Here is a 71,586-nt window from a genome sequence, read left to right on the forward strand (position 1 = left end):
CCAGCCACAGGTGGTGTGAACGGGCACAGCCCTGCAATACTCCCCACCCATCCCCACTGACCCCAGCAGAGGCTCTGGGCCCGTGTGCACACAGCTCTGGGCGGGCGCCTCGGTGCCGGGATTCCTCACCTCCGCACAGTTTGCTCTTCGCCCCGGGTGCAGAGCTGGGATTGGGCTCGATTCATTGGCCGGGGAATTGCTCAGGCAGCTGCAGCTAACCACCCCTTTGGCATAAGCAGCATGTGCTGTAGCCTTGCTGGCACAGGCTGTCCTAACAGCCTCCAGTGCCTGGTGCAGAGAGAGGATAAGAACCTACTACTGTTGCCAGTTCAGGCGGGAGATGCCAGCGCTTATGTGTCAGGGCTCTACCCTGGGGCAAAGGAGGAATCTTACAAAGCAGCCGCCCAGATGGGGAGGTGGGGTTGAAGTCCTGTGGGCCTCGGACACTTGGGATGAACCTCCCCTGCCCAAGGAGGGTGTACCGCACCACATTCCCTTTCCAGGGGCTGAGCCCCTAGGATAAGAGCCTACTACTGCTACTGGGAACTCAAGTCACGTCTTTAGGCAAGAGGCAGAGGTCAAGGTCCAGGATTCTCTCCCACCCAGAGCAGGAGCTGTTACATGGAGCTCAGGGACAGGGTACAACGTACAGGGCATGTTCAACCACAACTTGATGGTGCCCTGAGCAGCCAAGAGCCGCCAGGTGGACCCGTTGGACCAGCGAGGGGCCTGGGTATGTCTAGACTGCACTGTAACCCCAGGTCCACGGGATTTGTTTCCAAGGGATGTCCACACCTCACCGTGAACCGGGGGCTGCAAATCACTCAGGCTTGGAGCAGCCCCGACCCTCCACCAGCCAGAAGCAGGGAGCAGCCCCGGGTGGATCACGCCCTAGCTGCCCTGTTCTGTATCTGCCCCGGGTTCAGAGATTGGCCCCTGGGCAAAAGGGGCGTGCTCGGCCCCGGTGCAGCATAGCTTGTGGAGGAGGGTCTCTCTGCCCAGCCCCGCACAGACCTGCACTGCAGCTTCTGCTGCATCCACCCAGCAGGAGTCAGCCTCAGACTCACCTGTCGGGGCGGGGGGGGGGGGGGGGGGGGCTGGGGCTGCTGACCGGAGTCAAGCAGATTTGGGGGTGAGTGTGGGGGAGGGCTCAGGTGGAAGCTGACTTCACCATGCAGGGAAATCTACCCCAAGGGGCCCGAGCGTAACCAAACCAGGCCTGGGGGCTCGGCCACACTGGCCTCTCCCCCAGATAGCAGCTGTAGAAACAGCGCTGGGGACAGCACAGCTGGGGACAGCACAGCTGCCGCCCGGGCAAGGCAGGGCAGGGCAGGGGGCAAACCACAGGAGAGGAGGGGCAGCTCTTGCTTCCCAACCCCCATCCCCGCCCACTGGTGACACTGTGGATGGGCACTGGGGGCTTGTTCAACTGAAATCAATGGCAGCAGGACCAAGGCGCCCTGTGGCCTATACAAGCTGGGAGGTGTCACAGCTCTGGGCACTGCTCCTGGGTCTCCCCGCACTGAGAACAGGCCAGAAGCCCAGGCACCTGTGTGAGGATCCAGGCAGAGGACAGATGCACAAGGCAGGGCTGCTGCAGGCAGGGAGTTACCCACCAGGTTCCCAAAGCAGCTCAGGCAGGGAGCCTCAAACCGAGCCCGGGGTGCCCAGCTCCAAACTGCAGAGCCCTCCTGGGAAGTCTAGTGGCAGTCAGTCTTTGGCCCCCATTTCTACGGTACCTGAGCGGCTCAGAGCCTACAGCATCTGTCTTCCCAGCCCACCCGCCAGAGGCAGGGAAATGCAGCTGTCCGCCTTTTGCAGAAGAGGAACCAAACCCTGGAGAGGCTAAGGGACTGTCCCAAGGCCTCGCAGTCAGTGGCGGAGACTACGTTTGAGCCTCGGGTTCATGAGGCGGGGCCCCCCTTCCTAGATGCTCTAGATTATCTCAGTCCGGCGCCAGCTGCAACTTGCATCTTGTGGCTAGGCGGTAGCATCCGCCTGGTCGCTGCTCACTGCGGGCTGGCAAGATCCCATGGCCTGGCTCTTTGCCCGATGAAACAGGATGGCGTTGATTGCGGCTCAGCTCTCTACAGACGATCCAGCCCGTTCGGCACCGGGCAAAGTCCCAACGGAAGCTCAGAACCCGCAGTGCAGAGCAGGCGAAGGCACAACGTCCAGACACGTCAGAGGGGAGGTCGCTGCCTTCTGTCAAAAGGGGCCCGGACAACTGGGGCAATTTAAGTTCCTTGGTGCCTTGTTTCAGCCCCTTCTACCAGATCTAGTGGCCTTACAAATCCAGCCTCTTAAGTGTGTCCACAACGAGGCCTGTGGCTTTCCAAAGGATGAGCCAGCAAAGTGGAGCAGGTGGCATCTGTGGATGTGAGATGGTGACACACGGAGGCCCAGTTCAGAAGCCCAGGGTAGGACTGGCTCAGATGAGATACGTACCAGCTGACCGAGCTGCCCTCTCAGGCTTAGCTGGACTCATATTCAAGGCAGATATGGCTTGGTCCTCGCTTGGGCAGGTGGCGCTGTATTGACATCTCCTGTTTCTCAGATGGGGAAACCGAGGCACAGAGCAGTTACATGACTTGGCCAAGGCCCTGGAAGGATTCAGCACCAAAAGGTGGGTGTAGAACTCAGGATCCCCTAACTCCCAAGTGACGCACAGACTCCTGCTAGGCGACGCCTCTGAGTTACACACGGCACAGAGCAAAGCGGGTAAAAGATGAGGCAGGGAGGGCGCTGGGACAGCAGAAGGGCAATCGGGGCGGGATGGGCGTGCAGCAGAAGGAGAAGCCCTGGGCACAGGGCAGAGAGAGGCAGGCGGAAGTGATGCAGAAGTGGGAGCAATTCAGTGGAGATCCAGAGGGTGGATGCAAGGGGTTTGTGGCTTTAGTTTGGGCCACTGCAGTCTGCAGTTGGGGGTGGGACCCACATGGGAAATGATGTGACAGCAGCAGGGCTCTCCTGGGATCTCTGGGGGCTTGTTTCACCCTCTCCCCCACCTCCTGACCCCCCCTTTCTCTGCTAATGCCCCCCCCCCATGTTCCCACAGGTCAGTAAGGAGCAGTTTTCCTGCTGGTATTCTCCATCCAAGGAGACCAACTCGCTTTGTAGTCAACTAGCCCTTCACCCACCCATGCAACAAGGGTCTTACAAGTGGGGAAACTGAGGCACAGAGGTACCATTATCAGAAGCCCCTAATTCAAAGGGGGCTTGAGGCATGTAAGTACCTTCACAAACCTGGCCATTGGGCACTTGTAGGTCAAGGGGGCCGATGCTGCTCGAGCCCAGGCCTGTTTGCAATGTAAGTCAATGCTGGTTAAGGGCCTAAATGTCATTGCTGCTCTGGACTGCAGATGCTTTTGAAACCAGCTGGGCTAGCTATGCCACGCCACACCCCATGTACAGCCAAGGCCTAAGGGACCAGCCCAGGGATGCAGGTGGAGCTCTAAGTGCCATTTGGGAAGGGGATGGGCCTGTCAGAGTCACCATCCCCTTCAATACCAGCCACTCGGCTGGGCACAGACAGGTAGGAGGTCAGGCCCTGAAGTTCTTCCTCGGGCATGATGCCCATTGGACCAAGTAGACGCTAAGTGAGGGAGTTCAGGGTTTGGCCCAGCAGCCCTCCCAGACTCCGTGCCTCAGTTTCCCCATCTGTACAATGGGGCTAGGGATACCGACCTTTGTAAACTACGTCCAGTTCTACCGATGACAAGGACTGTGTGGGAGCTAGGCATTGTAATGACTGGGGTGGTTTTGCACCCCAAACCCTTTGGGTGCCTGGGGCCGGTGGGGTGCACTGCATTTCAGCAGCTAGGCCAGCCCTGGTGGGACCCAGTCACCACTCCAATCCTGACTCGGGGGAGGCTGCTACAAGGGCTGGAAGGAAAGGGGAAGGGGGCAGCTCCCCTAGGCATGAGACTCAGGTAGAGTCAGAGTGAGCAAGACTGGGTCCTCTTTTATCCCCTGGGAGAGCCCAGTGGAGAGGGGGACTCTTCCAGCCTCACACCTCTCCTGGGGCCCCTTTGCTCTGGTTCTCTGCTCAGCTAGCCCTACACAAACCTGAACCCAGCTGTGACATTTCGCCCGCACAACCTGCTCCAGCGCATGACTCTAGTCACAGTTCCTGGGGCTCCCGGCTGCCATGGAGTGTGGGGCCCTCTCCGACACGGAGCCTGGGTCTTTCTCTTTCCCTGAGGGGAAACACAGCCCCTGCTCAGCTAGGAGGGAGGAAGGGGATATGCCATGGAGTGGGGGGGGGGGGTGAAGTCCCCTGCTTTGCAGACTCATCATGCCTCTATAGTCCAAGCCGCAGGTTCTAATCTCAGCTGCACACCTCCTGCTGCAATACCTACTCTGGGTTCGAGACAGCAGGGAAATGTTGAGGGCAGGGGCGTGGAACCTTTCCGGATTGGGGGCCCCTGACCCACAGCAAAAATCAGTCAGAGGCCACACAAAAGTGAGATGCAAAAAAAAAAAAAAAAAAAAAAAAAGTCACCGAGGTGGCTTCCAACTTGCCGCATTCCCCTCGCACACCAGAACCTAGGGGACTGGGGCAAAAAGATGTTTGCCCCCCCCCCCCCCCAGGCTCTGAGGTGGGGGCAAAAACGAGGGATTCGGTGTGTGGGAGGAGGCAGCGGGAAACGGGCTCGGAGGGTGGGGTCTGAGCAGGAGGGAGGGTGCATGAGCCGCGAGGGCTGGATTCAGGGAAGTCAGGGACCAGCTGCAGCCCTTGGCCAGGATGTTCCCCACCCCTAGTCTAGGGGCAAACCTTCGCACCCCCCAGCCTGGCTGCTGTAGGGACCCCAGGGCTTATGGGAGATGCCACCTAGGGACGGAGGCAGCCAGTCCCACACCCCCGAACAGGGGAGGACCCGTGGGCTTCGCCTAGGTGAGGTGGCCACCCTTCACCATGGCAACTGCATGGAGCTGCCAGCTCTGGATCACTATGGCAACCTCCGCAGGCCTGGCGCAGGGCCCATCCCCTCCTCTCGCCAGCGAGAACGCAGGGGCTCCCTGTGGCCTGAAGCCTGCAATCTTACTGCCTGCAGCGACCCCCCCGCTCTGCCTGCCGACGGGTTTCCCCGGCCCGGTCTCGTCCAGCCCCGCAGCGGCGCAGCAAGCGTCTCTCCAGCCGGGCCCAAAGACTTGGGGGTTCTGTGCACATCAGCGTTCTCTGCCGCCGCGGCGGACGAAGGGGCCGATTGCAGGGGGGCAGGGGCACGGCTGTCTCGCTGCCAGGCAACCAGCTGGGGGGAGCTGGAGCGCGGGTGCCGGCAGTCGGAGGAGACAGCGGGGAGCCACGTTCTCGGCCTTCGGGCGGACACAGCAGAGGCAGCTCAGCAGAGACGGGCCCGTCCACAGTGGGAAATAGACCCAGAGATGGGGGAGCGGGGAGCTACACAGAATGCAGGCGCCACCGGGCTCAATGGGTGTAAAGAAACGGAGGGCTGTGACCCAAGGCCCCCGATGCATTATGCCAGGGTAGGGAACCTAAGGTCCTGGGGGTCAGACACAGCCCTCAGCTTGCCTGGATCTGGCCCTTGAGGCTCCGGGCTGCCTCCCCCGCAGTACTGGGGACCTCCCCCCTTCCTCGTAGGGCTGGAGCACACAAAATCTGTTAGCCTGGGCCTCCTTGGCTCTGGTTGTGAGTGAATCAGCAGCCCCCCACTCAAAAATGGCTCCCCCCCCACTTTATGCACAGTGCAGACAGCAGAATAGGGGCTGGGTAGCTCCCCAGCTAACTACCAATCTCCTGGGACTACAGCACCAGGTCCTTGCCGGAACAACGCTGCAGGGTGGTTCTGGGCAACGGGTGAAGGTTATTGGTGCTGTGATTCCTACACGAGAGATGCCAAGGTGGCTGCGGGGATAGCAGGATGCCAGGGCCCATGCCCAGTGTACAGCCTGCCCGAGCACGGCCAGCTGTGCCCATGCAGACCCACGCCCCGGCACGGAGCTGGGGAGATGTGCAGAAACCTGCCGCGCTATGCAGCCCTAGCAAAGGCAGACCAGCTGGTAGCCAGCTAGCAGGGTTCAGCCCCTCTGGGCTGGTGAGGCTGCGCGGGGCTTAGTGGGGAGACTCCTATTCCTGAGCCCCAGCAGGAGTAGGGCCGGGAGGCCGGGCGAGTTGGGCTGCCCCACTGCTGACTGCCCTGGCAGGCACAGGGAGCCGGCTGGGTTGCTGCAGGGAGTGCCTGGAGGGACACGCTGAGGAAGAAACTTGAAGGAAGTGGCCCATGGGTGAACTGGCCTCTCGGGACGATCCCCACTGAGTTTGCTGACTCTGAAGCATAGAAACTCAGGGTTGCAAGAGGCCTCAGGGGGCCCCTGGGCCGAGACATGGCCATGTCCTACGCTCCTGCAGACAGAGCTGCTAAGGGGCCCAGTTCCTGGGGCGTGCCTGCCCTGGTGAGCCCTGCCAGGGGCCCAGACCAGGCCTGGCATTTTCAAAGCAGAAAACAAAATACTTTGTGCAAAACCCTCCCCACACCAGCCTCACGTAGCCCTGGGCCGGACAAGTCTCTTCTGGCCCAGTTCTGACACTGCATCTCGCCCTGGGTGTCCGAGTGCCTCGCGCTTTTACTTGTACTTTCCCTCCAGCAGCCTATCTTCCATCGCACCAAAGTTACTCCGGATTCATCCCGGAATCAGGCCCCTCTCCGCCGTTCCCAGGGGGCCCTCATTTCTGGATGCTGAGCGCCCTGCGGATCACATGCCCTGCGTGTGGAGGAGACGGGGGAGGGGGAGAAGAGGACTATGTGTACTTGTTATTTTGCTGTATACCCTGTCCCATGTTCACCCACCCTCAGGGCAGGAGAGGGGGGCCCTGGGTGGCTCAGGGCAGAAGCACTTGGTTCTCACAGCTAAGGCTACGTCTACACTACAAAGATAATTGCGTAACTTTTTTCCGATTTACTGCCGAAAGCTTTTCCGAATTTTGGCCCATCTACACGGGGCCTCTTTCAGAACATCCCTTCTTCCTCGTAAAACGAGGTTTACAGGGATGCTAAAAAACAGGTCTGCTTTTCTGACTTTTTTTTCTTTGGAAAAGGGGGCGTTTCTATCCCCAAAAAGCTCTGCATTCTAGACATAGCCTAAGGCACTGGCTGCAGCACAAGGGCCTCCAGCTCCCACTGCCTAGCAGCTGCTTGGTGGCTCATGGGAAATGACTTGGCCCATTTCTGTCCTATTACAAGGGTCCACCTGCCAGTACTGGCGTGCAGCTGGGGATGACATTGAGCTTCGAGCGCCAGATTTCCTGCTTCCCAACTTCTGGCCGAACTGGAGAAATGGCCTGAGGTAAGTAAATAGGATGAAGATCAATAAAGGACAAATGCAAAGTACTGCACTTAGGAAAGAACAATCCGTTTCACACATGCACAATGGGAAGCAACCGTGTAGGAAGGAGTATGCAGAAAGCGATCTAGCGGTCATAGTGGACCACAAGCTAAATTTGAGTCAACCATGTGAGACTGTTGCAAAAAAAACAAAAAAAACAAAAAAAAACCAAACATGAAACAGGATTCTGGGATGCATTAACAGGTGTGTTGTGAGCAAGACACGAGAAGTCATTCTTCCGCTCTACTCTGCGCTGATTAGGCCTCACTTGGAGTCTTGTGTCCAGTTCTGGGCACCACATTTCAACAAAGATGTGGAAAAATTGGAGAAGGTCCAGAGAAGTGCAATAGGAATGATTAAAGATCTAGAAGACATGAGCTAGGAGGGAAGACTGAAAGAATTGGGCGAGTTTAGTTTTGAAAAGAGAAGGCTGAGAGGGGACATGAGAGTGATTTTCAGGAATCTAAGAGGGTGTTACAAGGAGGGAGAAAAATTGATCTCCTTGACCTCTGAGGATAGAAGCAGCAGCAATGGGCTTACATGTTAGCAAGGGAGGTTTTGGTTGGACTTTAGGGAAAATTTCCTACCTGTCGGGGTGGTTAAACACTGGAATAAGTTGCCTAGGGAGGTTGTGGCATCTCCATCTCTGGAGATATAAGAGCAGGTTGGATAGACATCTATCAGGGATGGTCTAGACAGTACTGGGTCCTGCTGTGAGGACAGGGGACTGGACTTGATGACCTCTTGAGGTCCCTTCCATTCTAGTGTTCTATGATTCTGAACAGCAGCCCGGCGCTGAGGCCTTTGCCTCACCTGCCTTCCTCTGGCGTCCTCACCTCTCCCGTGTAAGTCACTGCACCGCCTGAGTCCTTCTGTGGCCGGAGGGGCCAGGTTCCCCTTCCTCCGCCCTGCACTGCTGGGGCTCCCCTTCCCCCGTGCTTTGTATTTTGTATGGCACTTTACTCTGAAAGGGGCCTGGGGCTAAGAAACTGAAGGGAACAGTCAGCTTGCACAAGAGCTGCAAGACCAGCCCCGGCAGAGACCCAGTTCTGTTTCTGGCCCCAACGTACCCGCCCACCTCAGGAGTGGACAAGGCTGCCGCTTTGAGCCTGCTAGCTTGATAGACGGCATCTTGGGGACACCAGCCCGAACTGGCAATTCCATCCGCCGCAGCAGCACAGACCCAGCCACTACAAGTGTCCCTGCCCCAAAGTCCCACTGGAATGGGCCAGGGGTGGGAGGGCAGACAGGACACTGCCCTCGGCGCAGGAAGAGCCAGGACTCCCGGCTCCCCCTGCTCAGGCCCTTCCCCCCAGAACACGCTACAGCAGCCTCGCTTTGAAAGGGTTCCCTCCGGGGGACCAGCCCCTGGAAATCCCTCCGGAGCTAACACACGGTTACTGGTTAAAGCAGACTCGTTCCCCAGTCTCCGACCCACCAGCAGCCAATTCCCAACTGCACACAGGGACTCTGGCCCAACGCTGGCCGAGCTGCAAGCTCCCTGGGAAAAAGGGGGAAGATTTCCTTCATCAGATGCTTGGAGCACCGCTGCCGAAGACACCAGGGCCTCTCGGCTATGGAGACAAGGGGGTGGTGCAAAGCCGCAGGTGTGATGGGCACAAAGGGCAGGAACAGTCTTTGCTCCAGTGCAGGGATACTCAACTTTGGAAGCCCTGGGGGCCACAGTGATACTCACAGCACATGCTGAGGGCTGCAACTTAAGTGTGGTTCCATATCCATGCAAATGTATATGCAAATATATGCAAATAGCTTTTCACACCAACAGGCATGAATACAAAGATGAAAGCAAAAATTATGCAACACACAGGCCCCATTTAAGTCAGTTCTGCTGATCTTAAGATGCAAGTTACCCGATTTCCAACCATATGACAGAACTTTTAATGAGCAACGACAGTCCTGGAATTTAACTACTAAAACGCGTATCAACAGAAGACCATTATCTTGACTACTTTTTTGTTTGCAGCCCACAAGTGGGAGCCAAAACAAACAGGCCGTGGGCCACATGCAGCCCACAGTCCATGTGTTGAGTAGCCCTGGTCTAGCGTCTCTTCCCCCCCGCACCTGCCATCGGAAACCAACCAGAGAAAAAAGGGAACAAGCAAGAGAACGAGAACAGAGCAGAGAGAGAAAGACGCCCAGAGAGAACCGGGAAAAGAGCAAGCAAGACATGAGAACGGCAGGGATGAAACATGCCCAGAAGAGACCCCCGCCCCCTGAGTAACGCTGGCAGGCAGGGACAGGGCACAACCGATCAGAGCTGATGCAAGTGGACTCTACAACAGGCACAGGCAGGACCCGTTTAGATCCATGGGGCTGGGGGCTGAGGGCTATGCGCTGCCCCCCATGCGGGTCGGGATTTCAGAAGACAGCCAAAGGCACAAGGGACCTGCAGGCAGCGAGAACCCAGCAGACGGCCCAGCTGCCAACTCACTGCCCCGGTGCTTGGTCCCTGGCATACTCATTGCCAGCTGTGCCCCACTGGTGCGCAACACACGCACATCAGGAGTGTTTTGCACACGCTCTGCAGAGATCTAAATGAGGCGGCAGCAAAGAACTGGCTGCCCGGGTCCAGCTCCCCTGCCTGGCTGGAGAGGGCCGGGCGGCAGGGCAGGGCTGTGCTGTGCTGCAGGGGGCTCCTCTGAAGGTGGCAGCATTGCGGAGCTGACACAGCCAGGCACATGGACAGCAGCTCCCCAGTGCAGGAAAGGCTGCTGCTAGTGGCTGGATAAAACTTCTGCCAGCGGCTAGTCCCTCCCTGGCAGCTTGACCCATGGCAGGGAGCCTGTGCCCACAGCTGTGCCAGGCCGCTTGCCCAGCTTTCCCCGGCAGCATCTTGCTGTGTGGTCCGTCTGCACTCTGCCCCCGGCTTGCAGGCACGCTTACACTCCTGACAGCCTCTCCCACCCCCTGCCCCAGCCCCAGCCCCAAAGCCAAGGCTTGCCAATGTGGAACCGCATGGTTTTCAGAAGGGTTCAGCTGCCGCACCAGGGGCCAGAATCCAGCACACGGGCTACGTCTAGACTGGCATGATTTTCCGGAAATGCTTTTAACAGAAAAGTTTTCCGTTAAAGCATTTTTGGAAAAGAGCATCTAGATTGGCACGGACGCCTTTCCGCAAAAGCACTTTTTGAGCACTGTTTTCGAGCACTGTTTTTGTGATCGGGGCTTTTTTGCACAAAACAAGTCTCAGCAATCTACAAGTCTCAGCAAAAGTTTTGCGGAAAAGGGACTTTTGCCCGAACGGGAGCAGCACAGTATTTCCGCAAAAAGCACTGATTTCTTACAGTAAGTAGTCAGTGCTTTTGCAGAAATTTGAGCAGCCCGTGTAGACAGCTGGCAAGTTTTTCCGGAAAAGCAGCTGATTTTCCGGAAAAACTGGCAGTCTAGACACAGCCACGGAGCGCTGTTGGCCCTCAGACTCCCGGGGTGGGGCCACATGGTCACAGCTGAGCTCCTCAGTGCCCCGAAGTCCCCAGCCCAGAGTCAGCTAGAAGAGCAAGGCAGCTGTACAGTGGGACCCCTCCTACATGTGCAGCAAGCACAGCTCCTCACAAGAGCAGGGGGAAGGCAGAAAGCCCTGCTGAGCGCGCACAGTTCTGGGTCGTTTAAGGAAATTCTGGGAAAGACGAGAAGCAGAGAACACGTGAGCTGGGAGAGGAGTCAGAGCATTTCAGCGAGAGGGGAGGAATTCCTGCGCGCCAGGCTCCGTCATGGATTCCACAGCCAAGGGAAACCTTGAAACAGCCCAGTCAACTCCGGGTGTGATTGGAATGTGGATTTTGCTTTTCATAGGTCAGTTGTCTGGGGGGCAGCTGCTTTTAAAGAACTTCCAGACTCAAGGCCCTGACTCCGGTGGTGGTGCAGTCACACATGCCGTGGTGCACATACAGTTTCTTCCACACACAGATGGAAAAGATTAGAGGGAATCCTGGCTCCGTTGGGGCTTGTGCTTTCGCAGTCTGTTGGTTTCTAAGAGCAGGTTAGACAGCAGGATCACTTACCTTGCCTCAGCATGTGCGTGTGGTGGTGGTGGGGAAATGAGAGGAAAAGCTTATAGCTGGCTTCTCCCACACCCTTGCAGCCCTATATTTCTGGTTCTCAGGCCTGACTTACTAGGCAGCAGGCAGGTACGTTAAGCAGGAGGCCTACGGATGCCATGGGGGCTGTGCCCATGCTAAGGCAGGCATGGAAGTAGCTTGGGAGGCCAAGGGGGTTCAAGCTTGTCAGTAATCAGCTGTGGCTGAAGCTAGAGGCACTAGTCTTTCTTGAGGCAGCATACAGAGGATGGGCCTGTGGCTCACCCTCAAGAGGCTGCAACTGGACACCTGCTCAGGACAGCCCATCCAAGTCAAGCAAATCCTCCACCATTTGAGCCCCCCCCCCCCTTCCTCTTATCCCATAAATGGCCAAGCTCAGGGGTTATCACTCCCTGCTGCAGGCCATTCCCAAGCATGTTCTTTCCTAGGGGCAGAGGAACAAACCCATCCAGGTAGAGGAGCCTTACCCCTGCAGGGTTTAATCCAGCTTAAGCCGCTGACCCTTGCTGGAGGCTGGCTCTGACAACATCCTTGGAGTACAGGTGCAGGGGGAGAGGGACGCATAAGTGGGCAAAAAGGGAAAATAACAGCCTACACTCCAGGCAGAAACAGGCAGTTGCCCCCATCTGCTTGAAACGGATGAGCAAGGCGGCCCCAGCTCCTTGTATAGCCATCAAGTAACCTCATGTCATGGGCTAGGCTGTTACCCAGAAACGTTAAACGCACCAGCCGCCTGAGAAGGATTGAGCGGCGTAGAGGCTTGCAGATTCAGCCCAACAGCGCTTTGCAGGCAGAAGCCGCAGTAGTGACTCCCTGGCCACGTCACACTTGGCTACTTGTTTGTCAGGGCTCTTGGCTCTGCTCTCAGAGCTTGAAAGATAGTAAATGTACCCGCTGTACCCGCTTCGGAGTTGAGCTCATTTGCAGGATGAGTCAATACACACTGGAGGTGCACGGTTTCAAGTGACGGAGGCTTTAACACACAAAAATACAGTGTGAGTCACAACAAGCAACTTAAAGCAGAAAAAAATCTGGGGCTGGGAGTGAAGAACTAGGTCCTTGCTGTTCAGTGCACTTGCTGGTATTCATTCAACAACTCGTGTTTCAGTGCTGGAGCTGCTCACTCCACCCCCACCAGTCTTCTGGGACCACTATTCCTGGAAGTAACAGAGTAAACCTGGCAAGGCAGACGCAGCTGCTGTCCCACTCCCCCAAGAGGTGTTATACAGGCTCTTAGTGTGTGGGTGTTGGGGGAGGAGGGAAGAAGAGAATCTATGGAGGAGCAAGATGATTAATGCTGGAAGGCTCTTTTCCCTCTGTACTCTGGGCCCTGAGCTAAGGCCATCTGACTTCAACTCCTAGCTTAGGTTAAGGTAGAATGAAGGGAAAAACACAGAATGACCCAAGATCTCAGCACCATTGCTTGAAGGGACTAAGTTACTTGGAAAAAGACAAAGGGAAGGTGCTTGTTTCACATGTATGGTGCGTACAGTTGCTGAAGCTGATCAAGTCGAAGAGCAGGAAATTTAGGCAGCAGGGCTAAAGATTCACCCACCTCCCTTTCCCATTAGGGTGAGTCATCAGCCTTCTTAAAGTTAGATGAGGACACATGCTGCCTCTTCCTAGAAACGGAAAGCAGCATTTGCCTGAAGATAAAAAGCAGGCTGCCAGAGTCTGGAGGAAGCAGCAGCTGCTGCCTGTGAAGCAGGGGTGGGGTGTGGGGAAAGAACAGCTGTGCACTTGGGGCAAGGAGAGCTAGCTAATCCACATCAGCATGCCTCCAAGCCAGGTAGCACCTCCCCATACACACTCCTGTCCTTATCACTGGGAAGGGATTGACCCCCTAGCCTCGGTGTAGAATCAGCATATATAGGAGTTTCTCCACCACCTCCCCGAATGAGGTTAGCTATGCCAGATGCAGTCTGCCAGTGGTGCTAGTTGCATCTACACTGGTAGCTTTGCTAGCAGAGCGAGGGCACCTGGGTTGTGTGAGTTCTTCCCTACTCCTAGCCCACAGCTATACTGGCAACACTTAAACAAGGCCCAAGAGAGCATCAACCTTCCCCTATCTTCCTACCTATGCCAATTCTTGGATTGGGACCAACATTAGCAGACTGCCAGAGACTAAACACTCCTTGCACACTAGCAGTAGTGTAAACCCAATTATTGAAATAACTTTTCCCTATGAATAACCCTACACCCTCAATCCCAATCTTGAGTGTGGTCACAGTCTGTGAAGCTGGTGCCTAAGTCACCCTGTAAACAGATGGCAGAATTAACTGACCGCTGAACAGTTTGGTAGACTCTTTGCACTTTGGCCCTGGCCTACATCTAAACAGTATGGCACATATCTACTACACCGAAGTTGCCAAATGAAATGAACATTCACAGGATAGGGGAAGCCTATTGAGAAACCCAGTGTCCCAGATGTGTACTCTTCCAAATGTATTCGGCCCAGCTCAAGCTTGTACATTTGAGTTGTATATTCTAGACTTTTTAAAAAATATTCCCTTGCTTGCTTCCAGCAGGTTATTCTTCACTTAGACGTTAAATTAGGATGCCAATGTTCAATTTTACTGCAAACTAATTTGTGAAGCTCAGATGAAATAGGCTGCAACAAAAGTACAATTATTCATCCAAAGGGTATCCCGAGAAACTATATTGATTTGATAGAAGCGAGTCATTACAACAGCAAATGTATTACTATCTGTAGACATCTACATCTTAACATCCTACTTCCTCACAGCAGTGGTCACTATTAAATTATTTGCCACAGCTGTATCCAAGACACTTGACTCAAGTGTACAGATGTGTTTTGGTCTCATGGTAGTTTACAATAGTCTTATTCTAGCTGAACATCTCTTTACCATCTCTAAAAAGGCAAAATTCAAAATGAATGCTTGGTAACCTGATCTGAACACCACATTGTCAGGCACCCAATACCTTCCTGAAACTAGGTATCATGGAGACTGCTGCATATGGGTCTGAATTTCAGAGACCAAAAAGATCTGCACCCTCCGCAGATCTAGAAGTCTTCAGTCACATTGCTGTATTTTCAACATAATATATTTTGGTATTGTCTAAGACACTGCTGATCCCTAGGTGATGCTTGATGGAAAATATAGTCTTGCCAGATTACTTTTGTGAGGCTTCAGCCCATCTTCACACCAAGAGTCAGATTATGCTTCTTGCTATATTTATATGAACTGCTCAGAGTGCATGGAAACTGCAAGATGGCTATAGGCACTTTCTGTACTTAACAGTCTATGCAAGGCTCTCTAGCAGTCAGCCACATTTGGCTTTGAGAGCCCATCTCTTCAGAAACCATTTCTTTTGCTAATAAAGGTAAGAGTCTTGGGCTACTCCACATCTCTAGTGATCTGCTTTAAGTGGAGTTTCTGAACTACTCACAACTAATGTCATGCTGCACAGTGTAACTAGTTTTTTGTTCACCCCCCAAGAGTTGGTGCATTACAAACAGGAAGCTGCTGAACCATTGTCAAAAGATTGATGACAAGGTGAATGTAAATACCAAGTTCCCCAGTAGAGACACAAGGTTGTAGGACCAACCTCTGTTATGTAGAGCTGTGTAAGTTTGAGAGCTTGTCTTTTTCATCAACAGAAGTTGGTCCAAATAAAATATTTTAACTCAATTTCTCTCTAATCTCCTGGGAGCAACAAAGCTACAACATAGTTCCCCAGTACACAGTATATCCCAGAACAAAATAAATTCAAACACATAATGCAATACAAATAAGTAACACTGACATCAGATCTGTAAGTTTATTTGCTCAATGTACGACGGCTACATAATGACTCACATTCATGATATTCCATCACTGAGGAAAACTGCTAAGAATGGTCCGTGAGTGAAATAATTCCTTACAGAAACACGGAGTTGGAAAAATAATCACTGATTAGACCTTAAAAATAGTTCACTGCATAACATGACAAAAAGCACAAACAAAGGCTCATTCAAAGAACATTGTAATTGTTCTCCTACACTGTAATAGTTATAATTTCACCATGACGTACACCAGACATTAAGATTAAGCTAACACTGGTGTTTCTTTTGCTTTTCCTTTTTTAAAAACAAAATCATATATAATTGCATGTCACTATAGCAACATCCATAACAGATCAGTTTGTTACGATCACTATTTGGTAGAGCAAACTTTACCCCCAAAAGAAAAAATAAATTAAAAAACTTTAAAAAATTTTGAAGACTAGTTTGTCATAGGAATACATAACATCTACAGTATAAGTTAATAAATTTCAAGCTACTGTATAGAAATACGACACTAGCATGCACAATATTGTATCAATAGAGTAATGGAGCAGTATCATTTCACTGGAGAGACAGTATCATAGGCAAGTGCATTTCTTAAAAAAATGAAAGAAACCATTCAAGCTGCTTAAAAACCAAGTCCCCACCCCCACTCCATTTTTAGCCCTCTTGTGCGATCTTTCCTGCATAATTTTCTAAAGCAGCAAGAGCAAAAGCTGAAATAAAAAATAGGTTTTGTAATTCCAGTAAATCACTTCCAAATTATACAGGTAGGGACAACACTGCTCACTGGACATGAAGTTAAATTAAGAAGCCTAGATAAATCTTCCAGTCCCTGGCATTTACTGTAAATTTCTATCAATTACCTAAGCTGCAAGCCTCTTCCTATTGATCTTTCCAGTAGGGAAATAGCCAATCAGGCTATTTTAAAGTTTACAGAGGTGGGTTTCAGCTGAAGTCACTTTGTGTAAATGCTGATGTTGCATATACAGGCAGTCCCCGGGTTACGTACAAGATAGGGACTGTAGGTTTGTTCTTAAGTTGAATTTGTATGTAAGTCGGAACTGGTACATATTGTAGGGGAAACTCTAGCCAAACATTTTTTTTAGTTTTGGATAGCATAGGGAAAGGTTAACTCCAGTCTAATGTTTGTTTTGCTGTCTGTTCCCCTGTTCAGAAGATTTCACATCTATTTCTGTCCCTGTGACAAACTCAGGACTAAAGGAGTAACTCATCAAATACCAAACAGCTCTGCACCATGCTTTGAGCTAATAGCTTTATTTCCACACACCACCCAGGGTTCTAGGAGGAGGGTCCTTTTTTTGCTAACACAATGAGGCCAGCACTTTGTTTGTTTTGGTGGAGTCTTTGTTTGCCCAGGGAGCCCAGCATGTATAGGGGGAGGGGGGCGGAGAGGCTGCTTTTGTCTGCTGTTCTGCAGCCTGTTGCTCAGGGGAGGGGGCAGCCTGTTGCTGGCAGGGGGGGGAGGGGGGAGGCGTGCAGGATGCGAGGCCGCAGGGGGGGGGGGGCAGCGGGCGTGGGGAGGCACTTTTCCTCTGCCCGGCAGCTCTGCAGGATCCCTGTCCCTGTGGCCAGCTGCTGCAGGCAGAGGCCAGTTGGAGCCGGCCAAAGAGGAGGAGGAGGAGGTGGATTCTAGGACCCAGGTGAGCGAGCCCCGGGGACGCTGCTGCGCTCCGGGAGCCCGGCATGTATAGCGGGGAGGAGGGGCAGAGAGGCTGCTTTTGTCTGCTGTTCGGCAGCCTGTTGCTCAGGGGAGGGGGCAGCCTGTTGCTGGCAGGGGGGTGGGGGGGGGGGGGCAGCGGGCGTGGGGAGGCACTTTTCCTCTGCCCGGCAGCTCTGCGGGACCCCAGCCGGAGCCGGCCCAAGGAGCAGGAGGATCCTAGGACCCAGGTGAGCGAGCCCCGGGAATGCTGCTGCGCATGTGCGGGAGTTGCCTCACCCCGTTCGTATCTAGGGATCCGACGTAAGTCGGATCCACGTAAGTCGGGGACTGCCTGTAGTACATTTGTTTCTAATAAGCATAGCTTTGCATGATTTCCATTGTAAATGCTATTAAAAAGCTCTGACAATATAATGGTTATGAGTTTTAGCTACTTTTCTGGTCATTCCTCTTAGCTCACTTTCTTACAGAAGACTTATCTATGTTGTCACATCACAAAAAGATCTAAGCCCAACAGAGCCAGACTCCATCCAATTGTACAATAAAACTGGCTGTACTATATATGCAACACCAAGATGCTCTGTTTACAGACTGACTACCAAATGGGACAATGAAAGCCTGTTTTAATGACATTCATGGAGTGCAGTTTCCTTCTACTGCGTAGTTTTAGTTAAAAATCTACGAAGTTCAGCAAGCTGCAAAATCAGAAGAAAATGTCAGTGAACTTCCAACAATCGTGTAAAAAAAACTTTTACTCAGATGGGGGTAAATATTACCTGGTAAGCTTCATTTTCTCCCAGCCAAATAAAACGGACCTGGAAAAAGGATGTTTTAGAAGAGAACTAAGTAATAGGGCTCAAGATTTGATCGAAATGTTTATGATTGTAGCTCTTCCTTTGTGGATTTCTCTACCAAATGAGTTTCTAAACTCCTGAGATTTCACTCACTATACCAAAAGCTTTCCCAGGAGAATGAACACCGAGCTTCCATGAAGACAACACAAGGAGTCTGGGTGCTACAGAAATCTGCTGACAAACCTCATGGTACAGTGGGAGAAAGTCAGGGAAAAAGTGAAATGGCAGTGTAATCCCTGAGGAAGGAGCTATGGCACCTTAAATCAGGATGGTCTTTGAAATATCAAACAGTACATGACATACAGACCTGAATTCTTTTTATCTAGTGGTGTTTTAGTTTCACGTTTCCCCCCTTTCTAATTAAGTTCTTAATCCTTTTGCTGTGGACTCAGTTTAAACAGCCGCTTGCCAAGCATCTGTTAATTTGTTGATCAAAAACTAGAGAAGCTTTGATGTTCCTCAGGCAGTCTTCTGGCCTTGGGAGACAAAGGATAGCCAAGCCAGTCCACAGGGGATTGGATAAGGATGGCAAGCCAAGAGAGTTAGCAAAAGAAAATATACAATCAATGGCTTGATGTCACATATGGCTGTAATGTAGAAATACTGTAAACTGTAATTTAGTGTTAATACTGTAAGCTACCCAAATAAACATCTTAACAGAAAGTTAAATGGCCTAAATCCTGGGACTTCAGAAGCCCCAAATTGTAAGTCTTTTCATTTTGGGATTGTAAGCTATGCCATGACAGGCATAGTGTATCCTACATGGTAAACATACGGCACTGGAACTGAGGAGACGTATGCACATAAACCTTACTGGAACCACAGAACTTCATTTTTAAAAGTGAGGGCCATTCCATTCAAGTGATTTCATCTTAAAACCCTTTTATTTCTAGCAATAAAGTTAAATTAAAGACAGCTCCACTTGTATTATTAATCTACAGAACAGTCCATATGCCAGTGTGAGGCTGCCATTCCATACCAGCACAGCCAGCCTGACTTTCCACTAGTGGTGTTTTGGCAAAAATGTCAAAGAGGCAATCAAAGACAGGTCGTGGGGGCCTCCCTGGGAAGGTTTCCCCTCCCTTCCCCTCCCCCACCCGACCCCCCCCCCCACTTGTGGGAAAAAAATAAAGACTGCAGTAGTAGCATCAGCGTGCGGCTGCCAGTCCATTTGGGGGTCTAATTGTTGCCTTCTCCACCATCGTCATCTTGCTGATCGCTTGTCCAGAGTGTTAGGTTGTCACGAAGGAGCTGCATGATGAGCGTTGAGTCTTTGTAGGAGTCCTCGTTGAGGGTGTCCAGCTCAGCAATGGCATCATCAAAAGCCGTCTTGGCCAGGTGGCATGCCTGCTCAGGAGCATTCTGGATCTCATAGTAGAAAACTGAGTAGTTAAGTGCCAGACCAAGCCTAATGGGATGAGTTGGTTGCATGTGCTCCTTGCTGATCTCATGGGCTTCGCTATAGGCTTTCTCTGAAGATTCCACCACAGTTGCCCTCTTCTCTCCTGTGGCCACCTCAGCCAGGTAACGATAATAGTCCCCTTTCATCTTTAGGTAAAAGACCTTACTCTCATACTGTGTCTCGCTGCAGTTCTTGATCAGATAGTTGTCTAGCAGGCTCAGGACATCTTGGCATACAGCTTCCAACTCCTTCTCTATTTTCTCACGATAGGCCCGTACCATTTCGATCTTCTTTTCGTTACCATCAGCAGAGGTCTTCTGCTCAATGCTACTAATTACTCGCCAGGAAGAGCGTCGTGCCCCCACCACATTCTTGTAAGCTACAGATAACAGGTTTCTTTCTTCATTGGACAGTGGCTCATTCAGCTCTGTAACCTGGAGTGAGAAGGAAGAGAGGAAAGAGGGTTGAATTAAATTCCACTGTACCCTTTCCCATTTTCTATCCCTACCGCATACATTCTGGTGTTCTCACCTGCCACCCCTAAAAGAATGACCTGAACAAGGTGCTAGTTGATTAGTTCATTTTACTTTTGATATCAGAAGTCCCATCCCACAAATGGAGCAGGTTGGGGGAAGACGGTAGATGGGAATTACAAACTCAAATCTTTCAGACACAGCTAAGAAGCAATTTGTTATTTACCATCAACCTGGACATGATAAAACTGTGCAGCTTTACCCAAAACCTATTTGAAAATCTAGCCACTTTTAGTTTCATTTTTCCAGTTATGAAAAGATGGTGCCTAAGTTATGCCTTGATTGACACTAACTAGATGGATGTTAGACCTCAATATGAGGCAGAAGAGGTGAAAGTAAGAGCTGTAGTAAAACAAGGAGATGCCTGTACTCCTAGGATTGGTGTAAACAAGCTGAAAGATATTAAGACTATAAAACTAACTTATTGAACATTTAGCTTTGCAATTTTCTGAGAGGCAAGCTGTCTTTTCAGATGTTCAAATATTTCAGCAAACTGAGTTTAGACAGTGATAGAAATGTAGCCGTGTTAGTCTGGGATTTCTTCAAGACATCTATCAAATCTGATCTCTGTGAGCAGTTAAAAGATCACATGGTAGCGGTATGCTCTTTCCTACATAGGAGATATTTGTGCTTGGTTGTAAGGAGAGTTTAAGCATGCAGCCCTCCACACATCATGATACATACAGGCAGTCCCCGGGTTATGTACAAGATAGGGACTGTAGGTTTGTTCTTAAGTTGAATTTGTATGCAAGTCGGAACTGGTACATACTGTAGGGGAAACTCTAGCCAAACATTTCTCCAGAGCTCAGTTTATTCTCCCACACCTCACTTCCCTCAGTCCTTTATTCTCAAGCTGAGGTGTCTGCTGAGAAAAGCTGCTCCACGACTCCCTGGTCTGCCGGGAGGGGGGGGGGGGGGGAGGGGAGGGGGGGGGCGCTAGCTTCGCGTCTCCCTGGTCTGCTGGGGGGAAGCAGCTAGTGTGGAGTTGCCTCACCCCGTTTGTAAGTAGGGATCCGATGTAAGTCGGATCCATGTAACCCGGGGACTGCCTGTACACTGAAAGATTAATTGCCATGGGACTGGGATGCCTCAGGGAAAACAGCAAAAAACCCAAATCCTCCAGAGTGGAACTACTTTGCTACTAGACTGCCAGTTTACAAACAGCCGAATTTATAATCTTCAATCATTAGCTAATCAAACTTATGGCTGGCAAGTGTCATATTTGAGCTTGACACCTCATGAACAGTCCCCACATCATCAAATCTACTGCTCGGTCTCTAGTTACTCTCCTTGAAAGTTTCAGCAGTGAGGAAAGTGCTTGAATGGAGCAACAGAGTCAGGTTAAGATAAGCACACATGCTGCTGCCGCCTATGTTGTCTACTCTGCTGAACAACCTTCATAGCTGCAGATAGTAAATTTCAATATTTGTGGAAGGTATCCTAAGCTAGCAAGTGTAACTGCTTTGGGTAGTTGTGGCAGGTAGCCTGATCCACATAGTAGTTCTCAGCATGGCTAGTCTATAAACACCCATATTTCAGGCTATGTATCTACCTGAAGCATTTGCTGGCACATGTAGAAAACGAACATGATCTACACCATTAAGTCACAACCCTACTAAATCAAGCAAGACCAGATTAATTTTAGTAAACAAAGCAATGCTTCCTTCTTACTGAATCCATCTTGTTCTATATGATTTGGCTAAAAGCATAAACTGAGATTAAAGTCACAAGATAAACTGGTATCAAAAGTGAATGAAATTTGCAGTGCTTCCCGTAAATAGTCCCAGCTGCCCGACAACAATTTCTCTCAGTCTGTTTTGTATAAAGCTGTAAAGGTACTGGAGCCAGTCTAAGACAAGTATTCTCTAGACCTGCACTTCATCAAGTAGTTGCTGGCCTTAGTTCTGAGGGGCTCCACCCTCATCCTAGTTAACGAGACTTGCTTTGTGATAATTTCATTCTGCACTCCTTCCCCCCCTCCCCCATGTATGATCTTAATGATCTTAAAGATTGTTCTCACTTATTTTGAACAATCCCCCCCCCGCTACCAAAAGGATGTGGATGCATTGGAGAGGGTCCAGCGGAGGGCAACTAAAATGGATCATATCACCTATGAGGAGAGGCTGAGGGAGTACCTGACATGTTAATGGTCGGTCGGGGTCTCTCTCTTCCCCCCTCTCCCCCTCCCCCCCCCTCTCTCCAGCAATATCAAACCTTACACAAGATAGGTCAAACAGCACAGATGCCAGTGTCTGAATTGGAAAGGGGAAAGGGTCTTTGCCCTGGGAGAGCTACTGAAGTTGATAATTCTATAAGATAAAAAGAGTACAGAGAAAAGCCCGTTTGTAGGAACTGAAAGCCTTTCAGAAGCAAGAAGAAAGTGGGATTGTGTCCTTCATTAAAGCTGTGAGGATATGGAGATTGTGGACAACTTAATAAAAACATTTCCACAATCAGCTCTAGTCTGTCAGCATAAAGGCCTGATTTAGGTTATGTTTACACTAACAACTTTACTGCAGCATAGTTGTACTTAGGCTACATCTGCACCATACCTAGGGATCAACACTCAAACTGATCCACCGCGGTCAATTTATAGAATTTAATGAAGACCCCTAAATCGACCGCAGATATCAATTTTAGTTTAGATTAACTGATATCGTGCAGTTTTAAAGCATTTACTAATTTCAGCTAAAATCAAAATAAAACCACAATTAGAATGTCCACACAGATCAACATCAAAACAACCAATTTCAATGATGTGTCGGCCAACTAGCAAAACTGCACAGGAGTCACATGAGCAAGGGCTAAGAAATCAAGGCACTTTGTAGTCAGTCTGCTAAAAATGCTTGGTTTTATTAATGCCTATTTAAGGCAAGCCAATGTTTCAGATAAATGCTGGCTATCGTGAGATAAAGGGGTTAAAAAATTTTACCAAATGCACTAAGATGAGCTTATGGAAAGCCAAGACCATGTTTATTATATTTACCTTATGAGCTCTCTAGCCTTCATGAAGGAGTACAGGAGGACAAGCCCTATTTTTAGGGTGTTGCAGGCCACCTTTAATCATAGCATCAAGCACAGTAATTTGTAAGTAGCGCTTGCTAGTACCTCTGAAACAATTCTTACTCCCAAAGACAGAGCCATTTTTTAAATTTCTTTTATAAAACAATCTGTAAGAGGGAAGCCATTCTAATACTAGAATAGTTTCAAACAAATTTTAGCCCTCCCCAGGCTAACAGAATCTGAAATGTTAAGGTGCATACAACTCTTGTATGCAGGGTCGTAGCTGTTTTGTTCACTAGGACATTAGAGACACACGATACCTAAGATGGTCTACACCTAAGGTAATATTTTATTCGACAAGCACAAGCCTAAACACTAAGATCAATACAACTCAGCTTTATCCTCACTTAGTTCAATTATTATGAACCATGTTGGACGAGGGCCCTATATAGACATATAGAATCTAATGGTCTCATTATGTAAGGTGAGAAAGCTCACCAATCTGAAGCATTGAGAAGGGAACTATGAAACCCTTCATTGGTAGTTACAATCAGTAAAGAAACTTCATTTTAGAGGTGGGGTGGCATGACAAAGAATTACCACCAGCATTACAAGCAGTATTCTGACTCAGCTGTAGGGCAGGGAGGCAGGCTCAGATGTGAGATGAAGCTCCCAACAGAGAAGCAGGGGCAGCCTCAACCTGCAGTCCTAGGAGGTCAGCTTTTCAGGTTCCCCAAGATTAAGTCTCTTTGGAACTACTCCATACTACACCACAGAAGCACCAGAGTGGACAGCACTCTTCCTTCCCTGCCCACCAACATAGCTACTGTAGCTTACTGGGAATGGCTTTATTATGTAGAGAGAACTCGCCCATCAGCAACAGAGTTACTAAAGATCTTAAAGCAGCAGCGCTGCATCAGTACAGCTGTGCCACAGTAAGCTTCCAAGTGTTGATGTGACTAGCAGGGAAGTCAACATCAACTACAAGATTAACTGATAAGCCTGGGCTTCTATGGTCTATATGCATTCCCCGCCCCCTTCCCTTTGCTGCCTCTGATGGGGGGAGGGAGGAAAGGAAGGTGGGAGCCTGTGCCCAGGGGAGAAACCAGCAGCATGAGGGCAGGCGAGTGCCAATATGCACAGGGAGCTGGCTTTTAAGCCAGCTTTCAGGAGTTGCCTGCCCCCCTCCCCTCCGTTGCCTCCCACAGAGGAAGTTAGGGGAGCAGGCAGGACTCAGGTGATTGGGGGGAGCTGGCTTAAAAGCCAGCTCCCTGAGAGCACTGGCTCCGTGGAGCTGCCTGTCTGCAGCAGGCCCAGGCTTGCAGCAGATAGAGGCTCCTCTGTGGGATGCTGGCACAGTCCGTGCAGAAACCGGCTCTCATCTGCCACCCTGTGCTGCTGCCTCTAATACAGAGGCCACCGCACAGAGTAGCAGGGGGCTCCCCAGGAGTGCACTGGCTGCTGGCTCTGCTCCTGGGGGCTATCAAAGAATCATGCCACCACTACAGTTTTATGCAGCTAAATAATTAATTGACATCCCCAGTCCTTAGTAACTTAAATGAAGCCAAGAAAGTAGTGCAGCACCCTATTCCAACCAGTTCCAGATGCTGCTGAGGAAGGTAAATCACCCTATGACAATTATTGAACAACCTGCCCATAATGGAAGTTTGTTCTTAACTGACAATTTCAGGTTGCTAGCTGCTGCACAAGGATGTAGGTCTTCATTTTTTGAATTGTGCAAAACTTCAATGAGTTCCACAGTTAAGCATTATGTAAAACTGAACTCATTTTACACATGCTTCCTTCATCTCTATTACACTTCATTTGCTCCAAACAAAATTCAAAACCCCTCAATTCTTACAGAAATGTCTTCATTTATTTTCAACTTCAATATACATTAGTTAATTTGAGTTTATGTTTCTGCACTTCTGATTAGAAAGGTATTTCAAAAATCAAGTTGAACTATGACCTTCCAGTTGACTTTTTTCAAAGTAGTTCTTCCCACAAGAAGAACTTACTGTTATTATTTTCAGAAGGATAACTGTGTTAGTCTGTATCTGCAAACACAAGGAGAAGTCCTGTGGCACCTTAAAGACTAGCAGATTTGGGCATACACTTTCTGGTTTCAAAGTCTGACTACAAAGAGAAACAGCAGAACTGCAATTCATTTGCAAGTTTAACACGATCAAATTGGGACTGAATAAGAATTTAGAATGGTTATTATAAAGGCAGTTTTCCCTCTTGGTATTCACACCTCCCTATCAGCTGCTGGGAGTGAGCCACATCCACCCTGACTGAACTGGCCTCATTAACACTGGTCCTACAACTGATAAGTTGTCTATCTATCTATAAATCTCCCTGCATCTAATTTCCACTCCAATGCATCTAAGTGGATTTTACTCAAGAAAGCTGAGTCAAATAAACTGCTAGTCTTTTAAGGTGCCACGGGACTCCTTTTTTGTGATTCTGTGGTTCAACTATAGTTACTCCTTGAACTAAGTTATGTGGTACTTGAGTTCTAGTTGGAAAGATCCTCTCCTTGTGTGCTCTGTTCCAAGAAGCTATCATATAAAGCACAGGTGGAGAACCTTTTTTGGGTCAGGGGCTGCGGACACAGAAAAATAAAATAAAAACAAAAATCAGTCAGGGGCCACACACAAGGAAAACACCCTCAAACTCACCGGCATGGCCCCTGACTGAGAATCAGAAAGACACTCTCCTTGGGTGGCCTGGGGAGGGAGCTGGAGTACCAGCATGGGCTCCCCTATGCTGGGGAGGAGGCCGAGCCTCAGGGGCCAGATCCAGGCAAACCGTGGACCGCAGCCAGCCCCTGGGCCTTGGGTTCCCCACCATTGATTTAAAGTATCAAATTACTTCTAAACCTTGCCCCACTGACCAGTTTAGAGATGAACTCATATGTAATTTTATTAGGCTTTGTGGGATCTGATCTCCCTCAACGTTCACTGAATACCCTCCCCCAGTCAGAGCTGCTGACAAACCTTCTAACATGTTTATAGTCTTATGATTAGATTTGTCTCCTTACACATTCCATGGCAATGTTTCTTAAAGTATTTTCTGCAGCACACCAGTGTGCCGCGAGGCAGTCAGGTGTGCTGTGGAGAGACCAGAAAAAATTCTGCTCCCCCACCCAATGCAGAGGCCATAAGCAGCCCCCCTCCACCTCAGCCCGCAGGACAGCCCCTGTCCCACAGGGCCTCGGGTGCTGTGCAGCCTCCTCCTCCAAATGTGCAGGCAGCCACTGTTGCTGAGGGGAAGGGGTGGCCAGAGCTGAGAAGCCACTCCCGGACCTCGGTGTTTTAAAACTTCCGCCTGCGCGGAACCCGGTTCAGGCTGTGCTGTGCCCCCCACCCCCGGTGTGCTCAGGCTCTGCTGCTCTCTCCCCTGCACTCCTCCCCAGTCTTCTGGGGAAGTGGCAGAGTTTAATCTGGCAGGGACAGTCAGGGTTTCTACTCCCCCCCCCACCCACCAGCAGAAAGCCTGGCCTGGTGCTGCAGCTGCACTGGTCTCCCTGCTGCATGGAGAGGGGTGGGGGACGGAGCTCTCCACCCCACCCTAAGGAACAAGAGCATGCTTCCTGGAGGCTTTCCCTGCTGCAGCAGGGTGCCAAGCCAGGTAAGCGTCCCCCCTCATGCCCAGACCCTGCACCCAAATCTTCCTCACTGCCCTCCCTCTGCCAGGACCCTGCATTCCCAGCTTGCTCTGACACCCTGCCCCGAGACCCTCCTCTACCCTTCCTCCTGGCCAAGCACATAACCTTATTTAGTATTTGTTTATTATTACTACTAGTCAATTAGCCCATCATAAGACAGGATTTTCAGGTCTCTCCTCCACGTCTTCTCTCCCGAGCCTCCAGTCTCTCGCTCTCTCTCCCCCCTCCTCCACCTGCTTCCCCCCCTCTCTCTCAGGTCTCCTCCGCCTCCTGCTTCTGTCTCTTCCCCTTCTTGCCTCTCACTCAGGGGACCGCGGAGCCAAAATGACCGTTTGGGCTTTGCACTCCCCATGCTGCATGGGGGGCATGGATCCCAAACGGTCACTTGCGCTGCTTGCTCCCACGTGGCGGCGTGGCTGAGCAGCACAGAAGTCAGCCGAGTGCCACAGCGGGAGGTGAAGGGGGCGGTGACATTCACAGCTGGGGACAGGGCCTGGAGCCGCTGTCACACCGCACATCACTGCCTTGCCCCCCTTCGTCTCCCACCGTGGCACTCTGCTGACTTCTGCACCGCTCAGCCGGGCCACCATGGGGGAGCAAGCGGCGCAAGCGGCCGTTTGGGCCCCGTACTCTCCATACAGCACAGGCCCCCCAGAACGTTTTCAGACCCCCAGGTCCGGTGGTTTTGGTTTTGGGGGTTTTTTGTTTTTGTTTTTTGGCTTGAAAAGTTCTCCCTGGGGGCTGCTTTTCCCCCCCCCCCCCCCAAAATCATCCTTGGTGTTCCCCATGAAAAAAAAATTGTTTGATGTTCCTCAGTCTTAAAAAGTTTAAGAAACACTGTTCCATGGCATGGTCTTCCACTCTGTTTTACTTGGCTATTCCATGGAATTCTAGGTTTAATGCTGTTCCCACTCCTATACAACCTAACATGCTCTACCACAGCCAGGATTTACAATTCTCCACTGATTTGCATTTCCACCATGTTTCAGTAACACTTTATGTCAAGGTTCCTTTCCATTATATCACGTTCTAGCTCCCTTTTTTGCTTCTAAGCTTCTTGTTTATGCAATAGTTTATTTCCAATGTAAAAAAGAAGTGTTTTGGGTGGAAGGGTTGGATCCATCTTCCCATGTGGAGCAGTAAGTGGCTTTGCAGTATATTTAAGAATTTCTTCTAACCAGTAACAGAAGTGCCCATCTGTCGCCCGGACATGTCATCTCAGGAGGTATGCTGCCTACCAGGGGCCCGTATCCAAGACGGTACGGAGGCATTGTTGAGGATTATCCAGCCCTCTGACTACTACCCTATGCTACTCATCCATATGGGCACTAATGATACTGTGAGGTGTAACACTGAGCAGATCAAGAGTGACTACAGGGTTCTGGGAGTACGGGTGAAGGAGTTTGGAGTGCAGGTGGTATTCTCTTCAATCCTTCCTGTCAAAAGTCGGGGTCCAGGCAGAGACAGGTGCATCCTGGAGATGAGTGCCTGACTGCGAAGATGGTGTCGCCAGGAGGGCTTTGGTTTCCTCGACCATGGGATGCTATTCCAGGAAGGACTGCTAAGCAGGGATGGCATTCACCTTTCGAGGAAGGGGAAGACCATATTTGGATACAGACTGGCTAACCTAGTGAGGAAGGCTTTAAACTAGGTTTGATGGGGACAGGTGACCAAAGCCCACAGGTAAGTGAAGAACATGGAGACTCAAGAGAGGGGTCGGAAATGGGAGGGAGGGTGGGTTATAATAGCAGAGAGAAAGGAGCGACAAGGCAGAACTGGGAGACAAGATCAAATCAGTACCTTAGATGCCTATATACAAATGCAAGAAGTATGGGTAATAAGCAGGAAGAACAGGAAGTGCTAATAAATAAATACAACCATGACATCACTGGCACCACAGAGACTTGGTGGGATAATATTCATGACTGAAATATTGGTACAGAAGGGTACAGCTAACTCAGGAAGGACAGGCGGGACACACACACACACACACACACACACACACACACACACTCTCATAAAAAAATGGAAACTAGGACAAATTACGAAGGATGAATATAGGCAAACAATACAGGAATGCAGGGGCAAGATTAGAAAAGCAAAGGCACAAAAGCTCAAACTAGCTACAGGTATAAAGGGAAACAAGATGACATTCTATAATTATATTAGAAGCAAGAGGAAGACCAAGGACAGGGTAGGCCCATTGCTCAGTGAGGAGGGAGAAACAGTAACTGGAAATGGCAGAGGTGCTTAATGACATCTTTGTTTTGGTTTTCACCAAGAAGTCTGATAAAGGAATGCCTAAGGAATGCCTAACAGTGAATGCTAGTGGGAAGGGAGTAGGTTTAGAAAATAAAATAAAAAAACAAGTTAAAAATCACTTAGAAAAGTTAAATGTCTGCAAGTCACCGGGGCCTGATGAAATGCATCCTAGAATACCTCCTCTATCAGTTCCTTGAGTATCTGAACCTTTAGCTATCATCTTTGGTAAATCATGAAAGACAGGAGAGATTCTAGAAGACTGGAAAAGGGCAAATATAGTGCCCATTCATAAAAAGGGAAATAAGAACAACCCAGGAAACTACAGACCAGTCTAACTTCTGTGCCAGGAAAGATAATGGAGCAAGTAATTAAGGAAATCTACAAATACTTGGAAGATAATAAGGTGAAAGGGAACAGCCAGCATGGATTTGTAAAGAACAAATCATGTCAGACCAATCTGATATCCTATCAAAGAAAGCTAACGAGTCTTGTGGATAAAGGAGAAGCAGTGGACATGGTATACCTAGACTTTAGTAAGGCATTTGATACCGTCTTGCATGATGTTCTTATCAATAAACTAGGCATATACAACTTAGACGGGGTTACTATAAGGTGGGTGCATAACTGGCTGGATAACTGTTCTCAGAGTAGTTAACGGTTCATAATCCTGCTAGAAAGGTATAACAAGTGGGGTTCCGCAGGGATCTGTTTTGGGACTGGTTCTGTTCAATATCTTCAACTATTTAAATATCGGCATAGAGAGTATGCTTATTAAGTCTGCAGAGGATACCAAGCTAGGAGGTGTTGCAACTGCTTTGGCGGACAGTGTCATAATTCAAAATGATCTGGACAAATTGGAGAAATGGTCTGAGGTAAACAGGATAAAGTTTAATAAGGACAAATGCAAAGTGCTCCACTTAGGAAGGAACAATCAGTTTCACACATACAGAATGGGAAGCGACTGTCTAGGAAGGAATACTGCAGAAACGGATCTAGGGGTTATAGTGGACCACAAGCTAAATGAGTCAACAGTGTGATGCTGTTGCAAAAAAAGCAAACATGATTCTAGTATGCATTAACAGTTGTGTTGTGAGCAAGCACAAGTCATTCTTCTCTTCTACTCTGCACTGATTAGGCCTCAGCCTAATTAGCTGATTAGTTGGGAGTACTGTGTCCAGTTCTGGGTACCACATTTCAAGAAAGATGGAGAAATTGGAGAAGGCCCAGAGAAGAGCAACAAGAAGGATTAAAGGTCTAGAGAACATGACCTATGAAGGAAGACTGAAAGAATTGGGCTTGTTTAGTTTGGAAAAAGAGAAGATTGAGGGGAGACATGATAGCGGTTTTCAGGTATCTAAAAGAGTGTCACAAGGAGGAGGGAGAAAAATTGTTCTTCCTGGCCTCTGAGGATAGAACAAGAAGCAATGGGCTTAAACTGCAGCAAGAGAGGTTTAGGTTGGATATTAGAAAAAAGTTCCTAACTCCCAGGGTGGTTAAACACTGGAATAAATTGCCATGGGAGGTTGTGGAATCTCCATCTCTGGAAATATTTAAGAGTAGATTAGATAGATGTCTATCAAGGATGGTCTAGACCATGGGTTCCCAAACTGGGGGGCACCAAGAAATTCGGGGGGCACAAGGTGACCCCCCCCCCGGTCAATCCCCTCCTTAAGTTTTGCTGCTATTTTTGGTTTTTGACCCTGGTCAGGTTTTTTTTGCGCGCTCAACAAGTTTTTGCAAGGGGGGGCTGAGGGTTTCTCAAAAATCAAAAAAACAGGGGAGTGCGGCTGAAAAGTTTGGAAACCACTGGTCTAGACAGTACTGGGTCCTGCCATGAGGGCAGGGGACTGGACTCGATGACCTCTCAAGGTCCCTTCCAGTCCTAGTATTCTACGATCAGGAAGAGAGACAAAATGCTAATGGTGGCCAGAGATTTCAAAGATCTAAATAGAGCTCAGTTTTGGAGGGAATTCTTATGACAGCTGAATCTGTTTTTCACTATGGTCATTGGCAATTAAAACATTTTTAATATCTGGGTCTAGCAGGAAGTTTTCAGTATTCTACTGGCCTTTTCTTCTAGGTGTCTCAAGCACCCAAGAATACAATTGTCGTTTCATCTTTAGCGTTTGATATGAAGTTAGATCAGTTCTTATAGCCTAGCATTTTATCTTTTGAGTTTCAGAACTCTGTACTGAAGGAGGTATACCTTTTAAAAACAACTCCAAGTCTAGCCAGTTTCAAGACACTTGTTAAAAGGAGCAAGATATTTGTTAAGAGGAGATTCAGGCTACCTGAGGCATGCCAAGTTTCTTCCCTGTTGCTGTATTGGACCTCTACATAAATAAAGGAAACTGACTGATTATACATAGGGCACTAGCAAAGGCCCCAAAATAAGCTTCAAAGGCTGAGAACAGAATCTAATCTTAGTACATGTATACTTTATACACATATAGCCCCTGACAGTCAATAGTCTCATCTGTCCAAAAGCAATTTGTACATACAGACCAAGCAGCAAGTCAGGCTTTTCTTACAGCTGAATGTCATGGGAGCACAAGGCTCAGCCCCATCAACTGCTTACAAATGCCTTCATCCCTCCCTGAGTAACAAGCAGCCCTTTCTAGTTAATTTTGGGGTTCCCCCCCAAAGCTGTGACAGAGAAAGACTGATAGCTGGTAAAACCTTCCATTCCCATGTCTCCTCATCCCTATCACAAGCAGTCTCCAAATTATCTTGTAACCAAAAACTTTTCTTCACTCACAATCAGATGTGGACAGTTATTTAATTTGTAACGCAAATTGGACACAGGCTGAATGAATAGCACTTGCCTGCACATGTGCCTTTTGAGATGTTTGACCCACTAGCTCTTTTCGTATCATTATTCCACCCCTTTCACAATCTTGTAACATCATGGAATCTAAAAATCTTCATTCGATGAGCATGTCAGGGTATTTAAGGCTGCTAAATTCCACACATGATCTTGATCTTCAGTTCTACCACATTCAAGTGATTGTCCACCTAACAGTAAATGTTCACGATTAGCAATATGAGTAAAATTGTCCTAGAAAGCTTTCATCCTAAAAAACTTATATGGATGTATTTCTACCTTGTTTTGTAGTCTTAAAAAGGTATAAAGGAACTTCTCTGCCTTCTTACCAATTAGTTTTCCCCAGAAGTTCTTCTACCCATGTACAGTTGAGTGTGGTTTCTTCCTGACAGCTGAAGGAGACAGAACTAAATCTAATCACATCATTCCCTGTATATAAAAAGGGCTTCCCATTGAAGACTCCACTAGGTGTCTATAGAAGGTGGCTCATCTGTACCCTTGTCCACTAGCTGGAAAGAAAGAAGGACGTAGTTATTGATTCCCAGATTTAGCCATCATGAAACACATGCCTGCCTCAGCATGTTTACACTTAAGGCAACAGCAAGTCTAGAGCACCTAGTCTCATTACAAACTAACCAGTGCTTAACTTGCATAACTGATGCATCAAGGCTAGAGTTAAGCATATAAAAAAATTCCTTGAACCTCAGCACTTAATTGCTTGAGCTTGTTACAAATTAAACACTGAAGCCAACCCATACTTCTGTGTATAATGGTATCTTCCATCAGATCAGTAGCAGTTCTTATAATAATGTACTGTAGCGGTTTCTCCAAGAGTTTGAAAAAATTATATCTACTAAGGCCACATCCACACGACAGACAATACTTCACCATAGCTACAGTAACTCAACTACACTGGTACAATCCCTTAGTGCAGACAGCCTATGGAAACACATGGGATTTCCCTGTTGCTGTGGAAACACTACCTCCCAGTGCAACAGTAGCTAAGTCAATGGCAGCATGGAGGATAGGTTGATGGCCATTAAAGATGGTGAGGGACACAATCCCATATTGGGGTATCCCTAAACATCTGCTAGAATCCACCAGGACTAGATGACAGATGATGGATCACTTAAACAGCCCTGTCCTGTTCACACCCTTCAAAGAATCTGGCACCAGCCACTGTCGGCTTCTAGGATACTGATGTAGACAAACCATTGATCTGACAAGCATGGCTGATCTTAAAGAGTATCTCACTGATTTAGCTAAGTTTACACTGGGGGTTAGGCCAGCATAACTACGGTGCTTGGGATGTCGATTTTTTACATCACAGCTGTGTTGACCTAAGTGTTCAACATAGACCTGGGCTACGATGGAAGCAAGTGAGAGTACAGGAGCAGCCACCTGGAGATAAACCCAGTATGTGTATGTCTAGACTACACGCTTTTGTCGACAATGAGCGTCTAGACTACATCCAGTTCTGTTGACAAAGCAAGCCACTTTGTCGACGTGACAATGTAGACGCAAAGGACAGTGTAGATGCAACAACACCTTCTGTCGACAGAACTCTGTCAACAAAAGGCGTTATTCCTCACAGAATGAGGTTTACAGCCATTGACAAAACTGCTGAGTTCTGTCGACATGATGTTGACAGAACTCAGCGGCAGTGTAGACGCAGGTATAGTTTTGTCGACAAAACCCTGTAGTCTAGACACACCTATGAATCCTGTTAATCTACCTTCCTCTTCTCATTTCAGAACTTCACTTCTGGCTCATACATGTAAGTCTGAAGTTGTTTCAATTTACTGGGCTATTTCCATCTTAATTTCCCCCCTGCTCACTCTGTTAATCTTTTCTTCATTCTGGCACGTGATACTTTTGCTACCTTGTTATCATGCTATTGAAAATAGGCCAGCTTGCCACCAGCAGGATAGAAAACAGGCAACTCCTGTAAGTTTGCCTCAGTTGTTCCTGCTTGGGAAAGCCACTGTTAGGATAACTGACAAATGACTGCCGCACCAGAATGAAAAAGGAGACACCTCCTCCATGCAAGTACACACTAATTTTGTAACTGTTTTGTGCTGACACTCAGGCCTCGGCAGGCAGCTCTCCCACAAGAAAAATCAAGGCAGGGCTTTGAAAGTTAGTTTAAAAGTGTCCTCCAACATTTTTACACCCAAGAGAACTTTTTTAATTGAAGGGAAACCCAGGATCTACCTGGACCCTTTCCCTCAGGCCCTCCCCCACTGATTCAGATGGGACAGGGGTTGGGGTTCAGGAGGCGGCATAGGCTCTGAGCTTGGCCTGAGGGAGCTCCAGGCTGAGCCTGGGGCAGGGTTGCAGGAGGGGAAAGGAGTACTGGCTCTGGGAGAAGGCTCAGGACTGAAGCAGGGACTTTGGGTGCAGGAGATGGTTCAGGGAGAGGGGTTGGGGGGGCTGGTCCCTGGTTGGTAGCTCCCAACTGGCAGCACAGTGAGGCTAAGACAGGTTCCCTGCCTGCCCTGGCCCCAAGCCACTCTCAGAAGGGGCCAACATGCCCCTGTGGCCCTTGGGGGGAGGGGGGCATGGCTCCATGCACTACTCCTCTTTGCAAGGGCCATGCCCTTAGCTCCCTTTGTATGGGAATGGGGAACACTGCCCAGTGGGAGCTGTGGGGGGAAGGGGGATGCTTGCAGGCTGAAGCAGCTCACCAAGACCTTTGCATCTCCCTCCCCTCCCGGGCTGCAGCCCCGCTCCTCCAGAGATCAATCAATTGGGAGTCTCCCCAGGATTGACCAATTGATTGTAATCGACTAGATGGTGACCACTAGTTTAAAACATAAGTTATATATAATTTAACTGCTTAAAGAAAAGCTGAGTCAGATGTTCGTTCAAGGTATGAACAAACAAGCTTTATAAACTTGAACAAAATTGAAACTATTTTACTAAATTAACTAATAGGTCCTCTGAAAAGCTTGTTTCTTTGGGGGGAAGGGAAGGAAAGAGAGCAGGTTCTCCACTAGTATGAAGCAGGAGTTTGGCTCCAAGACTGACAGAGGTACAGGCAGTCCCCGAGTTACGCGGATCCGACTTATGTCGGATCCGCAGTTACGAACGGGGCCCTCCCTCTCCCTGGTCTCCAGCAGACCAGGGAGAGGAAGCAAAGCGGCGGAACACGCAGGCAGCGGACAGCCCAGACGCGTCTGGGCTGTCAGCTGGCCGCGTGTTCCGCCGCTTTGCTCCCCGTCCCCCTGGTGCAGACCAGGGGGACGGGGAGCAAAGCAGAGCAAAGCCACGGAGCCCGAGGGCACCAGGATAGCCACGGCGCGTCTGGGCTGTCCCGCTGCCCCCGTGCTCCGCGGCTTTGCTCCGGATGCCTGTGGTACAGCAGCTGGGGCGCTGCCGGTTGGTCCCATAGCACCGCTCTGGGTGCAACTGGACCAACCCAGCAGCACCCCAGCTGCTCTGCCCCAGGTGTCCCCAAGTCAGCCGCTGCTGAAACTGACCAGTGGCTGACTACAGGAAGCCCCTGCCCCGGGCTTCCTGGAATCAGCTGCTGATCAGTTTCAGCAGTGGCTGAATCTGGACGCCAGTTCCGACTTACATACAGATTCAACTTAAGAACAAACCTATAGTCCCTATCTTGTACGTAACCCAGGGACTGCCTGTACTTTATTCTACTCTGGCTACTACACTGAGAAAAGGGAAGTGAAAAATATGCTGAAAGGAAGAAGTATTGAAGCCTTTGGATTTCTGTTCTGCAACCACAGGACATCAGGACCTACATTAGATGACAGTTTCAAATGGGTTAGCAATGGTCTGACAAATACAGGTATGACTGGAAGTTCATTAAGTTTATTCTGTCTCAAGTCTTCAGGATCTAGTCTAGTACTGAGTATTTTTAAACACTTTAGACCAAGCCATTAACTCCAATTCTTGAACACTTCAAGTACAGAGGAAATCAGTGAAGTAACTCTGCTTAAGTGCATTTGTGCTTTATTGATGTTAAAGTCTATAACTGGCAAATTTTAGCCAACTGAACATGGCACTAGAGCAGCAGTTTTCAAACATTTTAGGCTGCATACCTCTTTCCACATAATGTGCTCTACTACGTTCCCCCATATGAGATACATATTTTATGAACCTAAGGTAAGACTGACAAGTCTTTTACTATATATTTGAAAGAGGGAGCCTATCCAATAACTTCTCCTAAATGGTAAGTGCTAGCACCACCAACTTTGGTATACAGTAGGGATGTTACAATGTGTGTATCAGGTAAATGTGTAACTGCTGAAAATTTCATTGGTTACACATGGGGAAGTCCTGCAGAGCCAGCAGTGCAGAGGGATCAGGTGTGCACAGGGAACCCTTTTAAGCCAGCTCTCCATGTGTACTGGCTCTGTGGAGCTGCATCTCCCCCCACATCAGAGGCAACAGCATGGGGGAGGGGCAGGTGCTTGTGGGGAACCAGCTTATAAGAGCTCCCTGGGCTCACCAGCTCCCACTTGCCCTGCTCGTGCTGCTGGGTGGGGCTAGGAGGCAGGAAGAACCTGCCTGTAATGCTGAAGGTTAATCATTTACACTACCATATCCCTAGTATATAGCATCCTGTTATCATAATTTAAGGTAAGGGTTTGGTTGTGCCTTGAATGGGATTCTTCTGAAAACCATACAGAAGAGAATCACCAGGCAAGTGAAAGGGCTAGGAATGCCCCAGTCCCAAGCTTCCCAGCCCCTTGCCCCAGACTCCCTTTGGGGAGAGAGAGAGACAGACCGACCTAAAATTCTGCCCGCTCTCTGCCCACCCCAACTGATTCCAATTTGTACAGGAATGTTGCTGACTGTTCCTTTGTCAGGGAGCAAGGAAAAGTGCAGAGTTTGCTCCATTCCTTACTCCGGCTTGGGAGCACAAGGGGCAGGCAAACCCAGACCCACCACACCTGGGGAATATGCACCCTACTTGGATATGCCCACTGGAGCAGCAGGCGCCATGGCCAGGTGCTTGTCAGAGCCTTTGGCCATTATCTTTGAAAACTCGTGGGGATCGGAAGAGATCTCGGATGATTGGAAAAAGGCAAATGTAGTGACCATCTTTTTTTTTTTTTTTTTTTTTTTTTTTTTTTTAAAGGACAATCCAGGGAACTACACACCAGTCAGCTTTATCTCACTCTCGAGAAAAATCATGGAGAGGATCCTCAAGGAATCCATTTTGAAGCACTTGGAAGAGGGGAAGTGATCAGGAATAGTCAACATGGATTCACTAAGGGCAAGTCTTGCCTGACCAATCTGATTAGCTTCTATGATGAAGCAACTGGCTCTGTGGATATGGGGAAGTCAGTGGATGTGATATACCTTGACTTCAGCAATGCTTTTGATATGTGTCCCACAATATTCTTGCCAGCAAGTTAAGGGAGTATGGATTCAATAAATGGACTGTAAGATGGATAGAAAGCTAGCTAGAATGTCTGGCTCTAGGGGCAGTGATCAACGGCTCAATATCAGGTTGGCAGTCGGTTTCTAGTGGAGTGCCTCAAGGATCAATTCTAGGACTGGTTTTGTTCAACATCTTTATTAATTACCTGGATGAGGGGATGGATTGCACCCTCAGCAAGTTTGCAGAGGACACTAAGCTAGGGGAGAGGTAAATACGCTGGAGGGCAGAGATAGGGTCCAGTGTGACCTAGACAGATTAGAGGATTGGGCCAAAAGAAATCTGATGAGATCCAACAAGTGCAGAGTCCTGCCCTTGGGATGGAAGAATCCAAGCATTGTTACAGGCTGGGGACCAACTGGCTAAGTAGCAGTTCTGCAGAAAAGGACCTGGGGATTACAGTGGATGAGAAGCTGGATTGAGTCAACAGTGTGCCCTTGTAGCCAAGAAGGCTAATGGCATATTAGGTTGCATTAGGAGGAGCACTGCCAGCAGATCTAGAGAAGTGATTATTCCCCTTTATTCAGCTTGGGTGAGGCCACATCTGGAGTAGTGTGTCCAGTTCTGGGCCCCCCACTATAGAAAGTATGTGGACACATTGGAGAGGGTCCAGCAGAAGGCAACAAAAATGAATGGGGGCTGGAGCACATGACCTAGGAGTAGAAACTGAAGGATTTGGGTTTGTTTAGTCTGCAGAAGAGGGGGGGAGGGGAGGAGAAGAGATTTGATAGCCTTCAACTTCCTGAAGGGAGGTTCCAAAGAGGATGGAGGGCAGTAGTGACAGAGGGCAGAACAAGGAGCAATGGTCTCAAGTTACAGTAGGAGAGGTCTAGGTTGGATATTAGAAAAAACTATTTTACTAAGAGGGTGGTGAAGTACTGGAATGGGTTACCTAGGGAGGTGGTGGAATCTCCATCCTTAGAGGATTTAAAGTCTCAGCTGGATTTAGTTGGGATTGGTCCTGCCTTGGGCAAGGGGCTGGACTTGATGACCACCTGAGTTCTCTTCCAGCTCTACAACTGTAGGGCGGAGCTAGTCCTCTCTCCTCCGTGCAGCCTGCATACTGAACTCCTCATCTCCAGCCTCACACCAGAGCAATGATTCAAAGGACACACATGCATTTTCATTTTATTTTCCAAACAAAAAAAGGACCTGAGCAACACCAAGTAAAACTTCTAGTACTAAATGACATGTGTTATCTGCCATTACAAAATTTTTCTTGTATGCTCCCTGATGAGAGCTCGCATACCGCAGTTTGAAAAACCACGGTACTAGGGAAAGTCATTCCCACAACAGCTCTGCCACTCATTCACTGCTTCACTTTACTTTTCTATCCTACCCTAGCTGAAAATGTATGAAATAGGAACAGCCCCCCCAACAGGAGAGCACAGTATTGTTCAGCACTTTGAATAGAGCAGAATATACATACTGCACTTAATTTGACCATTCCTTCTCATTAGCAACTAGATTCTTGTCATGCTTAACAGAGCAGAAGACAAATAAATGCACTGTCATCACAGACACAGCTAAGACCAGCTACATTATGGCACCAATTGTATCTGGTATTACTTGAAATGAGTGCTAGTACTGTTCCTCCCATCATATATATAGTAGCCCAGTGTCTGTAACACTGATGTAACCCCTGGCTGTGTACGTAAGCACCCCGCCCTCCTTCCCCTTCTGCTGTGGCACTCAGATGATCAGCTGGGCCCCGGTAGGGGAGCAAGTGGCGGCAAGCGGCCATTTGGGGTCCGCGCTCCTTATGGATAGGAAGCGCGGACCCCAAAAGGCCGCTTGCCACCGCTTGCTCACCCACCAGAGCCTGGCTAAGGGGCGCAGCACTCAACGCCACAGCAGGATGGGAAGGGGGAGCGGTGATGTACATCAGCGCCTCGCCCCCTTTCCACTCCCTTCATGGCAGCTGGGCTGAGTGTTGTGCACTCAGCCAAGCCACCGCGGGGGAGGAGGGGCAAGGCAGGGCGCTGACGTACATGGCCAGGGAGCGGGGCTGTGTATGTCACTGTCCCCCCTTCCCTTCCTGCTCTGGCGCTCAGCTGAGTGCTGCGCCCCTCTGCCGGTGGAGCCAGCAGTGCAAGGGGCTGTTTGGGCTCTGCGGCGGGAGGGGAAGGCAGGGTGGTGACGTACATGGCTCTGCCCCCGGCCGTGTACATCACCCGCCCCCCCCTTTCTGTCAGCAGCCAGGCTGAGCAGGCAACACTCAGCCGAGCGCCACGGCGGAGGGAAGGGAAAGAGGGGCAGGGAGAGACGGAGGGGAGAGAGGCAGGAGGAGGAGGAGGAGGAGGAGAGAAAGGGAGAGTGAGAGGCAGGAGGGGGAAGCAGTAGGGGAGAGAGAGAGGGAGAGGAGAGAGAGAGAGAGAGAGAGACAGAGAGACACGGAGCGAGCGCGCTCAGGGGAGAAGACCTGAAAATCCCATCTTATGACGGGCTAATTGGCTTGTCTTTCAAGAAAGGAGATTTATAGTTTAAAGCATTCAGATTAAAAATTTACCCACTTTTAAAACTGCTAGTTTAGATTAGGCCCGGACCCCTTTTAAACCAAGCCTTTTCTGATGAGGGTTCCATTGCCAGTTCTTGTCCTTACACACACACACACACACACACACACACACACACACACAGAGTCCCTAACTTGTCTGACAATTTCACAAAAAAATCCACCTCATACTCCTTTCAAGTAGGCAAATTATAAGGTTTTGTAATTTGCACTTTGTTACTTTCTAAGGTACTTAATGTGTACTACACCTACCACCTACTTTACACTTGTGCTCCTCCACGGTAGTGTTTTTGTGGTTGTGCCTGCAGCAGCATGCAGTCAGACAGGACTGAATGAGGATTTTATGCAAACCCTGCTGCAGTAAATCAGAACTCCCACTCCCAGTTCTTCACTGCCTAGTATACCATTCACATCTGTGCAGTTGTTGTAAAATGCTACCAAATTACCATGGTACAAACCTCCTTAGCACAGGTTCAAATACATTCTGCATAGTGTCTTAGAAATGCTTAAGTGGAATTAATTTACTCTTAAATCAGTCCTCTGACATCTGATCTATGCACAAGACTATGTAGAGAATCTTGCACAGCCATTCTTCTGGACATGTTTGTGTCCATTTACCGTTTTTTTCCTGCAGCTTAGTCTTATTTTACACAATGAAAGAGGCAAGGGTTCAACTGTTCTTAAGTAGGAGGATGATTCTCTCAAGCTTCAGTATTGTTTAAAAAGAATGGGGGTGATCTGGACAATTGAGCGCCCACTGGTCCCTTGTTCAAATCAAGCTTAAGGGCTTGTCTCCAATATGCTGGGAATTGATGCTGCAGTGACTGATTCACCAGCCTTTGATTTATTGTCTGCGCTTAGATTCAATAAATCAATGTCTGAGGACTCTCCCTATCCTTTCAGCTGCTTGATGCCACTGTCATAGTTTTAGCTTTGAAACAGTCATGCACCACTTATGATAGCAGGTTGTAGCTTTCCCAGTAGAGAGTTTTAAAAAGCCAGTATACACCAATTAGACATAAAAGCTCTATGTCCTCAGTGTTCAGAAGTCAAGAGTTGGTTCTCTGATTAGTGCAACATGAGTTGTAATTCATAAGAGTTAGTTTTAATACTGTAGTGAAGTGTAAGCCTCAGAAGGATTAACAGCTGCAAGTTAGCAGGGATGTCTTTAAAAAAAGTCTTATATTATGTTCACTTTCCGAATTCCTCAGATTAGTCTCAAATGTATGCTTTGCTGTTCACACGAAACATCGTAATATATACCGGGAACTATATCAAAATATTTAGTGATCCTCACTCATGCAAAAAGCACAAGTAATCAGACATATCACCCCATTAAGCTTCCATACTTGTTAGCCATCAGGAGGCAAGAATGGGCAATACAAAGGTGGTGATGCGCAACCATTTCCTCTAGGTCCCATTGGCCTCTTTGTTGTTCCCTGCCAACGAGAGCGGCAATCACCCACACCTGTGGAGGCGCATGCAAATATAGCAGCAGTGGACCGCCATGGCTAGCTCTGGGAACTGGATCCGGCCCATGCGCCAGCATTTGCCCAAGCTGGTTCTAATGCTAGAGCTACTAAAAGGCAACAATTTCATGTATACTAGGGCAGCTCCACCATACCAGTCAGTAAAAGACAGTGGCACATAAGTGTCAAGGCACATTGCAAAGACAACTGAACTGTCGTGAAGAGAACTGCAGTCTAAATTTTTAAAAGCCTTAAGGAGCCACCGAATGTTGATAAACCATTTGCTTTCTGCCTCATCACCACCCCAAGGCAGACATCCAATTCAAGCATTTCAGTGAGGACATCAGCTCAGTACAAATATATGCAATGACTCAGTATGCAGTTGTTGATAGTAACTTTGGAGAGAGTCAGTGAAATCCTTACTTGCGGATAGTTTATCCAGTTCCCCCCTCTCCCCCCTCCGCCCGCCCCCGTAAGAGACCTTTTACCTTTAAGACTTTTTAAGGAAGTAAATCAGTGGTTTTGAAAATGCCATACTAAGACCACTCTTGTTGCAACTACTCATTTATGTTGAGTTATTTTAGAAGTCATTTGATATAATGAACTATTTTTCATACCGCCGATTACACTTACCAGCCAAAAAGGCAATACAAAAGCAGGGAGGGAGGGAGGGGCATGCTAATTAGTCCAAAAATAATTTTAACTAAAGAAGTTAAGCAATTATGAATTTCTTCAGCAAGAATAAGCCAGTATGTGCAGGGAAAGCACTCCTTAAAGAAGTTAGTTGCATAGTCACTATTCAGCTGGTTTGTGTCCCAAATGCATATTTATGAAATCCACCCGTTCCACAATGTGAACATTCAATCACTGTTCAGAGTGTGGAGGAGGGGGCTCATACACATGGTCTTGGCCAGGCTTTAGACCAAGGGTCTCAAACTCAAAGCCTGCAGGCCATCTATTGCCCAAGTAGTTCCACAATCCAGCCCACATGGGGTTGCAGGCACAAGTCACACAACCCAAATCCCGCCAGAGGAGGGGACTGCTGACCTGCTTGGAGGATCTGAGGACTAGCACTGGCTCTAAGGTAAAGTGAGTTTGAGACCGCTGGTCTACACCAATTACTATATTCATATTGACACCGGAAAAATGTGACAGCCACAATCAGGTTTAAAACTAAGAATGTAAAAGTCCCAGTTAACTGGTTAAATGGTTAGTTGACCTAATACTTAACCAATAAACTGATTAAGCTGTATCCGGGCTAAGCAGCACTCTAGCCCAGCTGGAGCAGCCCTCAGCCTGCAGGGCTCCCAGCTCCCATGCTGGGGTTGCCACCAGCTCCCAGCCCCCACTGGCTTACCAGTTCTGGTTAACCGGTAAGCATCACCTGTTAGGATTATGGTTACCAGTTAACCAATTAACCTTTCACTTCTCTATTCAAAACACCCTGAAACTATAACATGCAGAAGTACAGCAGAATTCCATTCTTAATTTCGATTGCCTTCAAGCTTTGCATAAGTTACGCGTTATCCCCTCTATCAACAACAAGTCTTACTTGGGGTCTCAGACAGAAGGAGCAGGGCTGGGACTAGCCTCCCCTTCAGCACTGGTCAAAGTGCACCGCCCAGGGGCTCTGGCAGTAATTTAAGAGCCCGGTGCTGTTGCTCTCCCCCGAGCCCTGCCATCAGCAGGCCTGCAACAGTCATTTTTCATCAAGATGCCCATGAGCTGAAAGCAATGCAGCCCAGTCAGAAACAGGAATGTTAATAAATATCCAGTTAAACCATTACCCAGGAAGCATAATCTTTAACGGGTGCCACTCACCGGGTAACAATTCACTGGTACCCATAAGCAGCCCAGCAACAGCGGAGGGTTGCTCCAGCCCCGCAAGCAGGGCTGCAGGCTCCCAGCACATGCAAGCTGGGAGCCAGCAGCCACATGGGGGAGGAAGGGAGTAGAAGTAGTAGTTGCAGCAGCCAGGCTGCTGTTTTAGCCTGATCCCCAGTGGGTGGGGGAGGGGAGCCCTACTCCAGCCCTGTTATAGCAGTCCCACCACCCATCCCCCCCCAATCCATTAAACACGGAACAGGATTTTGCATCCCTAGTTAGAATCCCTGTGTCAATATTCACGTTTGCTCAGCTAGCCTTCTTTTGAAGAGATCAACAGCCTTACTTAGGATGAAATGACAGCCCACCAAGTAGTCCCTACTCCACACTAACAGTTGTACACAAGCATCTAAGGGTTAATCTGACACTTGCTAAAGCTAAAGGCTAGAAATCAAGAGCATAGCCACATGACATGATGACCAAAACAGGAAGCTAACAATGACTAACATGCTTCCTCAATCTTTTTAGAGCCTCAGTGTGAAAATCTGAGTACTTTACACTTGAGAATATTACCGGTTCTGTCCAAACCCAAGTAACTCAAAGAATGTTGCCTGATTTAGGGAAGGAGAGAATCCTTAAGATACCAAGTTTAAAAATTAAACTGATAGTTTTAGGCTTTTCCCCAAAGCCTTTATGGAAGTATACTCCTTGCAGACAGAACAAGGTTCTGTCTATCCATGCTTGTCTGGAATCATTAACAATTTCCTTTGCCTGTTAACTCTCTAAAGTGGTTTTATTGCCTTGAGACAATTAGTTTGTTTATATGAAGCACATCAACTCCTTTGATAAAGTGGCACAATAAAGTATCAAGTCTTGAAAATCTTTTGTTCACAGCAAGTAACATATGCTCCCCCAGCCATGAGCGGTAGAGCAGTCTGAGCTTGAAACAAACACTGTCATAGTCAGTTTCACTACTCAAGGGAACAGCCCTAAAGCTGACCCATTCATTTCATTCAAGTTCTAATCTTTCACTTTAAGAGAAAGATCTAAGAGGAGTCTCTCCAATCCCCACCCCCATTCCAATACACCAAGTAGCAAAAGAATGTGTTGTCTGTTCAATTATTTGGCATTAATCAAGGACTCTCAATATTGCTGTTTTATTCAAAAATGCTATTAGACTATTAACAGTTGTGGTGAAACTGACCAGCATTGAGCCATTTTCACACTGCTGCATTTAAGGAAAGCTGTGCATGGCAGCAGGCTCTGAAGACATCCAAAAATACACAGGCAGGGAGAAAGACATGAAAGTCCAGGTAAAGTAGCTTTCTGAAAAGGAAAAAAGCAGAAAGACTGGGAAAGCAGTGAGACCCCCCTAGTGCAGTGTTTCCCAGTTTTATTTGGCCACAGAACCCTTTTAAACCCGAAAAAAATTTGCAGAATCCTTAACAACAGTCATATGGAGCTGAAAAAAGTAGACCACAAATAAGTAAGGATAATAATAAACAAATGCTAAACAGGGTCATGAGAATACCACTTAGTTTAATTGCACATATTTAAAAACAAAAATCACATTTAATGTGTACAAAAAAATTTAAATAAAGTGTTATTGTAATGGAATTCTCACGGAACCCTTATTTTCCGCGGAACACCATTTGGGAAACACTGCCCTAGTGCAATGGTTTCCAATTTTTTTACGTGAAGATCACTTTTTGAATTTAAGGGCAACCCAGGAGTTACACCGCCTGTTTATAACCACGGAGGTGAAAGCAAGAGAGGCCTGCTAACAGTCACTTGCTATGGTATTTACAGCGTAGGTAGGAACTGAGTAGCCTGATGACAGACAAGCCAGTAGTGGAGGAGAGAGGTCTTCTTGCCAAAGAAGAGTGGCAGTTGGGGAGCCAAAATGCCTAAGAGAAAGAGTCCTGCTCCTAGCAGTTGAGCCCAGAACAAACTGGATTCTTTCCCTTGTCCCATCTGAAATCACCAAGGCCTAACAAGCAGGGCCCACAGACTAATAGGAGTAGCCACCTTCCTATACCTAGAATAGTGAACATTAAGTCTTTCACCAGGATACTGGGCTTAGCCTTTAATGCCTCCACTGGCAACTGATAACATCTCTAGAAGTCACCATCCACAGTGTCTGTTTCATAGTTTGAGAAGCCCGTTTGGCCAAAAGCCAAAGAGCAAAATGAAGTCCTGAGTTTAAGCCACATAGGACAAATTAACAGTAGCAGTAAAAGGTGTCAAATAATGTAGGTTATAATATAGCATGGAAACTCAACAGGATGCGTTTTAGTGGTTAATTGGCACTGGGTTTTCTGTTTAATAGTCTGTGTAGAAAGAGAAATTGCACAAGGAATTGTAATCAATTTAAGATTGGTTTATAGTGGTTTGTGGAGCTGAATGTTGAAGGGTGTATTTCTTGTTGAAATTCACTTAATCTCTGCTGTAACTTCACAGGTTTGGAATATGAACCACTGTCACCAGTGCAGCAGCCAGGGCTATGGCAAGGACAAAAAGGGCTTGAGGGGGAGTGCAACATCCAGCTGACCTGTAACAGGCTCTAAGAATGAGCCACCTCAGCTCCATCTTTGGATAGTCAATTGTCTAACGAGCTGGGCAGCAGTTTATTAGGTCCAGGAGCTCCTTATCTAATTAAGGCTTATGAGAGCCCTAGAGCAGAGCAGTTCCTCTTCAGGAGCACTGGTTAGAAAGCTACTTTCGTGTCTCCCTGGAGAACAGAGGTGCAAGGACAGAACAGTCCAAAGACAGAAGGTGCACCCACGGCAAAGGACCAAGGCAGTCCAGGAAAATGCAATTGACATTGGACACCCTCCTCACCATGTGATTCTAGGGAATTGCTCAGCAAAGAACCCACTGTTGGGGGAAGACTGGCATGTGGCTGAATGCCCAGATGGAATCTGGCCTGAGTGTGATCCTGGGTGGTTCACTGTAATTAGAGTCAATGAGAAAAGACTTTAGTTGTGTGTTGTCTTTAGCAGAAAAAGATGAAGTCATCTAAACAGGGTATTTTAACCCTAGAAAGCATGCTCGGATTTGTTTATACCCAAGTGAAAAAACTGAGGCAGGGCTCACCTCAAGCCCACACCTGACTTCTGGTGATTCTACACACAGGGTCTATTCCCCAAGAATGACTTTATATGAATGTCATGGCCAAGCTGGAAGGAGTCTCCTGCTCTTGTAAACTAGAAGTGTAGCTTGCTCCAGCACGTCCTAAAGCAGTGGTCACCAACTAGTAGATCGGGACCTATCGGTAGATCTTGGAGCCTGACAGATGATCCTGACTGGTTTGGCCAGGAAGCTCAAGTGCTGGCACTTCCAGCTACACCTCCACCTTCTCGTGCTGCTCCTGCTCTCTGGGCAGGGTCTGGGAGGGAAAAGGGGGTACTGATGTACTCCTTCTCCCCACTCCTGTACCCCATCTCCACACAGAGAGAAAGGAAGGGAGGGAGCAAGCTTGGCAATGCAAAACACTGTCTCACACTCTGTGCGTATCTGTCACTCACAAACACACAGTCCTTCACTCTCCTCTCCTGACCCAACACATACCTGGGGGGTGGTTGTTACTTCTGTTACTGCTTGCAAACTGGGTTATTTTTGGTTTTTTGACTGATCTGTCCATTTCATAATTTTCCTTTTCTCTTATGCGTAAATTTAATTCGAGTAGTGAGTTCTTAAAATGTCTAATGTCATGGCTGGAGCAATTATCCCTGTGGTAACTGCCGTCCCTGAAAGTGGCTAGCATGTCCCTGAAGCCCCTGAGAGGCAGAGCAGGGGGTCTCCACATGCTATCCTTGCCTGCAGACACCATTCCTGCAACTCCCATTGATCAATAATGGGGAACCATGGCCAGCAGAAGCTGCGAGCTCAGTACCTATAGATGAGGGGCAGCACATGGCACTATGGAGCCCTGCTGTACATGCCAGCTGCTTTCAGGAGTGATCCAGGGCAGGAGTAAGCCTGCCTTAACCCCACTGCTCCTGCACCCAACAACCTGCCCAGATGTGAGTCCCTCTGCATGCAAACTCCTTTCCAGAGCTTGCACCCTGAAACCCCTCCTACACACCAATCCCCTGCCCTGGGCTAAGCCTGGAGCCTCTCCCACACTCCAAATCCCTTGGCTCAAGACCATAGCCTGCACCCAATCCCCTACCCCAATCTGGTGAAAGTGAGTGAGGATGAGGGAGAAAGAGGGATAGAACTGAGCAGGGTGAGGCCTTGGAGCAGGGGCGGAGCAGGGGCAGGGCCTCAAAGAAGGAGTAGGAAGGAAGTGGGGTAAGGGTTTGTGGTAGATCTTACATTGCACTTAAATTGAAAACGTGATCTTGTGGTTAAAAAGGTTGGAGAACACAGTCCTAAAGCTATATTCTGCTCACTTTGATAGAGTCCCTCCTCATTCTTATATGCAATCACCACCAATAGCTCCTGACTAACTGCAGGTCTCTTATCTAAGCCAACATTACTTACACCTAATCCTGCCATGCTAGGTTAGTGTTATTCAGCTTCAAGATCTATGTACCTTCTAACTATTCATTTTTTTATAGTATTACTGTATTGGCTAAGCCACTCATACTGAAGTGCTGCTAAGTATGGTAAACAGGTATATATTTCAAAGACAAATCCAGTGTGCTTCGGTCTTGCAAATAAATCTGAAGATTTTCCCGTATATGTTAAACAACCAAAATCAGGGGAGTTCTGTTGGAAGGTAAGCAAGTGAAGACGATTTGGCTGCTGAAGGTGATAGCCAGTGTAACTTGTATTTTTAGAGAGCTATCCTGCTCCCGTGTTATTTACACAGTGGTGTGACAGTGTATAAGTTCAAACAGTTAACCAAGGAGTCTGGGCTACACCCAAGGCCCACCCCCACCTTGCCTTTTAGATTAAAAGGAGGCCCCCCCATGGCACTGCTAACTGATTTAGAGGCAGCCATGTGAGAGGGGGAGGCACATGCAGGAGCTAGTAGCCAAGGAGAGCAGTTACACATTTACAAAAAAAATGCATTTTAATATTCCTAGTGTGTGCTTTCCTGCTCTGTAAAATGAGCAGTGGGTGTGTCATCAAAAACCTTTAGCACACCTTAAAGAGAACATGAACATGAGCAAAATTAAAGTAACTACCACCCTAGTACGTTTCTCTCCCCCAGAGTTGTGTTCTAAAGCAAACATCTTGGCTGACCATAGGGATTTTAAATCTGAAAGTCTGTCTTGACCTGAACTTTCAAGCAGAGTTGTAACAACCACATCATCCATGGACTGATCACAGAGATTATCACTAACCTGTTAGTTGTATTTACCTTTTTTAATGTCAGAGCACAAGAGTAAGACTACCTCTTACTGACAGTGAGATGATCTATGGCTATTGGACAGTCTTGTTTATTTTTGGAGGACTTGGTCTAAGATAAAGCAAATAAACCATTTGTTGGATTATAGAGTACTGAGTTTGAGCAGCCTTGCCTGCTTTTCCAAGTTACAAAATCTCTCAACTGTACCAAGTGCCTACACAAGTGTTTTTAGTCCCTTGAATAACATTAACCAATTAAAACAAATGGTCTGGTAGCACTTTATAATAGACTAACAAAACATGTAGCTGGTATCATGAGCTTTTGTGGGCACAGCCCACTTCAGATGACCAGAGTTTGTCTTCTTCAGATGTCCAGTCATCTGAAGTGGCCTGTGCCCACAAAAGCTCATGATACTAGCTACACGTTTTGTTAGTCTATAAAGTGCTACCAGACCATTTGTCCCTTCCCCCATACAGACTAACTTGGCTGCCCCCAAAGCTTATTAACCAATTAGCCAATCCAGTCCAGATACATGATCCCGCCCCCCTGTCAGTCTCTCATTAGTATTACAAATTTAATTACAAAAAAAGAGATCAGGAAGAGATTACAGTTACAGCATACCTTTCCACAGATTCCACCGCAGTCTCAATTCCTGCAGCTGCATGAGATAGGTAGCCAAACATTAAGGAAGTGATTTTTCTTCATTTTTAGCTAGGTTAGTAAAATTATGCTTCACACACTTAATGCTGCTGCCCAATTTGCCACAACATCCAATACTGGCTTTTCATAAAAAATTAAGTAGCTATGCCATAGCATTTCGAGTCAGTGTTCCATGACCCCCTGTTGCCTTGCATTATTTCACTTCAGCAAACAGAAAAAGGATGGGAGCAGAAATTCAAAAGGATTCAGAGAAACAAGACAGCAGCACAAAAATTAAGCCTTAAGAGAAGCTAACAGTTTGCAACAAGTGGGAGTGTTCGCATATCAGGCTCAGGAGCTTCGCATCTTGTCAAGTTTAACTATTTGTAAGCGCCTTCTTAAGGCTCATAGCAACCTCACTCATTTAAGATGCATGATCTCTGAAAGACCTTTCTTATGGCAGACAAGAACCCAGCATCAGTATCACCCCAGCAAAAGAGTCACAAGAGAATTTTCAAAGTTGCAGAATTTGGAGAAAGGGTCCTTAACATTAGTTCACTCACTGGTGAACGATCCACACCAAACAATGGGGACACCAGGTGTAGAAGACAAATGGTATTCAAGAAAGTCTTACACACTAGTGTAGGTGGACATGCGCTAAGGTCATGGGGAAGAGTTTTAACACAGAGAACCTGAAATATTGGTATTGGTCCTGCCTTGGGCAGGGGGCTGGACTTGACCTCCTGAGGTCTCTTCCAGCTCTATGATTTTATATGCTCCTTACACCTGTGAAAACATAAGAACAGCCAGGCTGGGTCAGACCAAAGGTCCACCTAACCCAGTATCCTGTCTGCAGACAGTGGCCAATACCAGATGCCCCAGAGGGAAGGAACACAAGTAATCCTCACGTGATCCTTCTCCTGTCATCCATTTCCAGACAAAACAACTTTGGTGCTTTCACATGTAAGACTAACTACACAACCATAATGGTTAGAGTCCTCTAGAATTCATATTAAGACTATTTGCTCTGTACTTTAACCTTAATTCTGCCCTTAGTGCCTATGCATTATAATAATCTTACTACTTGACTACACATTAGTAGATGCTCCTCTGTCCTGATATAAAGAACAGTTGCTACTTCACTCCAGTTTATCCTCTGCAACCACTTCCCCTCTGACTTCCCTACTTCTCATTATGGCTAAAATCACCTCCCCCACCTTTCACTTCCCTTCAGTTTGAGGAAGGCACAAATATAAAAATTAGTCGCCCTCAAGTCCAGGCCCTGCACAATTCCACTTGACATATTTCCTCTAGTTTTCTCCTTCCCCATGCCTACCAAGTACAGATGAAAGACCCAAATTAATCAATTAACCACTTAAACATTATGTTAACCCAACATTTAACTGGTTAATTAAGTGGGATCCCAGGAAGGGGAACCAAGCCTGGCTGGAGCAATGCTCCACCTGTGGCAGGCTGGAGAACTTGTTAACCGTTACCCAGTAAGCATCATCACGTAAGAGTGATGCTTACCGGGTAACTGATTATCTGTTCCCATCCCTACCACCAACTCATTCCTGCCTAGTCATTCCTTTCATCTCTCACCCACACTTATGTTTTTCCACATTGACCCTTGGAACTGGAACAGCCTATATTAGTCAACTATTCTTAACTATACCTCTGTAGATTTTTGCTCTTCAGTGAGATCTTTCAATAAGCCAAACATTTTGTAATACAATTAATATTTGAGATCTTAAGAACCAGTGAGAAGCTAGCAAACTAGTACAGGTTGCAGATCCGAAAACTGGCACACTCCGGTCCGGCAACATCCCTGGTTCAGCAAGGACCACAGATGTGTTAGTGGACCAGAGAGCCCAGGAGCCTATGGGATGGAGGGCCAGCTGGGGGTGGGAGCAACAGGATCAGCAGCCTGGGGCCAAGGCCCTGCAGCCGCCCCAGCAGTCCCACAGCATGCAGGGCCAGAGCCTTGTGACAGGAGCAAGAGGGCAGGTCATCCAGGGAGCTAGCAGCAGCTAGGCAAGAGGTGGGGAGGCAGGATGCCTGCTAGGGCACCCTACCCACAGCAGGCAATAGGCTTGCGGGCTGGCAGCAGGTAGGGACGTAATAGTGTAGTCAATTAATCAATTAGCAAAAATGCTATAGAATACATGCATTTCCTCCCACCACCCCCGTAAGTTTTTTAGCAGACTGGCCAGCACCCAGCTCAGTCCTAGCTTACATCAGGTCTGGGACCTACCCCTGCTGTGGCTCTTCATTTAAAGTGTATTAGAAGCCAGGCAGCCCAACTCATTTCTGGCTTGTACTGGGTATGGCAGCTCAGATGCTCCCATAGACAGGGGCTGCTGTGCACCAGCTCCCACTTGGCACCCCATGCTGCTGCCTCTTAACACAGTGGCTGCCGGCCCTGCCCTCAGGGACTATAGAATAGTTGACTAACCAATACAAATCCATGTGGTTATGTGACTATTCAATTAACCAATATTTAACATCCCTAGGGGTAGGGGATCTCCCCAGTTTGGCAAATTCATTCGGGACCAGTCAGAGTCCAACAGCGCCAGACCAGGGAGGTCCAACCTATACAGCAGAAATTGGTACAAGGCCCTCCCAAGAACATATTTATTATGACCTCCCCTCTCACTGTAGGCTATTAGTGTTCTATTCTTAATTCAGTAGAGAGATTCTATGCTTCAAGCAGAAGTCTAATATTTATGTATTTGTATAATGCACTATGTTATTACTAATAGGTTATTACTAATCTATTGCTACAGCTCAACAAAATTCACTCTATTTTGATCAATTTCATGGGCATAGCCTCTTAATCATAAGTTTCATTTATTTTAGCTATTTAAATCTGAAGTTTCATGGGTAATTTTAGGTGTCCTGACACAAAAAGGAAGGGAGGGCATCACATTTATTGTAGGTGGGTTGCTGTATTGCTACCCTTTCTTCTGCATGGCTGCTGGCTGCAGCACTGCTTTCAGAGCTGGGAAGCTGGAGAGCTGCAGCTATTGGCTGCGAGCCCAGCTCAAAGGGCAGAGCCTCTGCCAGCAGCAATGAAGAAATAATGATGTCACAGTATGGTATGAACCTAAAACAGCCCAATTGCTGGTCCACGAACCACTGGCTACCAAGCTACAGGGGCTGCCTAAGCTGAAGCCAGCTATTCACTATGGCTCAGGTCCTGCATGGCAGAGGCGACAGCAGGAGGCGGAGCAGGAAGCATCTCTTCTCTCCTCCCCCCCCCCCCCCCCGCTTGGGGAGGGAGGAGGCGTGAAGGAGGAGGGAGCACTAGGGATGTTAAATATCAGTTAATTGAAAAGAATTCATGAGGTTACTCAACTAATCGGTTAGTCCCTGGGGGCAGGACCAGCAGCAGCGTAGGGTGCCAGGTGGGAGCTAGTCCACAAGGGGAGCCAGTTTAAAAACCAGCTCCTCTTGCAGAGCAGCTACTTGTCGCCCTGTGCTGATGCCTCTGATAAGGGGTAGCAGTGTGGGGTAGAAGCAGCCCCTGTCTTGGGGTGGGGTCTGAGCTACCAGATCCAGCGCGAACCGGAACTGAGATAGGCTACCTACCCACCTGGCTCCTAATACACTTTAAATGCAGAGCCACAGTGTGGGTAGGTCCCAGACCCAGCATGAACCATAACTGAGCTGGGCTGCTGGCCAGCCTGCTAAAAAAATTTACTGGCTGGAGGAGGAGGGGGAAATGTGTGTAGTTTAAGCATAACCTATAAGCTTTAGCTTATTGGTTAATTGACTACACTATTACATCCTTAGGGAACATGAACGCCACCAACAGCCAGTCCCCCGCCTACATGGCCGCTTTTGCCAGTGGCAGCACTGGGTCTTAGACAGCGATAGGAGGAGTCTCCCTCTGTCCTCAGTAATGGCAGCCAGCCTGGGCTCTATGCTCCCCCCCTCCACCCCATGAATGGGGCTTTAAGACATGCTTGGGGAGGAACGGGCGTGAAGGAGGGCCACTCCCACTGCCTGCATGGCAAGTAACAGCCATGCTCCCTAGAGAAGGCAACCTCACTCTGGGGAGTGTGGAGGTGTGGGCAAAGGGGTGGGATCACGGGGCAAGAGGATGCTGGCATGGGCTTTAAGGGTGGGAGTCAAAGGGTGTCAGGCACTGGGGAGCAAGGGCCTGAGTTGGGGCAAGGCAGACAGCTACATCTTATTTGCATATCTGCATGTTCTTTATTTGCATAATGAATATTAAAATACAATGTTGCCAGTCTGCCAAAAGTTTGTGAATGGGTTTGCTGGTCTGTGGCATAGAAATGGTTGGGAATCACTGCCCTTAAATAACCTTGTAACCCCTTCTGCAACTTTTTCAGGTCAGGACCCCTAATTTTAAAAACTCTGACCCCCTCCCCCCCAGTGAAATCTCAAAGACCCAACTTCATGGTCTGTGACAGTTTTCGTTACCATGAATTTCATAGGGTCCATCTATCACACTATGCCCTAATACTATTATAGAATACAGGCACATTTAGACACATGGAATTAAGTAATAGGAGAAACAAACAAGGGACATTAGTGGAAAACTTAAACACACACCTAAATCCATTCTTTCCATCAATTTACATGCAAGATTAAACAAAGCTTGAGGATTTCCTTTAAGAACAGTATTGGGGACACCTTCTCCCAGAGAAACATTCATATTGGGTTTATTAGTGTCCATGAATTTAAATTAAGTGAAGACTAGCAAATTTCTCTTTGTTTCAAATATGAAGGTGATTCACTATTAAAATGGCATAATTTAATTTCCTTGGAAATTACAACGGTTTGTACTGCTCTTATTACATACTACATAAATGCAGTCCCTATAAAAATAAGCTCACAGGACACTGAACACAAAGACCAGTCCTGAAGCCCTAAAATGCTTCCAAAAACTGTTCAGACGTTTACAGATTGCTAGTATCTGTTGAAAGACACTCCTATCGGTCAGAACAGAAGAAATAGGTTGAAAACAGCGATATAGATCTATATACCCGAAGTTGGAAACAATTCCCCGAACAGTTAATGACTTGGAAGGATGCTACCTCTGAAAAGCCTGCATAGGCAATACCACTATCACAGTTAATGGATATTGATCTATCCATCAGGGAATAAGCAGTTGTATAACAGTTAGCTCTGAGTTAAGGCTAGCCTTTTAGAGCCCTAATTCAAACACAAAAGAGCTCAAACTTCCACTTAGGAACTGTATCAGTGACATAAGCGCCCATACAGATACTCTGTTCAGACTTAGTAGTCTACTCAAGGAGAAAAAAAACTTCTCTAGGTGGCTTCCTAGAAATCAAGTTACAAGTTAACATTATGACTGACTGAATAGTTAGAATACACAGACTACTCCAGAGACAGACCAACCACCAGGAGCTTTACAAGAATCTAGTTTTACCCTGATCCACTATGGCAAACGCAACTCAGTACACCACACTTTAATGGGACATTTCAATAACCATATAGAACTCAAAGACTGGATGGCAATACTGACCTGCTTAAACAGGAATCACTAACAAGTTCAGTTTGCATATGCCCTGCACATTAATGCATCAACGGGTTAAGTGGTTTTATCAAGTTACAATCCTGCTTTTAATATAGACAGTTCCTACTAGAGTCAAGAGTTGAAACACTGAATAAAGAGACTGCATTTTCATTCAGTACATTTTTCTATTTAAAGCATTTTCAGAAGGCCTGAAGAGTACAATCTCCTTGCACATTGATGGTTACCCACTGGGTGATGTAATCAGGATTCTAATGTAGCAGACTGATTCTGAAGCCCTTAATAGAATGCCTGCGTTTAAGAGCTTCCAAAATAGTACATGTTGGTGCTCACTGAATTAGGTGACTGGAAGTTGCATCACATAGAACCATCAATCATTAAGTGACTGATAATAAAATTTTTGAATTGCCATTTTAAAAAGCTAATGCTTCAAATATCTAGTGCTCAATGCAAACTCGAGAGCCATAGCTAATTGAACAATCACTACAAATATTTAATGTCTTATAAAATCAGGAAATTGTTGATGTAAAAGTTTATTTACCTGTCAGGAAGTGACATGCACCAATTGTGAAAGGACAACTGAAAGAGACCTACTGGTAGTTTTCTGGGGAGAATATTAATCCAATTGAATCATTATTTCAGGTTTACCATGAACATATACAACTTGCATCCTCTTTGCTACCACCTGGGTACATTGTAGCTTCTTTCATTACTTAAGACACCCACGTGTTGCTACAGAAATGAGTGAGAGGTCATAAGCCTCCTGCACAACTGGACAGGACAAATATTAAGCACAACTAAATCTGACAAGTACATTAATGGGATTGAGCTCAAATTTAAGCAGTATTTTACAAGTCTTGTAAGAACAAAGATCTACTTTTCATGTGCTGAAGCAGGGTTTAGCACAAACAAGTCCCAATGTGAATCAGTTTTAGTTGAACTGCATCAATTGGAGATGCAGCATTATGCCAGTCCGCTGTTTCAGTGATGGCCAATAAAAGATTAACCCTGTCCTTGATTAACTGAGAATTCTTCTTTTAAATCTAGAAAAGGTGTAAGTGTGCCAGTGAAATTTTGGTAGAAATGAAATACTGTGAGAAGGCTTCCATTTGTTAAGTGCTCAGCCATATTACATTCTTTCTTCCATAGTAATAATTACCCATATAAAAGATTTAATTCTTGCACTCAAAACAAGCAGCTGCTTTAAACTGATAACTAAAGCTGCCAGTAGTCTCAGAACTGCATAAAATTCATACTGCGGTAGAGAAGAACATCAGATATTAGCACCAGTGAATACTGTCAAGCTATTATCTTATTCTGATTTTTCCATATTTCATTTGGCGTATCTCCTTCCCCATTCTGTCAGGCTTTGACAGTTCTGTCTTCAAAAAAATGCAAGGTAATTGACAAAATGGTGCAATACAGGCACAGATAGCTGCATCCTACACAGACTGCGACATTCCAAGATCAGCATTCACTTTTCTTCTGCAAGGGAGGACACCCAGCTTCTCTCTTAAAGGCTCAGACCTGACTAACAAGGCAAATATAAAGAACAGTTTTCCCCTTTAAAGCTACCCCTCCCTCCCTCCACCCAGTCTAGCCTCTCTGCAATATGACAAATGCAGAATCTTCTGGAATGACTTGATACTGCCTCCCACGATTGCTTTGTTTGCAAGATCAGATAAGAGATTTTTCTACTTATTGATTTTCAAAATGTGTCTGTATTAATGTTCCTTAATAATCACAAATCAGATCAGTCTGCTAAATACAGAGCCTTTATTTTAGGAGTATAAAAACAAACAAAACTAAATTATAAATTAATAAATTTTGAAACAAACATCATAAAAATAAAATAATTGAAGGACATGTATTTTTCCCCCCCAAACAAAGGATAATGTGCCACAGGCAGAAACAGGAAAAAGAGGTGCATTAGAGAAACTAGGAAGAATTTAATAGCTATAGGGAAAGACATGCATTAAAATTCCTCAGTATGATTTTTACTAATTGCACATACAATTATCAATTCCCCTGAGTAGGTTCACTGTGACCTCTAAGAAAGAAAGATTTAAATGATGTGAGATAGGTTGCTAGAGATAACATACATGTCAATCTCCAAGATGAGGTTTTATATGTACAATCCAAAGATCTAAAGTTCCAGAAGAAGGCTCACTGAGACCTGTCAGGAGAAGCAGTTTAAGGGAGGTGGCAGAGGATGATGTTGGGTGGGGGGGGGGGAGAGGAGAGAGAGAAGAGAGAGAAGAGCAGACTAATGGGAAAAAACTGGCAGGGAGGGCACCGCCCAGATACAAGGCAGGGGGAAAAAAGGACTGCAGCTCCACTGCTTTGTCCAACCCTGCAGAGAAGGCAGCACAAACCGATTCCCCCCCCCCCCCCCCACTCCCTCAAACACATGGGATGGGAGAGCTGAGCCATAAGTCACCCACATTGAGCAATGCTGGAGGTTTCCCCTCTCTTACCCATGTCCCCTCGCTTGCGCTACCGCTTCCCCCTCCCAGCCCTACCTCAGAAGGGGACAATGCTAACTAAGCAAGCCCGGCCAGCCAGGGGAGGGGCCCAAATCCCTTCTCCCCTCCAGGCGCAGAAGGCGGGGAGGAAGAGTGGAGGGGACACCCCCCACGCCGGGTTGCAAAAGGACAAGAGCGGGGGCAGCCCAGCCGGGCGGGGGGGGTGGGAGGGAAGAGCCAAAGGGGACACGAGCCGGGGGAGCCCCGCAAGCCACAGCCCACGCTCAGCGCCAGGCTCCGCTGGAGCGGCCTCGTGCGGGGGAGGAGGCAGCGCCCCCGCCCCCACCCCACCCCCGCCTGGAGGGGGGGGGGACGCGCAACCTTCCTCGGCCCTCCCCCACAGCACCAGAGACCCCCGCCCGGGAAGCCCCCCCCACCCACCAACGGCTCCCGCCAGAGGCCCGCAGCCCCCGCCCCTCCCTCCCCAACACACCAGCGGTTCCCGCCAGAGCAGAACCACCTGCCCCGCCCTCCCCCCCCCGCCCACCACCAGCGGTCCCCGCCCCTCCCCCTCTTCACGAGGAGTACCCGCCAGGGGGCGCAGCCCCCGCCCCACGCCGCCCCGCTCACGGACCCCAACGGGCTTTGTGGGGGTTGGGGCCCCCAACGGGCGAGGCGCCCCCCCCCCGCGGGGAGAGCGCCCAGCGGGGAGGCGGGGGGGGGACTCACGTTCTTCATGGCGGCCGCCATGTCATCGTAGCGCTCGGCTTGCTCGGCCAGCCGGGCTTTCTGCACCAGCTGCTCGCGGTCCACCATGGTGCCGGCCGGGGCGCAGCGGGGCTGGGCTCGCGGGCGAAGCGGAGGCGGCGGGCGGCTCCCTGGGCGCGCAGCGGGGCGGCTCCGGCTGAGGCGGCGACAGCGGCGGCTCCTCTTCCTGCGGCTCCGGCTCCGGCTCCGGCGGCGGCGGCTGCACCCGGCTGCTGTGCGCGCGCCGCCCGCGACGAGGACAACCCCCCTGCGGCCCCGCCCCCTGCCCGCGCGCCTCTCCCCGGCACCGCCCCCTTCCCCCGCCTCTCCCGCGCGGGGCACTCTGGGAGCGGCAGTTCGGCCCCGGGGCAGGACTCAGCCCCAGGCTGCCGGGGAAGACTCCATTTCCCAGCGCGCCCCGCTCCGGGGCGCCCCTCGGCCCGGGCTCAGTGTCACCCCCAGGCTGTGGGTGCCAGAGAGGCTGGCGCGCCCCCTCCCCCCTGCAGGGCTCCGGGCACAGCCAGCAGGCCCGAGTGCTGACTCACCAGCGCAGCCGCCTGGCAGGGCTGCAGCTGCTCCCCCCAGGGTCCAGGGACACCCCCTCCTTGAGAGCCCCCCCAGCCCAGCATGGGCTGTCTGTGCCCCTTCCCAGCTTCAGCACAAAGCCCCTGCAGTGTCTGCTCCTCCAGCCCCACCCAGCGAAAGCCCCAGCCACTGCTCCTGGGGGGCCACCAGCCCTCTCCCCCTAGACATGGGCGCAGCTCCTCCATGCAATGGTATTGGTACCTGAATAGCTGGGCCCCTCTGTGGCCTGTCCCTGCTCTAGCACATGGGTGACTCCCACTGTAGTGAAGGGGGGGGGGGGGTCACACGAGGAGACTGTATCATGTCTTGTGCTTACATGTAACATATAGGGATTGTCGGAGAATCCTATGGGAGTCAGCGGCTAAACCCTCCTGAAAAATCAATGGTAGCTCCTAAGCCCCTACCGCACCTTTGAAACATCCCAGCTGACTGTGGGTCTCAAGCACCCATTGTAGCACTAGAGAAGATGAGGCGCAAAGAGCTGAGCAAGCCGCTTTTTTGTGTGCCCATTCTGCCATGCGTAGGGCGTTGTTTTCAGAGGTGTGACACGCACACAGCTCATGTCGTCTTTGTGGCTCAGCGCTTCTGCAAATCGGGACTGGGACGTTTCAAGGTGGGCAGCCAAAAACTCTCAGATGAGTGAATGCTTAAAAAGTTCAGGCCTTTGTGATCTGTCCATTGTCACTCAATAACAAAGCCAAGTATGGAACTCAAGTCTTCTCACTTCCATGCCACACCATACTGGGATACTATGACTATGCCTAAGGACCATCCAATGTTGCCATTATGAGGAAAAAATGCTGATAAGTGATTCTGCCACGAGGGTTGGATTCTGTACTTGGCTCTGCCACATCTTCCCAGGTGATCTTGAGCAAGTCACTTAACATTGCTATGCCTCCCCCAGAGTTGCCACTTCTCGTGATTATGTTATGAGTCTCACAATATTTGGTGTTTTTCTTTATGCCTCAAATCCTACAGAAAATGTGGGAGTTTCAGACTGTCTTTACAAATAGAGTTTCTAGCTCTCGTGGGTGCAGAAAAAAGCTTGAAAACATGACCAGAGTGTCATGACCCTAAGCACCCCAAAACAGAACGCAAACAAAAGGAACCCCGATCTCATTATTTTGGAGAGATGCCTCATGAGTTTTGAATCATTAGGCCTGTCAATACTTGATTTGCTATATTAGAGGACTGGGAGGCCCAGTTAATTCTCGTAAAGTGCTTTGAGATCCTCAGATGAAAAGTACACTATTACAGAAGTCCAAAGTATCATTGAAATTTGGCCATTTGTCCCACAGCCCCAAAAAAAAGCAACATCATGATGCTTGTATTAGTGTGTGATGACATGAAGGATACGATGTGGCTGAGTCATCTAGTTGCTGACAGTCCTAACCGGGGTTCCCTCCGCCTGATGAGCAGGCTACAATAACTGCAGAATACAGCACCTTGTGCCTCCTCAGGGTTCAAGGGAGTCGGTTTTGCACCTGCCGCCTATGAACTACATCGTGGCTGTTACTTTAAAAGCCACAAGTCAAAGTTTTCATACTTGCATATAAAGCCCTTCATAAACTTACTAGGCTCTCCACACCTCAGTGATCATGTCTGACATCTCTGCCAGGAAGGTCTGCTCAGTTGGTCAGGTCTGCTCTTAGGTCCCAATCCACAGCCAGGATTTCACCCCATGTCTTTATTCTTAATCCCTGGAAAGCACTGAACACATTTATAGCTCAATATAAACATGTACTGCTAAGTATTCATAAATGGACACGAGGAGGAAATTCCTGCCTCGTGTTGCATTATTAATTATTATTATTATTTTATTGTATTTGCATTACCTTAAGGCCCAAGACCCCCATTTTGCTTGGCTCTGTACAAACACGGAGTTGTGTTACTGGAAGCTCCTTCATTTTCAGTTTTTAATAAATCCCAGGTTTTACAAAAAGTATTATTCGCTTTTTTTTCCAATTTTCACCCTACATTTCAATCATCCAAATACATAAAACATAACATGTTTTATTAGGAAAATACAACACACTGCATGAGATATATGTGTTACGATAATACAATAGTCTGTGTAGACACACAGAGCTTCCTGCTCAAGTAAGACTTTGTAGTAGTCCAGAAGATACACAGAATAAAAAAACCAGGCGTGCACACAAACTCGGAAGTACACGCGCATCTGAACACATTGATGAACCTCATACCCAACAAAGACGCATTTCAAGCTGGTAGCAGATAAAAGATAAAAGATTTGACATTAAAATGGCAAGAAAACAAAAATCGGCATCGGAATACATTTCAGAACACAAGGAAGTATTTGAAAATTTCAAACTAACAGAAACAGGAGAATAGGAAGAAGTTGAGTGTATACATAGCAAATCTGTAGCCCCATTATGTGGGTTCCGTATTAACAGTAGTGTTTCAGATAAGGACTAGCACGTGTCATTTTCATTTATATGATGACAGTGTCTACAGAGTCCAATCACATCAGGGCTCCCTTATACTAGGTTCTATAAAAACAGAACACAAGACAAACTCCCTGTCCCAGAGAGCTTACAGTCTAATTTAAGACACAGTAAAACACTGAGTGCAACAGGCAAACAGAAGTCACAGGGAAGGGAGAAAACTGTCAGGAAATATTTGATTAGATAGACCAGCTAGATGCAGAGTTAGGGCATGATCCTGCAAATATGTGCTTAAATTTATACCCAAGTGAATGGGATTGCATACAGTAGTAAAGTGGAATCATAAGTGTTGGAAAATTGAGGTCATAGATGAATTTCAGTTTTTAATTAATTAATAAGCAATGAGGTCAACCTATCTCTCTATATATTTTAGAAGTTTGTGTCTGTCTGTGTGCACGTCTGTTTGCTCAAGAACTCCTAAATGGTACGAGCTAGCACCACCAAATTTGGTATGTAGCTTCCTCTTCTCCTAAGTTAAAGTAGAGTCAGGGCTTGGTTGTGCCAGGACAATCAGCAGCCTGGGGAAAGGGATTGTATGCCATAACATGCTAAGGGAGGGACACGATACTGAGAGTGGTCACGGGGGGGGGGGGGATGGGACAATAAGCCCTCAGGGGAGAGCTGTGGTGCAGTGTCCAGTGGGGCCAGCCATACCACCAAGGGAGTAGCCAGCAGACTGGCTAAGTAGCCTTCCTGCAGACTGGGTAAGTAGCCTCCCTGCTCCAAACCCTTTGCCTCCCTCCTGGCCTTTGGGGTGAAGAAAAAAGGCTCTGGCGGCCAGGAGGGAGGGGTTAGGATGAGAAAATGCCCCTGGCAGCTGCAGGGGGAGGACTGGGAGGAGAAAAAAGGCCCATGCTAGATGGGACCCGCGGGACCCGCCCACCCTGAGCCCCTTCTAACCCCCAACCCTCTCAAACACTCCCCCCCTCCACTCCCAGCCTCCTGCAGTGCCCCCCCCATCCCAGAAGCCACCCCCCATACCGCCAGCTCCCTGCACTGAGGACCCGGGCAACGCTGGCTAAGTATGCTAGTATTAACATAAATCCAAGCCATCTACATCCACTGACAGTTTCCCAGAGACACTGTGGTAGAAACGAGGCCGAAGCAGAGATTTGAAAGAGGACAAGACGGCAGCTTCGTGAACTGATACCTGCAGGCAGTCCCGAGGGGCAACATGGAAGAAATCACAAAGGTGCTGGGGGGGAGATGGGAACACACCAAGGATGGAGACATTGTGGACTGAGCTGTCTTTAAGGGACATGGGTTTTCTTTTTCCTGTTGTAAAACTATCCTCCCCTCCTCTGACTGTGAGGCAGGACTGCAGCTTGATTCTCAATGCTTGGACTTGAAGGCTGCTGTAAAAAAATGCTGCTAAATTTGGGTTGAATGAATTGCTGTTCTACTTTGCAAAAATAATACTAAAAAATAGCTTCTAGCTACTACTGCAACTGGTGTTGATAAATAGCTACACATAACATAACACGTATGTAATCATTTATATATATGGGACAGATTCTCCATGGGGGTAAATTATCATAGCTCCGCCAATGTATGCAACCTGTGGATCTGTCCTGTGCTGTGCAAACACTGACTTATTGAGGTCAGAGCATGAAAGTGATAAACAAATACCACGTTGCAGAGAAATTCATTCCACACAGAAAATATTTCAACTCAGATTGTACTACTTGTATTGTCAGCTCTTTAGGACTGAGGGACCCGGCAGTGCAATTAAGCACATGTGTAACGATCTATAATTAATACTCAACAAATAAACCCTGGTAACATCATTGGTAGGTGGATAAGAAATATCCTTACTCTTATTTTACAGGTAGGGGAACTGAGGCAGAGAAGTCAAGTCATTCAACAAGATCTACCAGGGCTGGCCCTACTATGAGGCGAACTGAGGTGGCCAACTCAGGTGCCAGACTGTGGGGGGCGCCACTAGGACCCAGAGTGTAGAAAATTGTGTCTGCTGCTGGTGCATAGGTAGATAGCAGAGCAGTACCATGAGAGGAGCAGAACAGGAAGAAGGCAGAATTGACACCTTTCAAAGTTTTGGCCCAAGTGAGGGGGCATGGGAGAGTCATTTGAGCTCCCCACATAAGGTGCCAAAATGTTGTGGGCTGGCCCTGAGGTCTACGCAGCAAATGGCCAGTGGTAGGATTAGCAGTCAAGCCGAGCTGATCACCAGTCCACCAGATCAGACAGCCTTCCGGAGCAATTTGTACATTAAGGTTTTAACTTGGAGGAAGCTACAAAGGCTGGTTAATGAACGTTTGTCTCCAGATTCCACCCCTGACACAGATGCAACCCCAGTGACTTGAGACTGCATAAAGAACAGCTGAGAACAGAGAATAACCCGAGAAGTCGAGGCTGCTGCTTGTTCTGAATGAATACCTGGCTACAGACAGTTACAAACAACCAGAAGACTTGCAAGATTCCAATGTATATTCAGTAGTTCCCCCAGAAAGGCCTAATAACCCTGATTATGCCTACACTGTTAAAATAACTCCAAAGCATTCAAATGTCTGGCTTTGTTAATTCCCGTGGCCTGGGAGAAGAGGTCGTCTCTTCGCATCTTCTCTCCTCTCATCTTGCGCGTGGTAAATGGCTTGTGACATATTAAAGGAATATTCTGAATCGGCTCTGACTCGGAGGCTTGTTTTGATTGGCTGCGTAATCAGCCCTTAACTTCAGCAGGAAGGAGAGAGTCATGCTGATGCCTTGACTCCCCTAGCATCCTGCAATGCCTTTTTGCTGGGGAAACAAACAACAAACCTGTCAAAGACACTGCAGAGAGAGAGAGAGAGAGAGAGAGAGAGAGAGAGAGAGAGAGAGAGAGAGAGAGAGAGTGTGTGTGTGTGTGTGTGTGTGTGTGTGTGTGTGTGTGTGTGTGTGTGTGTGTGTGTGTGTGTGTGTGTGTGTGTGTGTGTGTGTCTGCCTTAAATTAATTTGTTGATACCACCATATTATATCTATTGTGACATTTCCTGGTCACCCCATTCATGGATCAGGACTCAACTCGGGTCCAGTGTGGTACACACATGGAAGAAAAAGAGTCACCCTGCCCCAAACAGCTTACAATCTAATACCTTGCGCAGAGCCAGGGCACTGCAGAGGGAAATGTTTTGCCCACTGCTGCAACACAGCCACGCATTTAAGCATCTTGGTGGCAGCTCTAGAGCCTGAGAACAAGGGACTTTCAAGAATACGGGACTATTGTTTATTGGCTGTTTATCAGTCCTTTGCAGCCAGAATTCAAAGGGGGATAGGTTGGAAGCCCAAGAAATGGTCCGTTAACAGAAAAGAGGGGACATGAGCGACGGACTCGAGAGACCCTGTTCGTTTGTGGAGGGACCTGAATATCCAGAATAGACACCGGAGGCACCAGAGGTAACTTCTTAATCATAGTTTCCAAGGCCAGAATGTACCACTGTGACCATCTCATTTGGCCTCTTGTAGGACACAGCCCTGAGAGCCCCAAAAATCCCTAGAGTAGATCTTTTAAGAAAACTTTTGTATTCACTGATGAGCTGTTTCATGTGCCCCCGACTCCCCTCTGAAGGTGGGTTAGCACATCTGGCCTCTGTGTGCCAAATTTCACCAGGAATTAGAAGGGACTGTGCCATCCCCGGCTCTCCAAGCAGGGTGTTGTGAGGAAGCCAGCTGTAGCTTCCCCATTGATAGCTCCACATCGCCCACTCACTGAAGAAGGCACAATGCCGTACCACACAGTGTGGACTGGGGGAAGCTGATCAGCAAGGGAGTGGAAAATGGCAGCCAAGGAAACATGAGGCTGAAAGGACTCTCCACTGCTTGTGGAGTTTCCTCCTGGACAGCAGTAGGTCCCCACAGTGAATTTTACAACAGCCTCTTCCAAACAGGTTCCAGTTTTCCCTGTTTATTTTCCATAGCAGATTCCTTTCCGTTTGCTCCGTGCATCACAAAAGAAGATGGTTGTGCTTGCTTTTCACAACCTGATCCAAGAAGTTCCTGGAAGTTTTTTCCACTGGCTATGGTGGGCTTTAGCTCAGGTTCCTAGTCTCTGGTTTAAAATTATCGCCATGTGTTTCCAGCATCTGAGGTGCTGTGGAGCTCCTCAGCTCCAGCTTCCCACCATTGCACCGGTCACATTCACCCTCTCAGCTGCCCTGCCAGGAACTAATATGCCCCACGGGCTGCTCCAGGCAGTATTCTTTCTCCTCCAGGGCATCAGTATGTGATGACCCCTGAAGAACGGACTCTTGTCATGTCTATACCCTTGTCAGGAGAAAACCTGCTGAGCAGATAGTGGATGGAAACAAGAACATTAAAATGCATTGGGAGGACACTCCAGCTCAGAGGGTTTGCTCAGACAGTGCCAGTTAGAAACCACAGCCCAGCTGATCCTAATCTCAGATGGGCAGCCCCACAGACGTGCACAGAGTCACGTGGTTTATATTGATCTGGAACAGCTGCTAAGGTACGTAATACAAGATCAGTGTCAGAATCAGAGAGGGTCCAGACAACCACATAGAGACAGATACACACAGAGGAAAATTCCCTCCTGTGAAGAAGGCCTATCTGTCCCTTACCCCTCTCCCTAGAGGTAGCCCCTTGAATAACATACGGTGCAAAATTCCAAAGTTCAGATAAATGTAACAGACCGATCTCCTGCTTGGTGGGTTCTCCCAACCTTATGGAGACCATCAGAAGTGACTGAAGACAAGCTAGAAGACCAGGAAGTAGAGAACATCGTAAGCGGGATGTGAAAGGCCAGGGTTCCGCCATTCTGTCACCCCCGCATGCCCCCAGAGATTGTACCTTATTTTACATCCCTTTTCCATACCCCCACAGTATTCAGTGGCCGTATGTAGAATAAGTCTCTGCCCCCTGCCCATGTATGGTATTCCAGCAGCCCAAAATTACAGTGCTGAGTTCTTATACAAGTGACTTGCACCAGTGCATTTCCAGCATGCTAAGGTGGATAACCCTGTGGTTCCATGTACCAGAACTCCATTAGCAATCCATTGGTTTTGTCCTTTGGCGGCTTACTTGTTTATCACAAGATACGTGTTGCTTTGACCTTGGCACTCATGTTAACTCTTATGCTTCCTGCTACTGCTGGGACCCATTAGGCCTCAAGCATATTGCAAAGCCTATTACTGCATTTTAGTCTTCCCAACCTGTGTCACAGCTTTAATGTAAACAACCATAAGCATCCTAGCTCCCCTCTATAATATACGTTAACACCAGCATGAACATTCCAAGATCAGGTTGGTGATCAAGGTCAACAGGGCTGTCTCTGTGCCTGACGCGAGGGTTGGTTACCCTGAAGACAGTAAGAAAACTGTATGAATGGTGTTTTCAGGTGCTCCTGGTTCTACTTTCCTGCCTTCTTGAGTTCCCTACCTGTCCCCATTACAACTTCAAAGGACTTTCCCTCTGTCCATCTTACGTCAGTAACTTTAGTTCTCAGGCATGTCACAGAACCCTGGGTGCCACTTGCCAGGCATCTCATGTCGTAGTGCTATAGCAGGTCACTACCACACTCACTAGTGCTACATGCCTGTCAGTGACAAACATTACACTGGAGCTTGAAAACTGGGCTCTTGTGAGACCCGGCTGAGCACTCGAGGAACAGGCCTCTAGCACAACCGTCTCTGCAAATGCCCAGCTACATTCGCATGCTGATGTTATGTAGTCATCAGAAACTATTATCTTCTCACCCCAGATCCAGCGGGTTGGCCTTACAGGTTTCCCAAGAGGCTGAAGCACTAATTAATTTGCTTGGCACATCATCTCATTAACATATTTTGGGAACATTAAGGAGTCCTGTGTTGAGGGTAGCTTTCCTATCTAATCTATCTGCCCACTTCTGATCTATCTGCTTGGTTACCTCCAGGATTTATTTTCTGTATCTAATCCATCTGCATGCACTTCCTATCTTTCTAAGCATTTAAACTTTGCTCGTTATTGTGGGGTTTGAATTCCTCATGGAGGACTTTTTCATAACTGTTCCAGTCGGAACATGCATTTTATGGACACATTTTTAAAAAATTCACCAGGAATGATAACTCTGAAACCCGCAGAGTGCCACAGAACAGAGCAATGGCCAGAGTACAACCCTGAGGTTAACACCGTTGGGCATCAGCCTGGCTATGGGACAAGCTTGAAGCTGTGTGTTGCAACTTCTTTGATCCCCCTGCTTGATTCTTTGGTACAATCAGGGAGTGTCACATCCAAGCACCACAATGTGATGAGGAGCCAATGCCAAAACAACGGCATTTGTAGCAGCTTCTCCCAAAGTGAGCTGGGGTTTGCTGCGTGAGAGACATGTCCAGCCAGACAGGACACTCCTGGAAATCCTCCAGTCGCATGCTGCGGCATGAGGAGGAATGTCCCTTCTTGTCACCGTGGACGGCATGCAAGCTAGCACGTTATGTGAGGATGCCAGTTGATGTTAGGCTTCTTAATGAGACCACCCCCTTGTGCCAGGATTGATCCACAACCGCAGGGGGCCTCTCGGCTGTGGATGGCAGCAGCCCTCCCCGGAGCTGTGATAGTGGTAGCCGGTGGCGTGGGATGCTGAAACATTTTGCTCTGATCCAAGCTTCTAGACTTCACACAGCTGGAAAAGGGAGCCAGGAGAGCAATGACACTCTGCATGTACCTAGCGCTATTCCTCCAAGCCTTCCAAAGCTGGGCGGGTTCCAGCCCTATGTTACAGGGGAGGGAAACTGAGGCACAGAGAAGTGATGTGACTTCTCCAGGGAGTCAGTGGCCCGGCTGGGATTCCCGATTCACAGTCTCCGGCTTATTCCTGCGTTGCCTCCATCCCTATACATGGCCTGGGCCAGGCTGGAGTGATATACACCTAACTGGGTTAGTAGTGCTAATGCTCTCAAATCTCTCTCCTTCCTGGGCCGCTGATAAGTGACTAGTAAGATAGCTGCCAGTACTGCAGCCCAAAGCTGCACTGAGGCAGGAGAACACAGGGCAAGCTAGAAAAGGCATCGCCGGCTCCACTTGCCTGGCATGGGAACACCAGCTCCTGCCTCCCTACAGGGCACAGGGCAATTGCATTGAGCAGACTCCATTTCAGAGCTGCCCCCAACGGCACCTGGAAAATGTGCACCCGTCTCCTACCATCCCTGCATGCCCCTCTCTGGGCCTGCCTCCACCACTGAAGACAAGAGAAAGAGTCTCGTTGAGTTCAGGCTCTTCTGGTCGCCCCTAGCACCCAAACTTGGTTCTTTCAGATGAGTCTTACTGACACACAGAGACTTTCCCTGTCTGCCGGAGACCGGTGATGGCTGGAAATCACGACGTGCAATGGCTGCCTGATGGCCTATGAGAAATAAATCAGGCAGGTTCTGGGCTTGCTTCCTTGCGCTCAGCGGCTCACATCACCCACGTCGGCCTTGCTGAGGGGCTGCCTCTCTCTCCTCGGAGAGGACTGAATTTGCGTGGGAACCGGCCTGCTCTCTCAGCTCCAGCGCTGGCCTCTCCCTCATCTGAGGCACTTTGCAGAAGGGGAAGGCCTTCTCCTGTGAAAGGTGGGGCAGGGGAGGAAGGGGGTGGGAAGGCGGGGGAGTGTGTCCCAGCTCAGCCTGTAGAACAGGGGCGAGCAATAATTTTTGCAGGGGGGCCATGTCACTAATTGTGGGTAGTGGTCATGGGCTGGCTCCTGGCCCCCTGGGAAAAGGGTGGGGCCTCAGGCAGAAGGGGTGGGGCCTCAAGCGAAAGGGGCAGTTCCTTCTAGGCACTGCGTGCCCCTGGGAGGGGGAGGGAGCCCCCAGCCGCTCTGGACAGCGAATGACTTTGCACATTCCCCACCCCTGGATCTCGATTGACCCGGGAGTGGGAGCACGGCAGGGCAGCCGTGGGCCGGATCAAATAGCTTGGTGGGCCGGATGTGGCCCACGGGCCGTACGTATCTTGCTCACCCCTGCAGTAAACAAACTGACCCTTCCATTTTGGCTGCTGCCGAGCTACACACAGACGCCCCTCCACCCCCACGTTCATGTTCTAATGTAAGAAATTCCATTTGCGCTCACGGCACAGCGATGAATATTGCAATTTAAGCCAGACTCAAATCCACACCAGGGAGCAGGATCTGGCGCTGGATCTAGAGTTCGACCCCCCCCCCCCCCCCACGTTGGCTTGGGTCCATCTCTAGATCCCGGGCTTGATTCCTCACTCGGTTACTCCAAGTAGGTGCTGGTGTAACCACGGTAACCAAGCCTGACAGGCCCCCAGTCTGGCTGCTGTGCATGGCAGATGCATTCAAGGCGGAAAGGAAAAAGGCTCCAGAAAGCATCCTGCAAATTAGGGGCCGCATCCGTCACTGGAGACAGGAGGCAATGGAGGGGGCAGGGAAAGAGGAAAACGCCAGACGGCCGCTGTCAGGGATTGAATCGGAACGTCCCGCTTGTCTGCAGATTAATCGGGCTTTGCGCTGGGATGGGGCCTTTCATCAGACGATTTCAAAGCACTTCACAGGCATAAATGAATGCGAGCTTCCTGCCAGCCCCCTGAGGGCTTTATCACTTATCACAATTTTACAGAGAGGGGCCGTGCTTTCTCCAAAGCTGTGCAGCAGGAGACAGCACACCGCAGCCCTCGCTCCCAGACCCATGCTCTGACCACTAGACTCCTCTCTCCCACCAGGAATCTGCCTCATTCCCACCGTGAGACCCAGTCAGGCTGGAGAGATTGTTGGCTCTAGTGTTCTAATCTGCACCTGGAGCTAGTTAATTACCGCCCTTTTCTGCTGAATGCCGATGTTGGTGTTGCTCTGCTGGAGTATATGGGCCTTGCGTAGCTAAAAAGTAGCTCATGCCCCCCAGCCTTGTGTGTGCAGGTGGCGGAGTCTCCCTCAATGCGCTGGAGGTTGGTTCTGGCAGAAACCACCAGGATCGGAGACCTGGACTATGACGGGGGGACTGGGTGGATCCCCGAGTGCTCGTTCAGTGCATGGGGCTCTCCACACTCAGAACTCCCCTGCGCGTACTCCAGGAAGTAAAGGTGGCCTTGTCGCAGCCCACTCTCAATTTCTTGCAGCAAGTCCTGTGAGAGGATATGCCCTCCCCCCATGCAAACCCTCCAGCCCTTTTTCTCAGGTCCCTGTTCCATGCCCCTCCCCCACCCCGGCCTCCCAGGCCCTGGACCCCCAGCTGGCTGCAGGATCTGCAGCCAGTCTGTTTCTGAACCACGCCCAGAGACCATTTGTACATGCTCATGCTCCACATGCTGCATTTCCTCACCCTCGTGTCCCATTCCGATACCAAATGGCCGGACTATTTAACACCTGCAGAGGGTGAGGAACCACGGTGGGCCAGTGTGTATTCCACTGTGATCCCACAGCCCATTGGGGATATAAGTTGATGCCTCCTCCACAGAACCGTGAGCATAGGCATGTACCTGGCATGGTTCACCCCATCCCCAACACCTGCCCATTCTGCAGCGTGAAGGAGAACGTGGTACATTCCCCACGCCTACCTCGAATGCCCTAGGTTGCAGCCCCTTTTCTGCCTCCTCCAGAGCCTCCTGCTGAAGTTCTGGTTGCACTTTTCCCCACAAAGTCGCGAGACCGCCTCGTCAGTCTCCTCCTGCCCCTGGTGAAAGCTGCCATCTATAATACCAGAAACCAGCTTGAAAGGCTGTTTGCTTAAAAAGCATTAAGAGAGTGTATGCTCAAGATAAAACTCTGCAAGGCCTTTGGTTAAACTGAGAAAGAAAGAAAGAAAGAAAGAAAGAAAGAAAGAAAGAAAGAAAGAAAGAAAGAAAGAAAGAAAGAAAGAAAGAAAGAAAGAAAGAAAGAAAGAAAGAAAATAGGATTATTTTAGCCCCCCTTGGCAGCTCTGTGTGTGTGTGTGTGTATGTGTGTACGTGTACAATGATAGGGACAGCAGAGTACACAGGCAAAGGAGGGGGAGTGTGTGTGTGTGTGTGCACAGATAGGGACAGCAGAAGCGGGGGATGGGGCGAGGCAGAGCTCAAAGACGCTGATGCTTATCATGGCTGGTTTACATCCTTTGATTTGGGGCTGTGCTGGCAGGAGCGGAAGGGGATTTCTTTTGCGCCAAATCTATTGCAGTGACTCGCATGGTCTGCCATCCCTGGGAGGGGTGGGGGGCGGGAGAAGCCAGCACTGAGGGAGATGTAAGAAGCATTCTCCCCTTTCTTCATGTGTGCTTGGAATCAGAAGGAATTATGCAAAACTCTCCAGGGGAGAGTAGCCCCGATGGGCAGCTGAGAGCGAGCCACAAGGAAAGCAAGAGACATTCCCACCGACAGGTGAAATTAGGGTAATTAGCTGTTGTGTCTTGGAAAGCCTAACACCGCATTTACTAACCCAGACCCCGCTGCCGTCATCCCCATGAGTAGACCCCCGTGCTCATCCTGAGCCCAGTTGTGGCTCTGATCAGGGTCTGCCGATGGAGATCCATCCACTGGATTGGGACCTGGAGGAATGCAGCGATCTATGTGGAAGTCCTGCCCATGCTGGGAAATGAAGTACCGGAGATACCCATGGACATCCCTAATAGCTGTTCTGAGGCACCGACTCATCCCACTCTGGATAGAAATGGTGAGGCCTCTCGGGTGAAATTCACCCTGTAGTTCCACTCAGGAGGCAGGAATTGGCTTTAAGCCACCTTTGTGCTCACTGCTAGCGCTGTTGGGGCTGCCCATCCTAGATGCCGGGAAGCAGAAAGCTACTGTAATATATTCCCCCCATGCCTGATCTCTGTCTACAAGCCGATGGGCTACCTGCCAGGCTGGTGTGGAACCCAGGTGCAAGATCTACGTTGAGTGAGTTTGCTGCCAGCGCAGGGGAAAACAAGCAAGTTGGGCTTGGAAACGGGGCATATTTTCTCTGTAAATCCCCACAAGAAACTAAAGAAAGCCCATCCGCTATGTTCCAGAGTCACTTCTCCACCGCTGTGGCCACCTGCCAGGTCTGAGAGGAAGGTGCTCCAGCCATTCCCAGCCCAGAGCCACGTATGGGAGCCCAGGAGTCTGACTGGGAAAGACGAGCCTCTCCAAGCCTGGTCAACACAAACTCCTCGAATTAAACGCAGGTCGGAGTTCTCAGAGAAACCCAGGGCCCCCCATGCCCACTTGACACAGCCACAGTGGTGGAGAGGAGCCTTCCGGTAATGGATAACTCAAGCCCAGGAGTTTAAAAGGCCTCTCTCAGCCAGGTTTCTACATAAATGAAACCACACAGGAGAG

General features: G+C 48.7%; 1 protein-coding gene and 1 long non-coding RNA gene across 2 annotated transcripts; both read right to left on the reverse strand.

Moving 5' to 3' along the window:
• Positions 1 to 15,174: 15,174 nt before the first annotated feature.
• On the reverse strand, positions 15,175 to 57,559 carry YWHAG (tyrosine 3-monooxygenase/tryptophan 5-monooxygenase activation protein gamma). Its single transcript, XM_075904956.1, has 2 exons — positions 57,299 to 57,559; positions 15,175 to 19,563 (listed from the first exon to the last, which is right to left on the reverse strand). Exons 1-2 carry the CDS (start codon positions 57,383 to 57,385, stop codon positions 18,907 to 18,909), a joined length of 744 nt encoding a protein of 247 aa, XP_075761071.1. The 5' UTR covers positions 57,386 to 57,559; the 3' UTR covers positions 15,175 to 18,906.
• On the reverse strand, positions 30,780 to 34,620 carry LOC142819271 (uncharacterized). Its single transcript, XR_012897102.1, has 2 exons — positions 31,751 to 34,620; positions 30,780 to 31,612 (listed from the first exon to the last, which is right to left on the reverse strand). It is a non-coding gene; the product is annotated as an uncharacterized LOC142819271 (long non-coding RNA).
• Positions 57,560 to 71,586: the final 14,027 nt, after the last annotated feature.

The sequence above is a fragment of the Pelodiscus sinensis genome, chromosome 21, assembly GCF_049634645.1.
Source record: "Pelodiscus sinensis isolate JC-2024 chromosome 21, ASM4963464v1, whole genome shotgun sequence".
Taxonomy (NCBI): Eukaryota; Metazoa; Chordata; order Testudines; family Trionychidae; genus Pelodiscus; species Pelodiscus sinensis.

Bases quoted from the DNA above. Each gene is read 5' to 3' on its own strand.
- YWHAG (XM_075904956.1), bottom strand. From the start codon at position 57,385: ATGGTGGACCGCGAGCAGCTGGTGCAGAAAGCCCGGCTGGCCGAGCAA. The intron at 19,564-57,298 runs GTGAGTCCCCCC...TTCTCACTCCAG, and splicing joins TGGCGGCCGCCATGAAGAAC to GTTACAGAGCTGAATGAGCC.